Genomic DNA, 72089 nt, shown 5'->3' with positions numbered 1-72089 from the left:
CCACAGAAATCCTAAGTATCATGCCAGGGTTCTATGAACAGATATATGCTACTGAACTAGAGAACCTGGAAGAAATGGAAAAGTTCTGGAAACGAAACCTTCCAAAATAGAACCAAGAGGAACTATAAAACTTGAACAGGCCAATCACAGCCAAAAAGAAAAAATAAAAATAGTGATCAAGAACTCTCTCAACAATAAAAATCCAGCACCAGGTGATTCTGCAAATGAATTTGACAGAACTCTCAAGGAAAAGTTAATACCTGTACTTAAACTCTTCCAAAAGATAAAAGGCACAAGAGTACTCTCTTCTACCTCCTATGAAGTCAGCATCACTCTGATACCAAAAGCAGGCAGAGACACAACAAAAAAAGAAAACTACAGACCAATATCTCAGGTGAATGTAGATGATATAATATTGAACAAAATCCTAGCCAACTGGATACAGCAGTATATTAAATAGATTGCTCATCATGACCAAGTGGGATTTGTTCCAAGGATGCAAAGCTGGTTAAATATATAGAAATGATCTAAAAGCAGGGGCACACCTAGTTGAGTGCATATGTTACAGTCCACAAGGACCCAGGTTCAAGCACCTGGTCCCCACCTGCAGGGGGAAAGAACCACAGGTGGCGAAGCAGGGCTGCAGGTGTCTCTCTTTCTCTCTCCTTCCCTATCTCTTCCTACCCTTTCAATTTCACTCTCTATACAATAAATAAAGATAATTTAAAAAGTTATGTGAACCCCAGCCAAGATAAATACTAAGATAACTTCAGTTCTAAAAACTAGTAATGGGGCAGGGAAGGGGTGTGTGTGAAAGAACCAGGCTGGTGCATGGCACATCTGGCTGAGTGCACTAGTTAACAGTGCATATATTGAATCACTAGTTAAAAAAAAAAGAAGAAATACAGGAAGGAAAAGTCAGAAGCAATGAAAGTCTTTAAAATAGGGAGCATCCCAGGAAATAGGAAGTTCATTCTACTAAACAAGGGATTTTCAGACATTTTGACCTATGTGTAGTCAGGAGAATAAAAACTTTTGTGGGGCCAGGTGGTAGTACAGTAGATTAACTGCACATGGTGCAAAGTGCAAGGACCAACTTAAGGATCCCGATTGGAGCCCCAGCTCCCCATCTGCAGGGGGATCCCTTCATTGGTGGTGAAGCAGCTCCACAGGTGTTTGTCTTTCTCTTCCCCTTTCTGTCTTCTCCTCTCTCAATTTCTCTCTATCCTACCCAACAACAACAGCAACAATAACATTAACAACAAGGGTAAAAAAAATGGGGGAAAAAAAGGCCTCCAGGAAGAGTGGATTCGTAGTGCAGGCACTGAGCCCCAACAATAACCCTGGAGGCAAAAAAAGGAAGAAAGGAAGGAAAAACGTTAAAACAACATTTGTGAACTTAGCCATCAGGGGCATCCCACCAAAGTCAAGACTCTGCTCTCTTGGGTGAAAAACTCACTTCTGGATGATAACCTCTATGCTCGCTTTTACCTTGTCTTTCCAGACAGCCAGTTCTCCAACATTTAACCACAGGCCAAACCAGAAAATACATAGCTCTGATCTATGTCTGCTTGTCAGAGTTCCAGATCTCTAAAACTAACCCTTTCCGCAGCCTCTTAAATCCTTCAACTGCCACTGTGCAGCGATAGCGCCATCTACAGAACAATGTGTGAAAAGATGCCCTGTGTTTTGGAGATGCAGGTCCAATTTGGGGGGAAAAGCAAGGACTTCAAATATATATAGTATAAATATAGCACTTAACGGTATACATTCTGTAGGCATATGGTAGGTTACTGTCATCTATGACTCTGAGGGAAATCTCTGTATTCACTATCAAAAGTTGATTTCATTTTAAAATGCAAAGAAGAGATATGGAAAGAAAAAATAATTAATTTGGAGTGATAAAATGACAATATATGTAGAATATTGATCATGATAAACTAGATGGGTCCTGAATCTGGCATCTGGGATGGTACACTCTTGAGCCTTCATCTTCTGGATTGTAACAGAGAAAGCAATTTCAGAAGGTCAGATACCTTGCACCCTAAGAGATGAATTCCTGAAAGCTAAACCTAAGATCTGCCCCTCCAGTCATTCCAGAGATGGTGGGAGTCACCACTGCAACCCCAAACTGCTGGTTGAGCTTTATTTCCATAAAAATTGACTAGAAAAGTGCTTTCAATCTAATCCCAACTCAGGCTGATGGCATTGATGTGAAGGCGATTGTGGATGGAAATGTGATCTGAGTTGAAGACTGCTGCTGCAGCCTCTGTAGAAACCCAGATGTTGGGGCCAGGTGGTGGCGCACCTAGTTAAGGACACACATTACAGTGTGCAAGGAGCTAGGTTCGAGCCCCTGACCTCCACCTGCAGGGGGAAAGCTTCACGAGTGGTGAAACAGGGCTGCAGGTGTCTCTCTGTCTCCCTCCCCCTTTATTTCCCCTCCCCTCTCAGTTTCTGAATGTCTCTATCCAATAATAAATAAATAAAATATTTTTTAAAAGAAGCCCAAATGTCACTGTGACTCCACTTCATTGTAGATGCAACTCAGGCAACAGAAGGAGGACCTTCTATCAAGTTTCCTTGATACTGTTACATGAGTATAAAGTGACCGGTGTGAGACAGATAGGTAGGTGTGATTGCCTGTCTCCTAGATCCCAGCAGATCAGAGGCTGAATTCTAAAAATATCTGGGAAATGTTGTCCTTAGCTGCCAGGCTGCAGACATACCTTGTTTCTTTATGCTTTGCACTTACTGCTCTTTTTTACAGAGTGAAAGTTTGTCACAAACCTGCATGGAAGTTTGTTAATGCCATTTACCCAACAAGTGGCTGGCATTTTTTTTTTAATCAATCAAGCGATATTTTATTGAGGCATGTGCTGAAGATTGTTTATTTATTTAGTGGATAGAGGCAGAGAGAAATCAAGAGACAAGGGGGAGATGGAGAAGGGAGAGAGAGACACCTACAACATTGCTTCACCACTTGTGAAGCTTTCTTCCTGCAAGTGGGGACTCTAGGGTTGAAGCTGAGTCCTTGGGCATGGTAACATCTGTGCTCTACTGGGCGTACCACTGCCCAGATACACTAATGGACTACAGTTTAGTGTAGATGCAGTTTCACTATGTGCTGGGAAGCCAAACATTTCAATGACTTGCTTTGCTTTGCCCTGCTGCCTTAATGCAGTTGTCTGAGGTGTGCATGGATAGTGCCCACTAAGATGCCTCCCCTGTGGTGGGGATGGATGCAGGCAGCTAATCTTCAGTACCATCTTCCTGTGACTTCTACTTGAAAGTTCTTCTGGTGATTCACCCAACTCTTCTCGATCCTCATTTTAGTCCCAGTTCTGCACATTAAGGGCAGCAGATAGTGTGCAGTCTCCTCTAGTCTTCACTCAGTCTTATTCCAAGTCAAGCTGAGTTTTTTTAAATATCTTAAGTAGCATCTAATGAATATGTTTACTTAATCTGTTGTTAAGCAAGCACATCTGAGGAATCATAATCCTGACTTAATCTTTCTTTTTCTTGTCATTGTTGGAATTTCACTGCTCTTTTTAAAAAAAATCTTTAATATTTTTTATTTGATAGGACAGAGAGAAATCGAGAAGGAATGAGGAGACAGAGACACATCTTCATTACTACTTCATCAGTTATGAAGCTTTCCCCCTGTAGGTGGGGACCGGGGGTTTGAACCTAGGTTGTTGCACATGGTAACATGGGCACTTAACCAGGTGCACTACAACCTGACCTCTCACTGCTCTTTTCTGTCTGAATGTAGGAAAGGTAGAAAAAGAGACCACAGCACTAACATTCCCCCAGTGCTGTAATATTCATATGTTGTGTGCCAAGGGGCTTGAACTAGAAGTGGGTCCATAGTTAAGCAAATAAACTGTCTTCCAGGTCGTATCTGTATCTCTATATATTCCCAAGACACATGAAGATGAATATATGATGTTTAAATCTAAAATGTTCTACTGCATACCACAATCTTTTTGTCTGTGTACCGCTGCTAGATTCCTGGTGTGTGGAAAAGGTGCTGTCTTTGGAGTCAAGTCTAATTGTGCATGACTTCTGTTAAGTGACTTTCTGAGCTTTAGCTTCCATCTTTCCTGGAATCAGCCCTAAATCATGTAAATTCATGCCAGATTAGTCAGCCACTGGCTTTGAAAAATCATAAACTGTTAGATATTTTATAGCTTTCCAAAGGTCCCAGTGTAGTAATTGATCTCTCTGGAAATTCAGACATTAAATTTTGAGGTAGAGACTGTGTGACTTGACAGTTATTTTCAGTGGGATATGATGGGGTTTTATTCAGTAAGAAAAAGATGGAGGATATTTTCTTTTATTATTATTATTATTATTTTTTATTTAAGAAAGGATTAATTAACAAAACCATAGGGTAGGAGGGGTACAACTCCACACAATTCCCACCACCCAATCTCCATATCCCACCCCCGCCCCTGATAGCTTTCCCATTCTCCATCCCTCTGGGAGCATGGACCCAGGGTCATTGTGGGTTGCAGAAGGTAGAAGGTCTGGCTTTTGTAACTGCTTCCCCGCTGAACATGGGCGTTGACTGGTCGGTCCATACTCCCAGTCTGCCTCTCTCTTTCCCTAGTAGGGTGTGTCTTTGGGGAAGCTGAGCTCCAGGACATATTGGTGGGGTCTTCAATCCAGGGAAGCCTGGCCAGCATCCTGATGGCATCTGGAACCTGGTGACTGAAAAGAGAGTTAACATACGAAGCCAAACAAATTGTTTAGCAATCATGGATCCAAAGCTTGGAATAGTGGAGAGGAAGTGTTAGGGAGGTACTCACTGCAAACTCTAGTGTACTTCTGCTTTCAGGTATATATTTTGCAGTAGTTTATAGATACGTGTGAAGATATGCTCTACTCACAGAAACTGGTGTATATCTAGGTTTTGGAACTTTGTTAGAAAGTGAAAGTGAAAGTTTTATTCAGCAAGAAAAAGATGGAGGATATTTTCTAAGAGAGCCAACACTGTGTCAATATACAAAAAAATAAGATAAAATAAAATAAAAAACACTTGTTCTTTAATCTCTGTGCTTATGATTTATGTGCTTTTCTTTATGTAATTTATACTCTTATGAAAAAATTGTAAATAGAGAAAATGTCAGTATGTTTCATTCAGATAAACTTGGGAATAAATAAGTTAAACTAGAAACCATATATTTTTACAGAAGGACTAGACAACAGAAATAGAGTAGTAAGTATTCATACATAATGAAGAGGGATGATGGGAAATTAACATAGCTGTGTTCTTGGAATCTTCATATAGCCTATTGTCTTTCAGATCCAGAGTCTACAGCCAAAGTGAAAAATGCACAGCTGTTGAAAAATTACCCAAGGTTCTCACTTGAGTATCCCCCTTCCCACTGATTTGATAAAATAATATGTGTTTTTTTTATTATAGACTTTATTCATTTGACACATGATTTATTTTCTCCTCCTTTGGCTCCAGGTAAATATTTGTTTCTTTAAAAATCTATCGTCACAGTTGTGTATTACATCAAAGCAAAGGGCTCTAGGGAGGGGCTGGGAGGGAGGAGAAAGAGAAAACTTTGGGGACCTGTCTAGAATGAAATTGTATACATGTGTCAGTGACTCCACTGTTAAACATTAAGCCCTCAATAAAAAAGAAAGAAAGAAAATAAGAAAAAGAAAGAAAGACGGGAAGGAAGGAAGAAAGAAATACATCACCACAGTCACAGACATTTCGAATGTATATGTTCTTTCAAATACTTGGAAAGCAGAAGCACTTTTATCTTAGAAATGTGTCCTTTTCCTGGGCAGATAACCTCACCAATGTAAGCTGGACCCTCACCTCTTCAGAGCCCTGCCCCACTAGGGAAAGATAGAAGCAGGCTGGGAGTATGGATCGACCTGCCAATGCCCACGTCCAGCGGAGAAGCAGTTACAGAAGCCAGACCTTCCATATTTTTCACCCTGTAAAGAATGTTGGATCTATACACCCAGAGGGATAAAGAATAGAGAAGCTTCCAATGGAAGGGATGGGACATGGAACTCTGGTGGTAGGAATTGTGTGGAATTGTACCCCTCCTACGCTGTAAACTCACTGAGAAGGTACAAGTCAGAGTCTGGATTCAAGTCCCCTGTGTTTTACTAGCTGAAATCTATAATATACTAAAAGGAATATAAATCCACAAAGTTAGTAAATAAGATATCTGAAAAAGACAGCTTCTGTAAAGAAAGATGTTAGACTAAATAATCAGTGTAGTCACATAAAAGAAATTGAATGTGGAGGTCAATAATTTAAAAGAAACATAACAAACATCAAGGCTGGATGGTGACTCACCCCAGTGAGGGTACAAGTTACGGTGTGCAGAGAGGCCAGATGGTGGTGCACCTGGTAAGTGACGGTGTGCAAAGACCTGGGTTTGAGCTCTTGCTCTGCACCTGCACAGGGGAAGCTTCACAAGCAGTGATGCAAGTCTACAGTTGTCTCTCTTTCTCTCTCTCTCTCGCTCTCTCTTTATATCTCCCATTCTGCTCTCTATTTCTCTCTGTCCTATATAATAAAAAAAGAAAAAAGGCAAAATATGGCCATTGGTAGCAATGGATTTATCATGCCACTGCCAAGGCCACCCTAGCAATAACCATAGTGGTAAAATATAAAAGCATAACAAGTATCCTTCAAAAATGTACAAGAGATTTCTGGTGATATGGAGAACCACAACAGGTATAATGGACAGTTAAGTACATAGTCTCAGGATAAAAAATATAAAAGTAAAAAATTATATATATAATAAATATATATATATGCTGTAATTTTGAAATTGAAAGGCAAAGTGGGTGCAGAAAAGGAATAATTTATTGTGGTATAAAATAGGTTGAAGAAATTCTCATAGAAAGGGTCTGGCAGTAGCTCACCAGATCAAGCACACATAGTACAAAGCACAAGGATCCTGGTTCAAGCTCCCAGCTCCCACCTGCAGGGGCGTCGCTTCATGAATTGTGAAGCAGGTCTGCAGGTGCCTATCTTTATCTTTTTTCTACCCCTCCTCCTCTCTCAATTTCTCTCTGTCCTATCCATTAAAAAAAACTGAAAAAGAAAAAAAGACCTCCAAGAGTAGTCGATTCTTAGTGCCAGCACTGAGCCCAGCAAGAACCCTAACCCTCAAGGCAAAAAAGAGACAGAAAAGAAATTCTCATAGAAATTAACAAAGAAGTGGAAAATGGTTGAAAAAGTCATTACTGAGAGTCAGGAGGTAGTGCAGTGGGTTAAGTGCAGGTGGCACAAAGTGGAAGCGCAAGGACCAGTATAAGGATCCCAGTTCATGTCCCCGGCTCCCCACCTGCAGGGGAGTCGCTTCACAAATAGTGAAGCAGGTCTGCAGATGTCTGTCTTCCTCTCCCCTCCTCTGTCTTCCCCTCCTCTCTCCATTTCTCTCTGTCCTATTAACAATGACGACATCAATAACAATAATAATAACTACAACAATAATAGAACAAGGACAACCAAAGGGAATAAATCAATCAATAAATAAATATTTAAAAAGAAAAAGTCATTACTGAAAAGTTGAGTGACTGGAGAGAGAGAGAATGTTAGAGCACAACACTTGCATGCCGGAAACCAAGTCTCTAACAGCACCTTATGCCAGAACTAAGCAGCATTCTGTTGTTCCTCTGTCATCCTTTTGGACCTGTATTCTCCCCCCCCCCACCCTAGAGTCTTTTACTTTGGTGCAACATGCCAATTCCAGTTCATGCACATGGTATAAAGTGCGCAGACTGGCATCAGTATCCGGGTTCGAGCCCCCGGCTCCTCACATGCAGGGGATTTGCTTTACAGGCTGTGAAGCAGGTCTGCAGGTGTCTTTCTCTCCCCCTCTCTCTTCCCCATCTCTCTTGATTTCTCTCTGTTCTGTCCAACAACAACAGCAATAATAACAACAGAGGACCTAGTGGGGGTTGTATTGTTATAAGGAAAACTGGGAAATGTTATGCATGTACAAACTATTGCATTTACTGTCAGATGTAAAACATTAATTCCCCAATAAAGAAATAAAAAATAAAATAAATAAAGATAATAAAAACAAAAATATACAGAACTGTGGGGTGGGGTGGGCAGTGACACACCGGGTTAAGCATACATAGTACAAAGTGCAAGGACCCACTCAAGGCATAGTTGAAGCCTCTGGTTACCCACCTGCATGGAAGTCACTTCTTGGGCAGTGAGGCAGGTCTGCAGTTGTCTCCTGTCTCCCCCTTCTGTCTCAGTTTCTCTCTATCCTGTCTAATAAAATGGAAAGAAAAAAAAAAAAACAGCCACCAGGAGCAGTGAATTCCTAATGCCAGCACTAAATCCCAGCAACGACCCTGGAGGCAAAACAAACAAACAAAAAAAACACCAGAACAGTTAAGGTGAACGTGAACTGTGTGAACATGGGTGAGGTTAGCAAGCAGCTTATTTTTGTGTTATGTGTCCTGACAACTTTTGTACAGGGTGAAATGCAATGCACTGCTGGGAACAATGGTAGATAGACTGGGAAAACTTGAATAACACCCACCCCCTTCACCCCACCCCCCCCAGTGGCTGATAATCCCAGAAAATGTGAGTCCAGAGGTCTTACCAGACCTGGTGCTAGAGCTCCAGTGATGAAGTCGGTTAGTGCGCGGTACATATACAGACCTGGTGCTTTCATCAGTTTTCATCTTTCTGCCATCTCTTTCTCTTATTCTGCAATGCTGAGTGCATCTAAAATATCCAGAATGGGGACTGGGCCTGGGCAGTAGTGCACCTAGTTGAGCACACACATTACTGTGTCCAAGGACCTGGGTTCAAGTCTCATCTGACTTTTATAATGTCGTCTCCTCTATTCTTCATTTGCCAACAAACCCTTTTCAGCTCATCTGGTTAAGAACAGAAAGGATTTTCTTGACCTTGAAATGGAAAGAAAGTGTCTAGATTTGACATTTGATAACAGCACTGACTCCATTTGTTGAATGAGTGGTTAACAGTACATTGTCGGTCTATATTTTTCAGTTCTGGATCTGTTTTTGTTTTAACATTCCAAGCACTCCTATGCTTCTTGTGTATATAACAGGTGAACTGATTTTTTTTTTATTCTTTACTTGTGCCAGCAACTTTTCAACATCTCATTTTACAGAGCCTGCTAGTCTTACAGATAATGGAATTAAATTTAACTTAAACTTAGGACAGTAAAGCAGAAAATCATGCTAAGGTTACTTTGATCAGCTGACACTGTCAAAAATGGCTTTTTAGGAAGTGATAAAGGAATTTTATCTTTACAGACAATATGGAGGTCAGGTTGAGGTACTGGGAGGAGCTTCAGAGTTTTTACATTTTGCTAACTTGACCTGCCACCTGTGTCAATGAACATTCTTTGACAATACAGATTATGTGGATATAGCCGAATGGTTTTGGCCATTGCTCTATTGGTAGACTCTGAGTGGAGTCTGTTTTTGTTATTTTTCAATTATAGTTTCTGGTGACAAACAGCTTCATCCATCATTTTGAACATTTTGTTAAATGGAATTAATATCTTCCCATAGTTCTCTTCTTCTCTTTGAAAATGCCCATGTTGCTCCTGGAGATAAATAAAAGAAACGATTTTAAGGATAGTCAGTCGTGGAACAGGTAGGGATTGTGTATGTGCCTGATAGCAGTCTTACCACATTAGCAAGTGCTGACTGACATGTGAGCCTAGGGACTGGGCAGGAGCAGCCCAGTAAGAGTGTTACCATGCCCTGGACCTGGGTTCAAGTTCCTAGTTCCCATTTGTGAAGGGGGAAGCTTCAGGAGAGGTGGAACAAAGTTCCTTCTTTTGCATTCTCTCTCCCTCTCCCTCTCCCTCTCCCTCTCCCCCCCTCTCTCCCTCTCTCCCTCTCCCTCCCTCTCTCTCTCTCTCTCTCTCTCTCTCTCTCTGTCCCACCCTCTATAATAAAAAAAATCACTGTGATTAGGATTGGTAAGATTTTAATGTGCAGGCACTGTGCCCTAGTGACAAGTCTAGTGTTGAGGAGGGGGTGGGGTGGAGAGAAGATAAAGTCAATTGCAAAACCAGTCTGCAAAACTTGAGCACCTCCTATGACTTGGTACTCTGTGAGTGTGTAGGTGTAAGTCAACTCTGCTGTGGAAGTGAGTACTGCACTAGATGGTGGCAAGCACTGTGTGACTTATCCAGCCCTAAACCTGTAGTCACTGATCCTGGGTGCACTACTTCTCTCTGACTCTGGGTTATCTGGAGGGCCACCTTACCTTTGACACTTGGGTGTGGTCCCTGTACCCAGGAGGTCAGTGAGCTTGTTCTTTCCTAGAGCCCGGCAGCAAGTCAGGCTCTGCATTCTGGTGATGAACTGCACTCCTCCACAGATGACTCGGGCTGCACTCCAGCAGTGCAGGCATGTGCTCTGCAGCTCTTCCATTGTCCTTGTCAAGAGTCTTCACCTGCTGTCTTTAACTAACACAAATGCCTCTGGCTCTGTAGGATTCTGGGAGTTATATGAATGGAGTGACAGAATTTTTTTTAAGGTCATAACACCCAAGGGGTAGAACTGCTTATAGTACATCCTGGACCTTCTATAGAGCTCAAGCTCTACAGAAGCAAAGCTAGCAGCCTACCATTTGACTAACAGAAAGGTCAAAACAGCATTCCCCGGAGAATCTAATGTCTCCTAACCCCCACGAGGTCTGCCATGTATTATACTACTTTGTTAATTAAGATGTTCTTTAGGATGTTCAAGAAACCTATACCCTACTTTAAAAGAAGACTAATATATTTACTTTTATTAGAGAGAGGCAGAGATGAAGGGAAAGAGAGTGAGAGAGAGAGAGGGAGAAATGAACTGTGCAATACTTTTTTAATTTTTAAATATTTTTCCTTTATTGGGGGATTAATGTTTTACAGTCACCAGTAAATACAACAGTTTGTACATGTATAGCATTTCTCAGTTTTCCACATACCATAAAACCCCCACTAGGTCCTCTGTCATCCTTTTCCAGGACCTGTACTCTTCCCCCACCCCCACCCCAGGGTCCTTTACCACCAACTCCTGTCCAGGTTCAGACTATGCAGTTACTAACATTTGACAGTGGTAAGACTCAAAGCTGACCTCTGAGCCATGCAAGTTCTTTGTTCTGAAGCTGAGTTATCTTCCCAGTCCTTTTTTTCCTTTTTTATGTTTTTTTTTTTTTGTCTCCAGGGTTATTACTGAGGCTCCTTGTCTACACTACGAATCCACTGCTCTTAGAGGCCATTTTTCTCATCTTTGTTATACTTGTTGTTGCCCTTGTTGTTGTTGTCATTGCTGTTTTGTTGTTGGATAGGACAGAGAGAAATCGAGAGAGGAGGGGAAGGCAGAGGGGGAGAAAAATAAAGATACCTGCAGACCTGCTTCACTGCTTGTGAAGTGACCCCCCCCCACAGGTGGGAAGCTGGGGGCTCAAACTGAGATCCCTAATGCCAGTTCTTGTGCTTTCCACCATGTGCACTTAACCCACTGCACTACCAGTCATTCATTACGATTGACCTGGTTTCTGCAGAAGCCAGATTACTGAACTAAATGGGAATCTGATAGACCCATAGCATGTAAATTATTGAGAGTGCCACTAAACTCTGTTGTTGATGCTGAAAAGCGGCAAGATAACATCATTGCAAGACTGGCCAGCAACTACTGTCCTGTTTTCTTTCCTGTTAATTTTTAAAAAGTATATATTTATAGTGATTGTTATTTTTACCTCCAGGGTTATTGCTGGTGCTTGGTGCTGGCACTACGAATCTACTGCTCCTGGAGGCTATTTTTTTTCCTTTTGTTGCCCTTGTTGTTTATCATTGTTATTAATATTGTTGTTATTATCATCATTGTTGTTGGATAGGACAGAGAAAAATCTAGAGAGGAGGAGAGAAAGATAGACACCTGCAGACCTGTTTCACCCCTTGTGAAGCGACCCCCTGGAGATGGGGAGTCGTGGCTTGAACCTGGATCCTTGTGCAGGTCCTTTCGCTTCATGCCATGTGCACTGTGCTACTGCCTAGCCTCCTTGGGTGGGGGGGTGTTCTTAGCAGGATGATCTGTAATGAGATAAAAGACTTAGGGATCCGAATAATGATACATAGGTTTTTTTTTTTTTTGCCTCCATGGTTATCGCTGGGGCTTGGTGCCTGCACCACAAATCCACTGCCCTTAGAGGCCATTTTTTTTCCCATTTTGTTGCCCTTGGTATTGTTGTTGTTATTGCTGTCATTGTTGTTGGTAGAACAGAGAAAATGGAGAGAGGAGGGGAAGACAGAGATGGGGAGAGAAAGACAGACACCTGCAGACCTGCTGACAAGTGACTCCCCTGCAGGGGTCTTGCACCAGGATCCTTAATCTGGTCCTTGTGCTTTGTGCCATGTGTGCTTACCCTTGTTTTCAGACATTTTACCCAAATGCTAATAAACATACAGCTATCAATAGTCTTCTGTACTTCTCCTCAACCCTGCCTCCTAGCTCCAAAGAAATCATTTTTCAATTCTCACTCCAAGTACCAGATAAGGGAAAATTAAATGAAATAAAATGAGTGATTGTCTAGGACAGAATTAAAGTGAAATAAAGAAGGTAATGGTTAGACCACAGGGGTTAAGAGACTGAGTGGGAGGGGACAGGTGGTGAGGCACCGTGTTGTGTTGGTATGCTTCTATTTCTGCTTCTAAAACCCCCTTCTGTTTCATTTGGTTTAATCCCCCCTGCTTAACACTGTATTATATTTACATAACTATTGTTAACTAAGCACCACCCTCCCTCCAGGGCATTGGTGGTTCAGTGGTAGAATTCTGGCCTGCTCCACCTCCTCTCCTTGTCACATCCTGATTTTCACCAGCCACTTTTCTCTCCACCCTCTCTACATCACATCCTGTTTACACCCTACTTGGCAAGTATATTAGTTTTAGTTTAGTTTAGCTTGGCTTAAATTGTGCTGCGCCCTACATGAATAAAGAGATACTGCGTACAGCTCAGCCATGAGTCCCTGGTTGTCTGTCTCCTGCTCATGAAGCCAGCCCAACAGGGTTGAGCGCACATGTTACAGTATGAAAGGACCCAGGTTCTAGCCCCTGGCCCCCACCTGCAGGGGGAAAGCTTCACAAGTGATGAAGCAGTGCTGCAGGTGTCTCTCTTGTCTCTCTCCCTCTCTATCACCCCCTTCCTTCTCAATTTCTGACTGTCTATCCAGCAAATAAATAAGTATTTTTAAAAAAATTTAAAAAGAGAGACTGGGTGGGGTCTGAAGGTGTCACACCCAGTAGAGTGCACATGTTACCATGCACAAGCACCCAGATTCAATCTTTGGAAAATTACAGCACAGTGTCCCTGGTGGGGGGAGCTTCATGAGTCATGGAGCATACTGCAGTGTCTCTCCCCTCTCCATATATATCTCACCCTCTATGTAGAGGGAAGGAAAAAAAAAAAGATTGCCAGGAGTGGTGGAGCTGTGCAGGCACTGAGTCCCAGAGATAATCCTGGCAGCAGTAAACAGATACATAAATAGACTTAGACTCTGGGCTATGAGATCAGGAAAAGCGACAAGAAAGGCTGTAAGCAGGATTCCTTTTGCAGATCCATGATGAACTCTTTTTGAACTCACAAACTCTGTTGCTTCCTTAGGAGTCAGTGTTCAGTCTCAGCTCAGAGCTACTCTGGTTCGGATTAGGAGTTTCGGGGCCAGGCAGTGGCAGACCTGGTTGAGTGCACACATTATAACATCTTACTCCCCACCTACAGGGAGGAAGTTTCACAAATGATGAAGCTGGTCTGCAGGTCCCTTTCTCTCTCAATCTCTTTTTCTGTTCCTGCCTTCTCAATTTCTCTTTTTCCTATCAAATAAAATTAAAATTTTTTTTTTGGAGCAATGGATTCAAAGTGCACCTAGCACCTGTGATGACTCTGGTGGGAAAAAAAATGTGTAGGAGTTCCTCAAATTGGATCATATTTTTCTTCAACTCTTTTAGAGCAAAAAGGATTTATGTGCTTAAAAACTTATTTTTGCTCTGAAACTGCATCAGTGAAATGTGAACAAACAAAAACCTTTCATGGGCTATGTAGAAAATTTACAGTCTGTCTATACATTAATATTGAACTTTTCTGGAACTGGGTAGTAGCACTCTTGGTTGAAAGAACCCATTATCATGTAGAATTACCTGGGTTCAAGCCCTTGGTCCCCACTTGTAGGAGGCAACTTCACAAGCAGGGTTTTATCACTTTCTACCACTTCTCCTTTCATTTCTCTCTGTCCTATCCAAATAAATAAAGAAAATTAAATTAAGATTTTTGGGGTACAGAGGTCTCTACACTTCTAGGAAATACTGAGCACCACAGCCTTGCCAGGGGCCATTCCAAAAGTCTCTGTAGCACAGCCTGGTCTGCCAGGACTGCCACCACACACTCTGGCGGGGCCGCTGATCCAGGTTGTCCCTTGGGTTGGAAGTATTATTACAGGGAACGTACTTCTCTCACCTCAATAATCAGTCAGTCAGTAGAAGGAAAAAACTCATAATTATTAAGACATATTATGGAATCAAAGCTAAAAAGGGTCAGAGAGGCTTTTTCAAGAGGAGGTTTATGTCCAGATTAGGCCTTTTGCAAGGAATGTCACTTGAGTGGCTGAGAAGGTGACACAGTGGCTAGAGCACTGTATTTAGAAGGATGAAGTCAAGAGTTTGATCCCCACCATTGTATGAGCCAGAGTGATACTCTGGTTCTTTCCCTTTCTCATCCTGGTCATAAATATATATAGTTAATGTTAGGCAGGTGAGACAGCATAATGGTTATGCAAACGACTTTCACTCTTGTCTTTCTCCTTGATTTGTTTTCTTTAATCTCACATAGAAATGAGATCATGTTTAAGTTATATAAAAGTCAAATTCAGCATGAATGACACAAATATTTTCTAGCTGCAGATAACCACAACCAGTGAATCTGTTTTCTGTTTTCATGGTTTAATGATGAAATAAATGATAACCATTGTTTTGCTAGAGGGTAATTAGTCATACAAGAAGACTGTACATAAAACAACTCATGCATTTCCTTTTTGTTGACTTTGTAAGTTTTCCCGTGTCATAGAAATGATTCCCCCTCCCCAGTACCACACTGTTTCATCTTTATCTTTCATTATCCAATTAAGTGCTTATATCCTGAAAGATTCCAAATGGTGCAAGTTCTCTGAAATACCCCGAGAGTTCTTGATTTTTTTTTTTCTATCTGACTGACTGGAAAACTGGAGTTAGAAAACAAGTTTTGGTCATGAATAGGCTTTGGAAATCTCAGGGATTCAAGGGGAAATGACAAGGTCCTGGGATGGTGGCCACTGGATCTGTGAGATATTTGGGGTGAAGAGGAGACCGAAGAAGGGATCAAGTGGGGACACACACTGTTGAGTGCACATGTTACTGTGCTCAAGGGCCTGGGTTCAAGGCCCCAGTCTCCACCTGCAGGGGGGAGAGCTTCTCAAGTGTTGAAGCAGTGCTGTAGGTCCCTCTCCCTATCTTCCACTCCCCTCTACATTTCTCTCTGCATGTATCCAAAATAAATAAATGAATAAGTAAATAAAAGGAGGCTCAAGAGAGGGGGTGCTGAGTGTAAGGTGACTTTAACTAGGGGATGTGGGTAAAGAATCTTGCTGCTTTTCCTGACCCCACCCTCTTGGGGGCTGGTCTTGAAGGACAGTAGAATTTCGTGGGCTTGAGTTTGATTCTTTCTCTCATCTGCCTCTAACTACATCTAAAAGGTCTTTAACATGACAAAAGTTTTTTACCCCACTAGGGAAGACAAAGTTCTTTAAAACAAATGAGGAGTTCAGAAAACGTCTTCTTTTGATTAGAAAATAACCAGAGGTTAAGGCAGGTTTCCAGAAAGATAAGGGAACAGAAAGCAGAGGCCTTAGACAGGAGCCAAGATACTGCTTCAGGACTTCAAAGTGCAAAGTCTTTTCCTGCTTCAAATTTAATTTCATTGCAGCATTCATTTTATAGGGTGGAGGAAGGAGCACTCTAATTGACACAGAAGGGAGACTTAGAGATCAAGTAGCTTATTTGTTACAGCAGTAATAACTGATGGGACTTCAAGTTCAACCTAGACATCTATCTGCCTCTAAACCTCATTTATCTGCCAGACTGTTGTTAATCCATCTCCTTACACTTTATATTTACTGGATAAAACTCATTTGCAGAAGATAATACCAAACCTTAACAGTACCCCGAATAGTACATTATAGCGTTCTACTAGGAAACTTAAGAAAAAGAACAACTTAGTGAAAAGAAAGCCACATGACATTGAATGTGTGTAGGAAGAACTACTAGTCAAGGACACTTATTTCTGTGCAAGATTTTTTTAAATCTACTTTTACAATTTACAAGGGTGGTTTATTAATTTTTAAAATGCATTTTGAAAGGGTTGCACAGGAAAATGATTTGGAGTATCTCCTTTTCATCATGCTAAGAATTAAAAAAATGTCTTTGACCTTTGTTAAAAATAATGTTCTTTTCAAAGCATGATAGGGCTGGCATTAATAATGAAGACATAATTAATGCCCATCACCTAAGGCAGAAGTCTCTGAAAGTTCAGAATTAAAGAGGGCAAGATGGCGTTTGAGATGTTTTCTCTCCACTGGCTGTTCACACAGTTTGACTTCAATATTGCCATCACTGAATGCTTCTCCCTTTGTCTCCTCGACTGGATTCTCTCTCCGAGAAAACATGGTTTTCTTTTGCATCATTGCTATTCCCAAATTTCCCTGCTTTCGTGCTGGAGATAAGGTTTCCTTTATTAGACAGTAACACACTGCAGACAAAAAGTTCTTTTTGAAGTTTTCATTCATAAATGCATAAACAATGGGATTGCAGATGGAATTGGAAAATCCTATTATTTGCACTATAGCAAAAATCATTTTGATGGTGACATCATCATAGTCCTCTTCAAAATTACCTGGAATAAAAAGCAGTGTTTTAGAATGCATATTCACTTCAATGATATAATTTCTGTTTATCATCTATTTTTTTTGCCTCCAGGGTTATTGCCGGGGCTCGGCGCCTGCACCACCAATCCATTGCTCCTGAAGACCATTTTTTCCCCTTTTGTTGTTCTTTTTTTTTTTAAAATCATTGTTGTGGTTATTATTGTTGTTGTTGCTGTCGTTGGATAGGACAGAGAGAAATCGAGAGGGGGGAGAGAAAGATAGACACCTGCAGACCTGCTTCACCACCTGTGAAGTGACTCCCCTGCAGGTGGGGAGCCAGGGACTCGAACCGGGATCCTTATGCTGGTCCTTGTGCTTTGCACCATGTGCACTGAACTTGCTGCGCTACTGCCCGACTCCCAATCATCGATTTTTATCAAGCTCACAATCAGAAATATAAAAAGTTGGTAAATTGGGCGGTAGCACAGCAGGTTAAGCGCACGTGGCACAAAGCACAAGGACAGGCATAAGGATTCCGGTTCGAGCCCCCGGCTCCCACCTGCAGGGGCATCGCTTTATAGGCAGTGAAGCAGGTCTGCAGGTGTCTGTCTTTCTCTCCTCTCTCCATTTCTCTCTGTCTTATCCAACAACAGCAACATCAATAACAACAACAATAGAAAGGGAATAAATAAATAAATATATAAAAAAAGAAAAAGAAAAAGTTCTGAAGACCATTCTGAGGAGAGCCACTCATTTCAGAAGACAACCTTTGTGAGGAGTCTTCCTTCCTAAAGGATCTCGACTCACAAGCACAGCACAGTGCTCCTCATGTATGAGAGCCCTTCCTACATTTCATCTTGAACTCAAGCTTCTTGAGTGGAAGCAGTAGTTACCATTTAAATGCTCATTTATGTAACATAACCACAGTCATCTGAGAGCCATTTAAGTTTCAGATTATCTGAAAGAATACAACAGGATAGCCTACCTGAAACCCTGCATGTTACTCAATGCATGAGGTTCAGACCAGAGTTCTAAATAAGGAACACTCAGAAGATGCCACATCTTTCCCCAAGTTTTATCTGCTTTCATTACTGAAGACAGTCACAGTGGTGCCTAATGACCTGCCACACAGTGACCCGAAAACAGAAAAGAAACTTCTACATGTTTGATATTTGATGACCCAGTTAAACAGCAGCACATTTCAATGACAGATGCCCCTTCTGGCAGGAAATGAATCAGGCTTTCCACCAACAAGAATGGCAGACACTCACTGTATTCAATCATCATGTGAACGACATGGAAAGGTGCCCAGCACACAGCGAAGAGAGCTACCACCACCAACATCATCACAACAGCTCGCTTCTTCTTCCTGGACCACACAGATGCAGGCTGTTATTTACCTTCTTCTTGACAAACATGTAAACATCAATAGCAAAGTTATGAAAATAAATGTGAGCCTAAGCCTATCTCAGTCATGATTTTTCAAATCTTAACAAAGTTCACCTTAGGGTATCCTGGTCTTCCTTTCTTTCTCTCTTTCTTTTCCTTCTCCTTCTGCTATCTCTTTCCAATTGGTATAAGCCTCATTCCTATATTTCTTCTTACATTCTAAGCATTTGTTTACTTAAATTAAAACCTTTGGTTTATATTTATTGGTTTGTTATGGTTCAGTGTTACTATATAATTTCAGGGACACAACTCTGTCTGTGTATAAAACTCATCTGGTCCATCTCTAGAGTTCAGTGCCTTCTCACTATCAAAGTGACCTTATACCCATTTCTCCCATACCTCTTCCCTTTCCTTCTGGTAATCAGCATTGTTTACACCAAGTCTAAAAGTTAGTTTTGTTGTTATTTGTTAATATGTTTGCTTTGGTGACTTTTAGTCCACATATGAGTGAAAACATCTGATGTTTTACTTCCTAGCATTTTTTCACTTAGCATTTTCAACTTGAGTTCCCCAAAGGCACAATTAAAATCTTTGAAAACGGAGAGTGATTACAAACATTCCTTTTTTTTTTTTTTTTTTTTTTTTTTACAAACATAGAGACAGAGAGAGAGAGAGAGAGAAAAAAAAACCATAGCACCTGCATCCTTCAGTTCAGTGTGGTCTACACTTGAACCAATTATAGACATTCTTGTGATATTGCAATTAGCTACCTGGTTTGTATTAATTATATTGTTGATCTTCCTCACAAGTTTTTTGATAGAAACTGAGGCATAAAAATATTAAGTAATAGGCTGGGAAGGCAGAATAATAGTTATGCAAAAAGACTTCTATGTCTGAGGCTCTAAATTCTCAGGTTCAATCCCCAGTACCACCATAAGCCAGAGCTGTGCAGTGCTCTGGTTTCGGTCTCTGTCAGTCTCTCTCTCCTTCTCTCTCATTAAAAATAAATAAATAAAACATTTTAAAAGGACAATATTAAATAACGTGTAAAGACAGGTGGTTAGAAAGGATTCAAACTGTTAAGGTCTAGTTTGTGCTTAGGTACAAAGGTACCTAACTAACAAGGGTAATTTAACTTCATTGACTAAGCTTTTGTTCCTTTTATATTGAATAACACTCATTGTGAAGTAGAAAAATATCAGGATTTATGAACTCTAGAAAACCCCAAGGATAGAAATTAAATTATTATTTTGTGTAATCAGAAATTCAAATTACTTTTCTTCTGGAAATAAGTTCCCTCTCCCAGAGTGCTGCTCAGCTCTGGTTTATGATGGTGCAGGGGACTGACCTTGAAATTATGGAACCTCAGGCTTGAGAGTCTCTTTGCATAACCATTACGCTATCTACCCCCACACCACAAGTCCTGTAAAGGAGTTTAATACCTTTAAGAAGGAGGGCTATACATATGCATGGTGCTTTAAGTTTATAAAAAGTTATGCTCCTTAATTCTTATTTCACTGATTACCTTTCTTCCAGGAAGGGCTAAACCTTTAAGCCCCAGAGGGAGGAATAACTTACACAAACTAGACACTAGAGGTTGCAGCACATTAAGTAAATGATCAAAGGCTGGTAAACCACTAGACTTCATTGGCTTTAATTTAAATAACCATCTAGTGCAGGTTACAAAAATAAACCACGTGGACTACAAATGCCGTAGCAATAAACTATGTTTTAAAGCTTTCTATTTCTGAATGCATCTATCAGGAAGTGAGGTCCTTAGGTAAAAGTAAAGTATACCCAGAACTATAATGAAGTCAAGAACAACGTGCTATGGTTTCCGAAGGATTTTTATAATGCCAGTCCACACAGATTAGTATCACTCTGGAGTGGAAAGAAGTCAAGTCAGATGATAGCATGCTCCTGGTGCTGATGAGGAGAGCACAGGCCTCAAAAGTCAAGAAAAGTCACAGCTCTTCTTATAATGTCAGACTGACAAGAAGCTGAAGACGCAATAATACTTCTCTTAATTCCCAGTACGTCCCTATTTACAACAGGGCCTTCTTTAATTTGGGAGCTGGCGATTTTATTCAATCTTTTGTGCTGTAAGTAAACTCTCAGCAATATATTAATTTATTGCCACCAGAATCATTGCTGGGACTTAGGGTCTGCACCATGAATCCACCACTCAACAAGGCCATTTTTTCACTGTTAGATAGAGACAGATAAATGAAGAGGGGCTGGGGACATACACACACACACATACACACACACACACACACACACACACACACACACACACAACCAGGGTGGGGGAGAGGCACCTGCAGCACTGCTTCACTATGAAGTTCCCTTCTTGTAGGTGGGAGCCTGGGGCTTGAACATAGGACATTGTGCATTGTAACTTGTGTACTCAACCCAGTGAGCCATCATCCAACCCCTACTCACAGTAATTTAAAGTCATCCCATGGCCTACATGTAGATTCCAAATGACATTTTAACTAAATTGACCAGGAGTTGAAATAAAATGACACTTGGACTAAATTGACAAGGAGTCAAAAGATGCTTGACACCTGCCCCATCCATCACACCCAATCAGAAATATTACAACTAGAAGTGTCTATTTCATTAAACAGACCTGGCTATTTTTGACATTTCTGTTCCATGAATAGTTCGAAGCACAGAACCGTCCCCCACTCTTTTCTTTATCCACAGTTCATAGCCAATCTTACTGTACAGTATGAGCATCACCAGAAGGGGCAGGAGGAAGAGGATGACCAGGATGAAGGTGGTGTAGACTTTCTGGTGTATGGGGCTGGTCCACTCTTCCAAGCAGCAGATGTGTTCTTTCTCATATAGGAAGTCATACTTGATCTTAAAAATAAGAATAACTTGTTAGAAGAAGGAGCAGTGAGCATTAACCAAGCAGAAAACAGCCAAGTACTACTCTAATGCAACGTTTTCCAGATGCTTCCGTAGTTACTTTGCAGGTATATTTCAAATGTGTTGTAATCTTAATTGTTCTCCTCTTGAAGAATGTGGTTTATCCACTTCACTGATTATGTTCTTTTTAAATGGAACTGAGATCTATAGCCTGTTCATTTAAAACAAACAAACAAACAAACAAAAAAAAACAACCTTTCTCACCTTTTTACACTATAATCATAAGTTCTCCTTTGGGTGAAATAATACAGTTACCAAAATAGGTATAGAAGGATTTTGTACCACAGACCAGTTAGTTGAATGTTACATTATTTCCCTCTTTAGCAGTTACACCAGACTTCATCTGACATGAGTACTGAAAGTTCACACACTTTTTTAAAACTACTATTCCTGATTGCAATGATCAGAATTCTTGAAAAGAGTTTAGAAAGACAAATGGTAGCTTGAAGATTCTGAGGTGAATGAGAAATTGAGATGCAAACTACTGCCAGTCTATATATCTCCAGAGGTATGCATTTTTTTTTTTTTTTAGAAATCTGATGTCTCTTTACTAATTTCATTTCATTTCTTTTCATTCTTTGAGTTTGATGACAGGGCTTTGCTAGGGCATCCTTGCCTGTATGAGTCCACTGCTCCCTGTGGACTCTTTATTTATTTTTAAATAATAATAATTATAATAAGGGGCTGTTTTTGGTGTACTCATTAGAGGGCACACATTCCCATGTGTGAGGACCTTGGTTCCCACCTGCGGGGGGGGGGGGATTCAACATGATGGAAGAGTGTTGCAGGTGTCTCTCTTTCTCTTTCCCTTTCTCTCTTCCTGTCTGTTTTCTCTGTCTCTATCATAAGAAAGGAAGGAAGGAGTGGAAAAGAAGAGTCACCCACTGGGAGTGGTGGAGTTGTGCAGTCACTGAGCTCTGGTGATAGCCTTGCTGGCAACATAAATAAATATGGCTGGGGAGAAAGCATAATGGTTCTGCAGAAGACTCTCTTGCCTGAGGTTACAAGGTCCCAGGTTCAGTCCCCAGCACAACCATAAAGCTGAACTGTGCTTTAGTCTCTCTCTGTGTCTTTCCCTCTGTAGCTCTCTCTCGTTAAAATAAGTTAAAAAGTTTACAAAACAGCAAACAAAATTAGATAATTTTAAGATAATGATATTTATAATAGGACATGCTAATGAAACCTAAACTTCATTCAAAAGTCATTTCTCTATATAATATATTAAAAACTAGATACTTTTTCAAAATAATGATCAATTTAATCACCTTGGAGATTTCTGAATGAATAATATTTAGATTTTAGATACATTTCTGCCTCCTTTTCCAGATAGTTTTATCACAGATCTTCAAAGTGAGCACACTGTTGTGTGTGTGTGTGTGGTGTGTGTGTGTGTGTGTGTGTGTGTGTATGGGGGGGTGCTTGTTGTTATGCTCATCCAAGGTAGGAAAATTCCAGTCTGGGGATAGGACATTAAAAGTGCTAGTTATTTAACTCCATGTAGGCTGAGCTCACAGCCTAAAGACAGCATCTGTAGGCTGCATATGGACTTGTCCTAGAGCCCCAAGCATAACTGGCAGTCCAGGTTGGTTCATAGGGCCAAGCAAGAACTTAGTGAGGGGGCAGACAGATGGTTTGATGGGAACCAATTTCAGCATTTCTGTTTTCCAATCTACACTTCCCTAAAATCCACTGCGTAAGAGAATGCCTCAGGTGAAAATCCCATGCTGGACAGCCATTTCCAGTTTCTCTTTCATAGTCACTACCTGCCAACTTAAACTGTTCCCTGTATCATCCAACCCAGCTCTCATTATGGGGTCCACAAAGAGATGGTTCAAATCAGGGATGTCAGCGAAGGCTCCTTGAAAGGACTTTGTGCATTAGTCCTTTCCTTATCTCAAAGAAATTTCTATCCAGGACAAAGCTGGCATTAGGAGAAGAGAACAGTATTTTGACAGCTATCAAAATCTTATGCACTCACATTTTTCATCGTGAAATGTCATAGTGATGACAAATTTAATTTAACCCTACTATTGCTTCCCTCCCCTGCAAATTATCAAATGCATCCCTCCTGACAAAGAGTCCAGTGAGAGCTAAGTAAAGGGGAGCATTGGGAGGAGATGGTGAAGTCAGGAGGGCTTTATTATTTCACCCAGATGAGAAAAATCAGCTTCTGTGTATTCTCCAGACACTCTAGTAGAATTTAGCAGTGGCAGGCGACCATGGGGATGCATATTAATACATGTATTTGAGTTGAAAAATGAAATCATTTTTTTTTCCTGACAGAAAGTCAGTCTGATTTGGCTGACCTGTCTGAAGGTGAAGGCTGACTTTGCCAATTAGATTATATGCATTTTGCTACAAACTAAATTAGTTGTGTATTTAAAATGTATTTAGATAGAATACTTTGTTGAAGTTTATTTTATTTACTTCATGAAAGACAGAACAAGAGAGAGCCCACGGTATCTCTCTGGCATCTATGGTGCTGGGGACTGAACTTGGAAGACCTCACACTTGCTGGTGCTGTGCACTAATACTACTCTACTACCTCAGCTAGGATAAAATGAATTCTTTTTTTAAAATGGACAACAATCCTTAGGTTCAAAGGGCCTGAAATGGAACCTAGAAGTTGGCACTTAATGGGGTCATTAGAGAAGGGCTTTACCAGTCTGGGTTTCTGGCTAGAAATAAGGACGGCCATGGAGGGAGGATCTGGGCACACATGGCTGTGTGGGGGAGTTAAAGGGTCTCAGGAGTGATTGATTGAAAGGGAGTCTCAGTCTCAGATATGATCTTTGAAAAACCCATGAAAAGTCAGTTCTGGGCAACAGAGTACACCCACCTCCTCTCTCCCCACTCTCCTCACCAGATCCCATGGAGTCATCTGAACAGGGGGATGAGAAAGAAACACAACACAAAGAAGCAGATGGAAAGGTGTCAGATCCTCCCACTCCATTGTTCGGTTCGGGGTCTAAGACTGACAGGAAATGCTGGAAAGAAGATGCTTTAAATTGAGAGTATGGATATCTGTGACACAAAGCTGCATATTTTAATCATGGAATTGACCTTGTTCTTGTGGTTGAAAGGGAGTCAGGGAAGGTTGAGTGCACACATTACCATGTGCAAAGATCCAGGTGCAAGCCCCAGGTCTCAACTTGCAGGAGTGAAGCTTCACTAGAAATGAAGCAGTGAGGGGGCTGGGCATTTGCACAGTGGGTTAAGTGCATGTGCCCTGAAGCACAAGGTCAGGTGCAAGGATCCCTGTTCAAGCCCCTGGCTCCCCACCTGCAGGGGGGTTGTCTCACAATCAGTGAAGCAGGTCTGCAGGTGTCTATCTTTCTCTCCCCCTCTGTCTTCCCTTCCTCTCAATTTCTCTCTGTCCTATCCAATGACAACAATAACAATAATAACAATAAGTGCAACAGAAATTGGAAAATATAGCCTCCAGGAGCAGTGGATTCATAGTACAGGCAATGAGCCCCAGTGATAACCCTGGAGGCAGAAAGAAAGAAAGAAAGAAAGAAAGAAAGAAAGAAAGAAAGAAAGAAAGAAAGAAAGAAGGAGAGTGAAAAAAAAGAAATGAAGCAGTGCTGTAGATGTCTCTCTCCCTCTCCATCTTTCCTTTCCCCTCTCAATTTCTCTCTGTCCTATCACAGTAAAAAATAATAACAAATAAATGTAAAAAGGAAAGTTAAGCTCAGGAATTTTACTGTCTGAATAACTAGTCCCTTCTAGGCCCCACTCAAGGCTTCAGCTACGCAGTTTCATCAGAGAATGGGATAAGGTTTTCAGGCTGCATTTCTACAAGTAGCAAGGGATGGAATCAAGTGTTCTCTGCTCTTACCCATGGTGACCAGATCATTGAATACACTGCTATATAAAAATTCAGTCTGCTTTTAAATGTACTATTGTCTGAGGGCTCATCTGATGTCATTGTCAATGGACACTGACTATCCACTTGTTTTACAGTGGCCTGTATCTGTTTCAAAGGGTACATATGGATATGTGGGTTTCTCCTCCCAATTTATTTTGAAAACATTAATAGAAAAGGGAGGGAGAGAGAGAGCTAGACCATAGTACCAAAGTTTCCCTTAATGTGTTGGGATCATGCTTGAACCTTGGTTCAGGCACCCTATCTAACTGAGCAACTTTGCTGACCCTTTAAATTTTTATTTTTCAAGTTCTGCTCATGAGTGAGATTATCAAGACTGCCTGGTATTTCTTGTATACACTGTACTCTGACTCACTCAAAACATCTTTATTACAATGGGGAGGTGGGAAATTGTACCCATATGTCAACAACTGTACTATACATCATTAATCACCCCCAAGAAAATGATTTAAAAACAAAACAAAAATATTAGTGGTCACTCAGTGATTTACAAAAGCATAATGTATCAGGGGTACAATCTCACAGCCATACAGCCCGGCAACCTCCACCAAAGTCCTGTGCAGGCACACGTGATTTTACCAGTTATCCTAGGAGGCATGTGAGCAGCCCTGTTAAAGGTTTTTTTTAAAAAAAATATTTAATTTATTTATTAATGAGAAAGATAGGAGCGAGAATGAACCAGAAATCACTCTAGTACATGTGGCATTGGGGATCAAACTCAGGACCTCATGCTTGAGAGTCCAGTGCTTTATCCACCATGCTACTTCCTGGACCACGAAAGTGTGTCCCAATGGATACACCTTTTCATTGAGAAAACCTCTCCTTTCACTGTGAATTACCAGGCAATGCTAGGCTCATCTGGCAAAGCTGTGGGGAAGAGAGGTTGGATAAGATGATTCTCTCTTGTGCTTTAAGGTCTTAGTGATACAAGATGAAGGAAGAGGTAAAGCTTTTTAATTAGGGCTCGACAATAGCTCAGTGGATAGAGTGTTTGCTATACCATATGTGAGATTCTGAATTCTATCCCTGGTACCACACAGGGCCATCATGGACAGCAGTAGGGGAGTTGTGTGGATAGAGAGTCAATGCTTAAGTATCTCTTCCTCTCTCTGCCTCTTCTTTCTCTGTTTGTCCCTAAACATAAAACATTTAATCATTGGGCCATGAAGGCTAGTCATTGGTCGTGTACATGTCTGAAACCCTCATTCACTATCTCACACTAAGAAAAATTAAATTAGTTTATTTTACTTGAGAAATCTGCAGTGATAAAAGTGAGATAACACACATTTGCAGCCACACTCTTGCAGGAGGGAAACATGACTATAAGTAAGGAAGGTGGGAAAACATTTCAGTAATACAAGAGTATTGAACTTCAATATAACCTTGAAACTACCTCAAGTCTTTGCACATGCCACATAGGCGATCCTACGATGACTGCCACCAGCCAGACTATACCTGTAAAAAACATTGAGATCATCAGAATACAATTCAGCTGAACCAAATGCAATTAATGAAATGCAACGAACAGGACCCTATCTTCTGTGTCCTAGAGCAGCGCACTGTCTCCTCAAATGTTCTCATTCCTATCCTTTTATTAATCTCACCATTTCTGTAGAAATGTACTTCCAGAAACATGTCTTAATTTTTTCAAAACTCTTTAATTTTATTCCATTCCTGTAAAATCCAAATCCAAATCCATTAATGTGGTTCTTCATGAGGTTCTCCGTAATCTCATACACTCCTCTCACCTCTGACATTTAAGGCCATGTTCTTCACAACCAAGTCTTCTTTTTTATTTTTTTAAATATTTATTTTCCCTTTTGTTGCCTTTGTTGTTTTATTATTGTTGTTGTTATTGATGTCGTTGTAGTTGGATAGGACAGAGAGAAATGGAGAGAGGAGGGGAAGACAGAGAGGGGAAGAGAAAGACACCCGCAGACCTGCTTCACCACTTGTGAAGCGACTCCCGTGCAGGTGGGGAGCCAGGGGCTCGAACCAGGATCCTTACGCCGGTCCTTGTGCTTTGTGCCATGTACACTTAACCCACTGTGCTACTGCCCAACTCCCCACAACCAAGTCTTCTATTGAGTCCTTTACCAAGCTGGCTTCAGTACCACCTCCCTGGACTATGCTGTGAAGACCCATACTGCCATACTGTCCCCCACTCTAGCATTTTATTCCCACTATCTTGAGCTCCTTTTCCAGGACTTGACTCTGAGATGGCATTTGAAGATCATCACTATTTCCAGAGAGAACTGAACATTGATTCCTTATTTCTGTGAGCTATCGGAATGGCACATTTATTACTGTCACTCATTTCCTCTCAACTTCCTCTGAGCTTCCTGAAGGCAGGGACAGTACTACTTTTCTCCAAAATAAAATTCTAAGGAAAGTTTCTAACCCTTCATGAATTTTATTCAGTTTGTTACTCTAATAGATGAGTAATTAAATAAGCTCACCCTCTATAATTTCTTCTTAAAACTGAATGGACAGTGACCTTAAAATCATAATGTGGGGGCTGGAAAGTGGCACACTTGGCTGAATGCACATGTTACAATGCACAAAGAGCCTGGTTCAAGCCCTTGACTCCACCTGCAGGGGGAAAAACTTCACAAGCAGTGAAACAGGACTGTAGGTGTCTCTGTTTTGCTCCCTCTCTATCTCCACTTCCCTCTCAGTTTCCCTGTCTCTATCCAATAAATAGTAAATATTAAAAAGTAAAATATTTTAAAAATTAAAAATAATCATAATGTGAAAATTATTTTCTTATTTACAAAATATATATTTATTAAAAACCATGTTCCTTTTTTTTAAGTTCTACATGAGTTTGTTGAGAGAAGTTATTTAGTAATGTATACTTCGCAAGGAACTAGAGAGAATCATATAGATAAGGGTGATGTCAGAACCAAGAGTTCCAATACTGATTGTGAGGAAAATTTCTAGCACAATGTTTGTCTGTTACTTCTATATTAATTAGAACAATTAAACAGATTATCACCTTGACTTTCAAGGAACTGTGATTCACTGAAGTCATTACTGGTTTTACTATAAAAAGTATATGATAGTATACATAGAAAAACCTAAAGAATCCAGCAGAAAACTACTGCAAGTTATTAGAAAATATAGCAAGGTGTCAGGCTACAAAACCAATGTACAAAAATAAGTGGCATTTCTGTATGCAAACATTAAATATGAAGAAGACATCCAGAAATCACTCCCATTCACTGTTGCAACAAAATCAATAAAATACCTAGGAATAAAGCTGACCAAAGAAGTGAAAGACTTGTATACTGAAAACTGTGAATCACTATTCAAGGAAATAGAAAATGATACCAAGAAATCTAAAGACCTCCCATGCTTATGGATTGGAAGAATGTCATCAAAATGAATATTCTCCCCAGAGCCATATACAAATTTAACACAATAACTATCAAAATTCCAACAAGCTTCTTTAAGAGAATAGAACAAAAACTACAGTCATTTGTCTGGAACCAGAAAACACCTAGAATTGCCAAAACAATCTTGAGGAAAAGAAACAGAAATGGAAGCATCACACTCCCAGATCTCGAAATATATAATAAGGCCATCATCATCAAAACACCCTGGTAATGGAACAAAAATAGGCACACAGACAAGTGAAACAGAATTGAAAGCCCATAACTAAACCCCCACACCTATGGACATCTAATCTTTGAAAAGGGGGCCCAAAGTATTAAATGGAGGAAGGAGGCTCTTCTTCAATAAGTGGTGCTAGGAAAACAGGGTTAAAACATGCAGAAGAATGAAACTGAACCACCTTATCTCACCAGGAAAAAAAAAAAAAAAAAAACTCCAAATGGATCAAGGACCTGGTTGTTAGACCAGAAACTATCAAATACTTAGAGGAAGACATTGGTGGAACACTTTCCCACCTAAACCTCGAGGACATCTTTGATGAAACAAACTCAACTGTAAGGAAGACTAAAGCAGAAACAAACCAATGGGACTACATCAAATTGAAAAGCTTCTGCACAGCCAAAGAAACTATCACACAAACAAAGAGACCCCTCACAGAATGGGAGAAAATCTTCACATGCCATACATCAGACAAGAGACTAATCACCAAAATATACAAAGAGCTCAGCAAACGTAGCAACAAAAAAGCAAATGACCCCATTCAAAAATGGGCATAGGATATGAACAAAACATTTACTACATAGGATATCCAAAAGGCTAACAAACATATGATTGTCAGAGAAATGCAAATTAAGGCAACATTGAGATACCACCTCAGTCCTGTAAGAATGGCATACATCAAAAAGGACAGCAGCAGTAAATTTTGAAGAGGAACCCTTCTGCACTGCTAATGGGAATGTAAATTGGTCCACCCTCTGTGGAGAGCAGTCTGGAGAACTCTCACAAAGCTAGACATGGGCCTTCCATATAACCCAGCAATTCCTCTCCTGGGGATATGCCCCAAAGAATCCCTAACACCCAACCAAAAAGATTTGTGTACACCTATGTTCATAGCAGCACAATTTATAATAGCTAAAACCTGCAAGCAACCCAGGTGCCAAACCACAGATGAGTGGCTGAGAAAGCTGTGGTATATATACACAATGGAATACTATGCAGCTATCAAGAACAATGAACCCACTTTCTCTGACGCATCATGGATGGAGCTAGAAGAAATTATGTTAAGTGAGCTAAGTCAGAAAGATAAAGACGAGTATGGTAATGATCCTACTCATAAACAGAAGTTGAGAAAGAAGAACAGAAAGGGAAATTCAAAGCAGGAGTTGACTGAATTTGGAGTAGGGCACCAAAGTAAAAACCCTGGGTGGAGGGTGAGGGTGGATGTTCAGCTTCATGGCGGGGGGGAGGGGGGGTGATGGGACACAGTCTTTTGGTGGTGGGAATGGTATTTATGTACACTCCTATCAATTTTCAGTCATATAAATCACTATTTATTTAATATGAGAGTTAAAAAAAAGGTGCATGAATTGGCACTGCCTATAGAATATTGTTATGTTTTAAGATATAGGATTCATGATTTATTTTCTCTTCTGTTCTTGTTCAATCAGTATCTTACTATGTTTCCTATGCACTCTCATTTTACTTTATGTCCAATCATTTGTTCTAATCTTTAGTAGAAATCCTGGACAAATTTAGGCTAATTGGCCTAGTTCATTGCCAGTATCTCTGGGTCCACCATCTGCTCAGGAATGCAAGGCCTAAGGTTAAATAACAACTGCTGATATAACTTGTGACACTTCCTGGAAAGAAGCCCTAACATCTCTGCTGGCTAGCACCAGCAGGAAAAACATTCCCAGCTAAAAGAAGATAAGAGATACAACTCTTTCTCCAGGCATAAGAGGGAGTCAGCAGGCAGTAAACTGCATGACCCCCCCCCCCCCCATGGGGAGATTAATTTACTTGATTTAAAACCCATTATCCTGGAGCTTATTTGAAAGCTTTTCTGCCTAGATAGAAACTACCTAGTCTGCTCTTACCAATTTTGCTTTTAGATGTTAAAACATTTTCTCTTCCTTTTCAATAACTCCCCTCCTTGTGCATTTCTTTTCTTGCCTTCTTTCCACACTCATGCACTGTGTTCAGATATTTTGATGATGGAAGGATTCAATTATTAAAAGTTAAGAGGTCTTTGAATTCTATATAGGGAGTATGTGACATAAATTTGAAACTAACTGAACCTAGCATTTTCTTCCTGTTGGTTTATCTATTCATGTTGAACTATTTTAAATGAGGTTGGCATTCAAAAGCCTTTGAGGGTTCATCCTGTAATTCTGCTATAACCTGCTGGTTAAATTCTTATAGCAGGAGTTAAACATTTACTTATTTCTCTCAAATGAGATATTAGTAGAAATTGCTCTCTGATGATCACATCATTTGCTACCTGTCACCTCTGATTATTTAGCTGTACTACACTCAGACCACTGTGAAGCACATTAAGATTTTTAGTGGTTCAATTATAATTAGAGAGTGGAGAGAGAACTTCCATTTAGCCCTGAAGGCTTTAGGCCATTGCTTCAAGTGTGTCATTTATCACTAGGTACATGCTCTTCATGATTTGCTGATTCCAGAACAACTGTAGGAAGCTGAGGATTCAGAGAAGCCTGAAGCAGAGTCATGAAGTGGCAAGAGTTTGTCTTTGCTAGGAATCTCCAGCACTTGCAAACTGATTTCTTGGACCCTTGACCTTCTCCCCATGTATTCACCACAGGAGGAACCAACCTTCCTCAGTTTCCTATTCTCCACTCTTCTAATGCCATCTCTCTTTCTCTGTCAGCATCTACCTACCGTCAGAAAAGCGTATTAACTGAGAGGCTTCTAATCTTGGGATGATAGTTACAAACCTAATGAGCACTAACATGGTCATGGTCAAGCTACACTCAATAGGTCATCTAAGATCAGTAGCAGATGGTGAAATGAAAAGCTGAGGATGTCAGTCTGAAGTGAGAGGTTTTCAGTGCTGGGAGAGACCTAAAGGAAAGTGCAGGAGGAAGGAGGGAGTGGAAAGGTAGGAACCCTCAAGCACTTAGCTCCACACATAAACTGTTGTGTTGTAGGAAAAGTCATGATGTATTCTTCCATGTTTCTCTATGCAAAAATGCATCATGACTTTCCCAACAACCCAATAGTTGAAAATTGATTCTTGATTATAAATATGGTTAACTTGGAAGGATTTTCTGCTTTGTTCTGCCAGAAAGAATGTTATTAAAGCTGCCCCTGGCAGGCCCATGGCCTCACCAAGCATTGTGAAGGCCCTTCTATTAGTATACTGCCACTTCATTTTAAATGGATGCACAATTCCTTGGTGTCTTTCCACAGCAATGCAGGTCATAGTGAGAATCTCTGTCACGATGGCCGTGGACTGGACAAAGGGCACCATCTTGCATATGAAGGCACCTGTAATAAGGGGATAGGACAAGTTAACCAACAAGGACTAGCATTCCTTATAAGGACTGAAGTTGTTCTGAGTCTCTGTTCAGATGTTTTATGACTACAAGTACATGCTAAACACAAAATAAGAGAAGAAATTTGCACTGAATGATGACTGGATCCCACATTTCTAAACTCATAATAAGAAAATGAGAAGGGGAAGTAAGTGTCTGGTCATTGACAATATCCGGGAAAAGAAAATCACTGTGAATTTGTTTGAGAACGAGTACTCAGTATGAACTGGTCATCAGTATACACAACAGAGTAACTTTTGTTTCTTTTCTTCCCTTTTCATTGCTGGTCATATTATAGAGACTCCCAGGTATCTTCTTTAATATTTCCTTCTCCTTGGACTTCCTGCATAAGATTTTATGTCCAGATGGCACCATTTTATTACTTTTCCAACTTCAATATCACTTTACTAAGGGAAACGTCACTTTACAAGTTAATTGTTGTTACAGGGTCCATGTCCACATTTTCCCAAGTCTCTTGAGTGGCTCCATGTTACTTGTAACTGGTCTCTAAGGTCTCCAACTGATGGTTCCCAGGCAACATATGGCCTGCAAACATTCTTCACTTGGCTTGCTAAAGATTTAAAAATACCTTAATGAATTGCCAGTATTTTTAAAGGTTTATGTTGTATGTGATATGCCCTACCCCTTTACTGTTTGTACTCATGATCCTTGATGTGACATCCTTACATTGATTCAGCCCTCCTCATTGCCAGCAGATTAATTTATCAGAACTATCAGAGTATCACAAGTATCATATGCCCCTTGAAGCACAAAGAGTTGCAAAACACTTCTGAAGGCAAGAGGTTCAAGTTCTCTTTAAGAGTAAAAATCCTTTTCTCACCTTCTCTCTCAAATGTTTTGCCATGCTCTGCTTAAATATCTACAACAGGAGGCCTTTTTGCTGACACACTCCTACCATAGGCCTTTGCATGGCTTTTCTTCCCTTATGAAATGCTTTCCCGAGTTGTCACCCCCACATCCTCACCTCAGGTCTTATTTTTATTTTTTAAATTTTTGCTCAGATGTCACCTTCTCCACTTAAAACTACCTACTCTGACAATCAAATCTGTATTGCAACTTGACCCAGTCCCTTTCAGCCTCCTCCTACTGTTCATTTTCTCTGATTTTTTTTTTAATAGGAACTTCATCTTCCAATATAGGTAGGGTATGCTGATTTGTCTGTTTTACCTAGTGTTGGAAGTTTCCCCACCCTGACTAGAATGTAAACACTCTGAAGAGTGAAGATTTCTGTTTCCTTTAATGAATAAAAAGCATTAAAATGGCACAGAGAAGGCACTTAAACATTCACTGAATTGTATAGAATGTGTCACTGGGAGGCTAGCTGCTCACCTCTAGAAGGTGACCTCAACTTCAGAAAGGTTCTCACTGGGAAAGTGCTTTTCATTATTCTACACACTTCTGGGTGTACTTTTAGAATTAACCTACTGTCTTTTCATATAGTACCTCTTCTGGTATCTGAAAAAAACATTCACATCACTCCAGAAGTCTTTTCATGTTAAGTTTCTTACCTGACATACTTTTAAGATTTATTTTATTTATTTATTTATCTCCCCGGATGCCTCCTTCTAGACTTTCTTTCCTGGGTAACTTTGTGGATGAGAAAACAAAGAGACAAAACCCACTAGTTTCAGAATGTGGTTTGGCCAAGACAGTGACTCTGGGACTATTCTGCCTTCCTAGGTTTAAACACCACCTTCTCTGGCTAGGACTGAACTTTATAGCAGTTACTTCTGTTAAGATTTCCAAGTTGGTTTCAGCTGAACATGAAATCAACTTGAAATAGAATCCATAGCAATCTCCTGTTAACCCAAGATTTGTTTAGCACCCATGACTAAGGACAAAAGTGTATATTGAAGTTACTCTAAATGCTCCCTCTCCAGTCCTTCTCAGAAGTTCCAAGTAGCAGTACACGTGTCAATTGCCACTTCTTTCCAATTGCCATTCCTGTTCTCTACACCTGTTTCCCAAAATTGCAACTTATTAAAAATTGAGGCATTTCTTTGTCCTACAAGGTAATTTAGATGTTAAGTGTGTGAACGTGCTTTAGTACTTACACATTTTACTACTTGAGTACTGATTATACTGTAAATCAATCAACTTGTCTCAAATCCTGTTCTGGGTGTGGTATCTGAATAAATGAATATGCATATAAATTTTCTAGATATTTTCCCATTGTTTTAAGTTTTTATTTATTTATTTTAATGAGAGATACAGAGAAAGAGAGAGACAGAGACCAGAACTGAGACCTGAGCACTGTTCAGCTCTGGCTTATGTTATTGCTGGGCATGGAATCTGGGAGTTTAGGGCCAAAGGCATGGAATTCTTTTGGATAATCATTATGCCATCTCTGTATTCCAAGGTTTGCTTTTTTTTTTTTTTTAATGATGCAGAACCCTTCTATTCTTTAAGCGAAATTATTTATTTTAAAAGTCGAACAGGTCGAAATAGCAATACCAGAAGAAACTATCCAGGAAATGGGCACAGATCCATTATCAACAGTTGTGGACAAACTGTTCATACTACCCAAATGAACGACTATAGTAGTACCATTGTCATTTTTCTCTCATTGTATTGTCATTTATCGGAAATGTATCCATCTCACTCAGAAAACGGCATGTGAGATTTGTCATTTGTCAATTGATTCCCAGATATCAGTGAGGATACTTGGTCCTGACTCATCTGATCTGTTAGCCATTCACAGTCTCAGTTTCTTCATTTTTAAGAAGGGAATCAATATCCACTTGCCACAGGACCTGTGTGGATGTTCCATAAGATCACATAAACAGAGAGTCAGGTGGTAGCACAGCAGGTTAAGTGCACATGGCACAAAGCACAAGCACCGGCATAAGGATCCTGGTTCGAGCCCCCAACTCCCCACCTGCAGGAGAGTCGCCTCACAAGTGGTGAAGCAGGTCTGCAGGTGTCCATCTTTCTCTCCTTTTCTCTGTCTTCCCCTCCTCTCTCCATTTCTCTCTCCAACAACAATGACATCAATAACAGCAACAATAGTAAAACAGTAAGGGCAACAAAAGGGATAATAAATAAATAAGATTTTTTTTAAAAAATCACATAAACAGCCAGAACACAGTGTGCCCTTTAATAAATGCCAGTCTTTTTTTTTAAATCATCAGACAGTCTGATTAAAAGAATTGAGATGAATGGGGTACATTTGCTGCTGATAGAGTGCCGTGCCTAAATTGCTTAGTAATGGATGTCTAGTTCTACAACGTTATTTTCCAAATAAAAACACTAAAGCTTGAAGAATTAAGTGATTTGCTCATGTCCAAGCAGCATTTTATTGACAGAATGAGGGTTTGGGCCCAAGCCTCCTGGCTCTGGTTCTCCCCCTCCCCCACCTGTGTCACCCTGGCTTTATGTGCCCAGCCCAGGTGGCAGTTTTCTCATCTACATGATCACAAATCATCTGCGTAACTGTCCAGTCAGGTGTTGCACACGGAACTATAGCTCTGTAATCTGTCATATCACCCTTTATATGAAATCCAGATAGCATTTGCCCAACTCATGGCTTCTGACATTTTCCCCAGCCAACTCCATGAGAAAGTCCTAAGAGTACTTCTCTGGTAACATCCCTTAAGTCCCCACCCCTGTGCAATTTATCTAGAGTGAAGATTTAAAAAGAAAATTAGGTATAGGCAATAAAAGGGAAGTACAGGATGAAACTTCAGATGCTGATGTGTTGAAGCAAAGCAAGGGACTCTGAACCAAGGGGAGACAGAAGGAGGGTGGAGGGTATCCAGTGCAGGATGGTGAAGAGGGACTTGGGTTGGTGATGGGAAGGGTGTGCAGACAGCATTCGAAGGGAGATAAGAACCTGTACCCATGTGTCAACAACTGTCCTTTAACCATTATTTCCATAAAAAAAGAAAAAAAGGTTGGGATATGGAGATTGGGTGGTGGGAATTGTGTGGAGTTGTACCCTTCTACCCTATGGTTTTGTTAATTTATCCTTTTTTAAATAAAAAATAAATTTAAAAGAAAGATAAAAGGGGGCTTAGACAAGATATTTTTTTGTATTTATTCAAACAACTGCTCATTTACCATAGATTTCTATTTTCATTTTATAAACAGTACTACCTTTCCCTTTTAAATTTGGAAAGCACATTTTACAGGGTTTAGAAGACTGAGGCAAAATTGTCATGGAAGAGTCCATCTTTTCCTTCCCTTTACTGAATGTCTCACCCTTTGGCCTTCCCTTTCTTTTTCACTTCTGGCCTCTGGTAATCTCTCTCCTACCCATGGTGGTGGCTCCTTCTACACTCCAGATGAATTGTAGGGGTTGCTGAGGTTTCTTGTTTGTTGTTGATTTTTAAGAATGTGACATCTGTGATACTTCATCCTATAAATAGCTTTTAAAAAACCGAGATAAAACTAGATTTCCCTGCACAGGGCACTATTTTCTGGGGGTGTCCTTCCTGTTTTTTTTTTTTTTATTTGTTTAAATTTTTTATGGGATTACCTGACTTCAGCATCAGAGCTGTCATTTCTCAAAGCCTGCCTGGAATGACCCTTTCTCCTATTGTGATTATTTTGCAGCCTCCACTTTTATATCCTTTTAACACCATTTCCTGTGGCACATGAACTAGCCCCCATGTGAACAGGTTAAATAAGTGGTCAGACTAGGGAAAACAGGATAGTAAGGGCTTTGCCCTTTGTCCTCTGTTAACAACGTGCAACAAAGATGGGAGGTGTGAGGTGGTGAGGCTCAAGGATCACTAGATGTCCAATTTTTAACAGATAGCTGCTTAGGCACTGTTGCTTGAGAACCTTTGATCCCTACCTAATGCAGGTCCATCCCTCCAGCTTCACAGGGCTGCTCTGAAGCTCCAGCAACCTTCCAGAACATTGCCTTCTCTTAAGTCACTTAGTCATCAGGTACTGCCTATAGCCATGTAAACAATTTTTAATTTTTTTTTATCTATTTAAAAAAGGAGACATTAACAAAACCATAGGATAAGAGGGGTACAACTCCACACAGTTCCCACCACCAGATCTCTGTATCCCATTCCCTCCCCTGACAGCTTTCCTATTCTTTAACCCTCTGGGAGTATGGACCCAAGGTCACTGTGGGATGCAGAAGGTGGAAGGTCTGGTTTCTGTAATTGCTTCCCCGCTGAACATGGGTGTTGACTGGTTGATCCATACTCCTAGCCTACCTCTCTCTTTTCCTAGTAGAGTGGGGCTCTGGGGAAGCAGAGCTCCAGGACACATAGGTGGGATCATCTGTCCAGAGAAGTCTGGTCGGCATCATGCTAGCATCTGGAACCTGGTGGCTGAAAAGAGAGTTAACATACAAAACCAAACAAATTGTTGACCAGTCATGGACCTAAGGGCTAGAATAGTGCAGATGAAGAGTTGGGGGGGTCCTCCATTTTCTAGATAGCTAGTAGGCATATTTTAGTTAAATTCAAAAGGGCCTGTAGCTATACTAGTTTTTTGTTTGTTTGTTTTTTCTCTGAGCCTGAAATCTGATATGCAGGTGGATCCAAGGTATTGTCTGGGGAGGTGATGTCATGGCTGGGAAAAGGACCAGAAAGCTGGATCAGGGAAGAGAGTAGCTCCCTAATATGGGGAAGGAGTATAAATTTTGTTGACTGTAAACCCCATCAATTTGATTTGGTATGGGGCCCATATTTGGTATGGGGTCAGCTTAGGAGCCTATGACACCTCTGCATCCCTGTAGATCTGAGCTCACATTCTGTGATCATGAGTAGGAACATTACAAGCTGCCCCAGTATCGATCCATCTTCCTCAGGTGTAGCATAGAGTATGTTGTCCATCCTCCCTTTGGAGGATGGAACATTCTCTACCGTTGTTGATCCAAATTGAGGGCAAGGTCCTATGGGGATCCACAAAGGGGTCTGCTTTGTTGTTTCTGATAAAGATGACTGGTAACAATGGAGAAAGGGATTTATTTGAGGTCTAGGCCCATTATGTCTGTGATTCTCAGGACTCCCCAAATAGGGCCCCAGCTGATATAGCCATGCAAACATTTTTATCTACTTCTGTTTTGATATCTCTGGGGAAGAAAAATTTCCTAAAACGGAGTACTCTCTGGTCTGCATTCCTTCTGTGTACAAGGCTAACTTTAGAATGGCATAGCCCAAAGTCTCTGATTACTGCTAGCCTCTGGCTTTACATCCATTTCTCTGCTCATACATAAGAAGCAACGCTAGTTGCTCCACTGAATTAGAAGCAACTGTTTGTTGTCTTCCACTCACATCCTTAGCTTACTTATACAACTTTATTTTCTAGAATGTGAACCTATTGCTCTGGACAGGTCTCTCCTGCTCACCTTCTACTACAGATATCAGTGATTTGCAAAGAGACAGGATCTCTCTATCTTTAAAAGTGATGCTTAGGAATTGTAAATAGTTTGTCCAGGGTCTATTTTCACCTTAGTGTAATAGCTACTTAGAAAGAAAGAAGGAAAGAAAATAACAGCATTCAAATGTAGAAAAGATAAAAACAATTAACTTATAAGATGGCATAATGAGATCTAATTGCATGAAAAATATCCAGTGATGATAACTACTCTATGAAGTAATTGTTCCAAGGCTGGTAAAAGAAGCAGCATGAATAGACGTTTGCAATTTCACAAATGAAGACTACTTGCACAGTCAGTATTTAAAACAATGGTCAAACACATTATAAAACAGCCTGGCACAACATTAGCTTAATTTTTTGTGCCAAAAAATAAAATAATACATACTCAAGCAAGAGATGCATTCTGTCTCATCCAACCTAATCTGTAAATATCCTGGGGTTTTTTTCATTTTTTTTTTTTTTTACAACATAACAACATAAGTTGTGACAACACAAGCAGCTGTGAATGAACAGATTTACCAAATCCTGGTTCCTACTTAATTTCTCTCAATCATTTTCTATAGTAGGAGAATAGAAAAAAAAAGTTAAATGTAGTCAAGATCACTGGATGAATCCCTAGTGCCACCATATGCCAGAGCTCTGGTCTCACAAAAATGAAGAAATATAAGATGGAGGGGGGAAGCTGGATGACATCACTCATAGGTGGCAGAAAAAAAAGAAAAGGAAAGAAGGAAGGAAGGAAGGCAGGCAAAATATAGGGTGAAACCTAGACTGATTGACTGCTTGCAACAGATCCAGGGACTGCAAACTTGTGGCTGCAACAGATTCCAGACAGCAGACTTGTGGCTGCATCCTTGTGTGGAGTAAAGGGCCGGGCCTTTAGTGGCAGCATCTCTTCTTTTGAGAACTTTACTCCCTTGACCTAACAGCTCCTAGAGGCTTTACCTTCTAACACATGGCTTTTGGTGGAGTATAAACTGAGTTATGTACTTCAATTGGAACTGAAGAGAAACTAGACAAAATGAAGCACTGTCTAGAATCAGGAAAGTGTGAGAGCTGCATTCAGCAAGAAGAGGGATTGTGAAGGTTAAGTTCAGGTCAGCTTTTCTGAACTGAATCCTGGCTTAAGGTCAGGGCGCGGTCACACTATCCCTGGATAGTTGGGGAAACGGATGGGATATCTGAAAATTGGCAACAAAGGAATCTGGGAAAGAGTAAGTGTAGATGTATACACACTTATGTATATTCATAGCCGGATGTCTATGTAAATGTCCCTTGATTTCCTTTCTGTTCTAAAGTTCACGTTCTTTTAAACTGTTCTTCTTGATTTACCAAAAAAGATTTCACCACTCCTTAGTACGTTGCAACTCCCTATCTGAATTTCACTACCAGAGTAGTAATAACTCTGCTTCTCAGTTTCTATTCTCACCACTTCTACCTTGAGTACAAAACTCAAGTCACAGAGCATGACTTAGATTTTCCAGGAAATCTGATAGCTCTCCTTAAGACTTTTACATAATACATACTAGATGTTGGTCACAGCTTTGAATGAGTTTCATGTGGTAATTAGCATATTCTAGGAAGTTACTAAAAATTGGTTGAACAAAAAGATAAATAGCAGCTGTATTGAGGGGCCAGGTGGTGATGCACCTGGTTGAGCAGAAATATTACCATGCACAAGGACCTGCTCCCCACCTGCAGAGGAAAAATTTGTGAGCACTGAAGCGGGGCTCAGGTCTTCCCCTCTCTCTTTCTCTCCCTCTCTCTCTCTCTCTCTCTCTCTCTCTCTATATATATATATATATATATATATATATATCTTCTCTATCTTGATTTCTCTCTGTCTCAATCCATTCAATCAACCAATAAAATATTAAAAAAATATGAAGATGTCTGTAAATCATGAACTTGGACAATAACATCCCACAGATTTCATCTGGAAAACTTGGCATATGTAGAAAGGGAGGAAAAGGCACCCAACAATCTAGGGTATATTAATCAAAATCAGAGTAGTGGATTTCATAAAGGTCTATCTAACTGGAGGAAATGTTCACCCACTTAATTTAGATCAGCTGAATTTTGCCCATCAGAAAATCATGCTGAGAAGGTCTTAAATTCTACACCCTCTTTGCTGTAAAGATGATTGGAGAAATAGACTCTAATAGCATAAATCTCTGTTACTGTAGTAACTGTCTCTGTGGGATAACAGACAGTCCAAGACAAATATTTAGCCAGTCTGTTTGTTAATGAAAAGGGCCCAGTGGTCTTTTTAACAATGGCCAAAATAATCTCTGCTACCTTCTGAGACAAAAAAGAAAAAAAAATACAATGGTCTTCTGAGAAATTTTGTTAAAACACAAGGTCAGGGATGCAGTGTGAGCTCTATGCTAACAAAGTTCTAAGGTATGCTGATGGTTCTTGTGCAAGAACCTGCCTTTAAGTAGCAAGAAAAATGTACTCTATATGGGACACTTTCTATTGTGCTCATAGGAAATGTTGTTTTTCAGTATTTTTGTTACCAAGGTAACGTGCCCATAAATTGGTCCTGTGGCCACTTGACCTAAAATCCTACTGTGCTAGACCTGTCTTAGCAGAGAGGCCACATCCTCTCCCTGCACAGAGCTCCAGTCCTTGTCCTTTTCAAATTCAGTCAATAGTACAATGTGTTCTAAAATAGCCTAGGAGTAACCAGTAGTCAGTTTTGATTTACTGCTTTATTTCAGGAACTTAAAAGTAATAAATTTCCATAGTGCTGTCCTTTGCCATTACAGGTTAGAGAGAGGGAGAGGGAGAGGGAGAGGGAGAGGGAGAGGGAGAGGGAGAGGGAGGGAGAGAGAGAGAGAGAGAGAGAGAGAGAGAGAGAGAGAGAGAGAGAGAAGAGAAGAGAAGAGAAGAGAAGAGAAGAGAAGAGAAGAGAAGAGGAGAGGAGAGGAGAGAAAGAAGGAGAGGGAGAAGGAAAAGGAGAGGGGAAAGAAGAGGGAGAGGGAGGGAGGGAGAGAGAGAGAGAGGAGGAGGAGAGGAGAGAAGAGAAAGGAGAGGGAGAAGGAAAAGGAGAGGGAAAAGGAGAGAGGGAGAGGGAGGGAGGGGGAGAGGAAGGGGGAGAGGGAGAGAGAGAGAGAGAGAAGACAGAATCTAAATGGGTGAGTATAAGCTATTGGCTCTTGCCCAGAGATTTTTCTGTGAGAGGCTTCCTTAAGGTTATTAAAGAAGGGCAATCAAATCCCAGCCCCCCATGTTGTTAGCTTTAAACCTTTCAGTAACATCTGAGTCAAGATTATCTAACACTCAAAAAACATGAGTATTTTTCTCCCTTGGTTTTTTTTTTCTTTCTGTAGATCCTCTCTAGAAAAGAAAAGATGGGAGCCCACACAAAATTGCTTCACCAACAAAGAGGTGATTGTTTACTGCAAGACAGACTATTAAAACCTGTCAAGGATAAAAAGCAAACCCAATTTAGATAACTACCCAAGGCTCATCCTTATCTGACAAGAAATTCCTGTCATTGTTATTGTAATAACTTGGCAAGTATATCACTGGGAACTGCTCTTCCAGAAACTTGAGATTTTCACAGCTAAATTGAAAAGAAATGAATGACTCAGTGAACCTCTCTGGAGATACAAGTCTGGTGTGTCCAGCAGCCCCCAGGGGTTCCTGGAGAAGGAACCAAAGTAACATCCTCCTTTTCCTTTTCTTTCTTTCTTCCTTTCTTTCTTCCTTTCTTTCTTTCTTTCTTTCATCCTTTCCTTCTTTCTTTTCTTTTTTTTTTTTTTTTTACTTTCCGTTTAAAATTATTTTACTGGGGAAATAATGTCTTACAGGATAAGTGTTGACATGTGGCTACAGTTTATCTCTCCTCCCCCCCTTGTCTTTTCTTTGCTAGAGGGCTGCTTAGCTCTGACTGATGGTGTTGTGGGGGATTGAACCTTGGACTTGGTTCTGTGCCTCAGGCATGAGAGTCTCTGCATAGCCATTATGCAGTATACCCCTGCCCTTCTCTCTCCTTGATAGATATCTGCACTGGATACCCTACACCCTTGCCCCTTTCAACTCCCCCTAGTCCAGAGCCAGAGCGCTTAGCTTTGCTACAATTCATCACATACTTCACCCTTTGTTTCCCTTTCCATGCTTTGTTTCTGAAGTACTAAGTACAAGTAAAATAATCTCGTGTTTGCTCATCTCACTTAAAAAGAGCAAACACCAGATTATCTTAAAAGTAAAAGGAGCAGTTCCCTCTGGGGCCCATGTGATTTGCAAATCTTCCTTTATTGAGTTATGATGTAGAGACTGTACAGAAATAAAATCAAGGTGCAGAGAAAAGCTTGGCAAGAGAGCATCCCATAGGACCTGGGAAGATCTCTCTCTCCATACAGATTTCCCCTTCTCTCTCTCTCTCTCATATTTTATTTATTTATTCCCTTTTGTTGCTCTTGTTGTTTTTTTATTTTTATTATTATTGTTGTTGATGTCATCATTGTTGGATAGGACAGAGAGAAATGGAGAGAGGAGGGGAAGACAGAGAGGGGGAGAGAAAGGTAGACACTGCAGACCTGCTTCACTGCCTGTGAAGGGACTCCCCTGCAGGTGGGGAGCCGGGGGCTCGAACCGGGATCCTTATGCATCATGCCTCCTGCCTGTGAAATTCACGGGTCTTTCATGGCCATTCGTGCGCTTAACCCACTGTGCTACTGCCCAACTCCTGATTTCCCCTTCTCTTATAGGTCACACCAGGGCTGGCTTCCCACTGGCCTGCTGAAACCACCAGGTGTGGTTACCTTATTGAAACTCCTCTCACTATGTGCAATGCAAAGTGTATTTCTTGTATTCCCACTGCTTCCAGTGCAATATCCCTGATCTAAGGGTTGTGTGCAAATGTAGTACACCAAAAGTGTTCCTGGTAGAATGCAAGATATTTAGGAATGAGGTTCTGTGTTTGATCTGTAGCACCTGATGTGCTCTAGTTCTCTGTCTGTCTCCTTCATAAATGAATAGAAACATCTTTAAAAATAAAGAGAAATAGAGGGGAATAGGTATGGTAAAGGACAAATGAGAGAAGAAGAAAAATGGTAAAAACAAAAAATTGGGGCTGGTGGTCGCACACATACTTGAGCTGATTCATTACAGTGTGTCAGGTTCCCTGATCCCTATTTGCAAGGGGGGGATGATCAGTGAACTAATGTAGCAGATCTCTCTCTCTCTCTCTCTCTCCCCCTCTCCCTACCCCCTTCCCTCCCCCCATTTCCCCTTTCCTCTCAATTTCTTTTTGTCTCTGTCCAAAATAAATAAGTAAATAAATAAAATTTTAAAGAAAGAACAACAACAACAATTATAAGCACTAAAGTCACACTTATTCTGAAGCTCCATGATTCTGTTCTTTAGAAAAGTAAAACGAAGGGGACAGGGTGGTAGAGCACTGGGTTAAGTGCACATAGTACAAAGACCCATGCAAGGATCTGGGTTCGAGCCTCCAGCTCCCCACCTGCACGGGGTGGGGGGCGGTTTGCTTCAGGGGTAGTGAAGCAGGTTTTCAGGTGTCTGTATTTTCTCCCCCTCTCTAGCTTCCCCTTCCCTCTCATTTTCTCTCTGTCCTATCCAATTAAAAAACAAACAAAAAACAGCCACCAGGAGCTGTGGGTTTGTAGTGTAGACACCGAGCCCCAGGGATAACCCTGGAGGCAAAATAAATAAAAGAATAAATAAATACATAAATAAATGGATTGCTTGAAAATGCATTGCCTCTATTTCTTCCTCAGAAACCCCGATGTCCCCACTGCTTGGTTCCAATTCAAAAGGCTACTTAGATGAGATTTTCGATCCACTAAAATTCCTTCTCGTTCAAAATAAATTCCTGTTTGTGGGTACTTCAGTGAAAGCAGTTGTTTGAAAAATTGCACGTGCGGTTTAATCTGTGGAACAGCTGGACAGCTGTTTCTGTGCCCAGCCATGATGGACCCCTCAGAGTGTGTGTGTGTCTCTGGGCTGTGTAGTGGCAGGCAGAGCCGCTGAGAGTCACCTTGCAGGAGGCCACATTCGTGACAGGTTTAGAGAAAAGGGCCAGACCATGGCAACTGTTTACTGCAGAAGTTTCTCCCCCAGCTTCCAAGTAGTGTCTACAGCCTTGCGGCAGAGCTGTGTGGTCAGAGCTGTGACTGAGCGGGGTCAAAGTTGGTGGTGAAGCCTTAAGGCATTGCAGAGAGAGGCTTTTCTCACCTGTGCAGCCTCTGTGAGTAAGATCCCTGACACAGAAGCAGATTTCCTGGACTCAGTTCCTGGCACCAGCACTGCGATTTATAAGAGTGTGAACAATTCACATGGTGTAATTCTGTTTTCTTTTTTAATTATTTATTTGGGATAGAGATTGAGAGAAATTGAGAGAGATGGGGGTATAGAAGGAGAAGGAGAGACACCTGCAGCCTTGCTTCACCACCTGTGAAGCTTCTTCCTACAGCTGGGGACCAAGGGCTTAAACCTGGGTCCTGGTGCACTGTAAGGTGGGCACTCCACCAGCTGCACTACCACCTGACCCCTGTTTTCTCTCTCTCTCTCTCTCCCCCTCCCCCTCCCTCCCTTCCTCCCTTCCTCCCTCTCTGTCTCTCTCTCTCTCTCTCTCTCTCTCTCGTCACCAGGCTTATCATTGGGACTCAGTGTCTGTACAAGGAATCCATCACTTCTGGTAGACTTTTTTTTTTTTATAGGACTGAGGCAAATTTAGAAGGGGTGAGAGAGAGAAAGAGAGAGACAGGGACAGAGACAGAGACACATCTGTCTTCATTCATGAAGCCTCCCCCCTGCAGGTTGGGCTGGAACCCGAGTCTGAGCATGATGATGCATATTATCAACTGCGAATACACCACTGCCTTGCTCGTGTGTGTGTGTGTGTGTGTGTGTGTGTGTGTGTGTGTTTTGTTTTTAACTTGGCATCAGGGTCCGGCACACACGATACTACCGCCTATCAATCTTAAGTAAGCCATTTTGTCTCTTCATCTTTCTTAGTGAAAGGAGGGGGAAAGACAGTGAGGTAGTGAAGAGAGGGATATGCAGAAAGATGGAAAGACACCCCAACACTGATCTACCATCCCTGAACAGCCCCCCCACCTCAGCTGTGCTTCTATATGGTGCCAGGCTTGATCCTAGGCCTGCTGCTCATGCGTCGTGAGGTGTGCACTCTTACCAGATGAACTATCTCCTGGTCCCTGATAGGTTGCCATAAACAAACAAACCAAAAAGCAGTCTCTACATTTCTGCCACTGCTGTCTACAGGATGCTCTGCCCTCATCCCTTTGGCACTGTGACTTTGTGATTGTGATTTGCCCACTGTTTAATAGGGGCCAGAGATGTCACTTGATTTTTCTAATATTCCATCCATCCATCCATCCATCCATCCTTTTACTGAACAGAGGCAGAAAGAAATTGAGAGGAAATGGGGAGTATAGAGAGGGAGATAGGAGAAATGGGGAGTATAGAGAGGGAGATAGGAAAAATGGGGAGTATAGAGAGGGAAATAGGAAAAAGGGACACTTGCAGCCCTGCTTTACCACTCATGAATCTTTCCCCGTGCAGGTAGGCACCAGGGGCTTGAACTTGGGTCCTTGAGCATTGTAATAAGTGTGCTGAACACAGTATACCACTGCCCAGCCCCATGACTCAATTCTGTTTGCTTGCTGACAGACATTTATTTCTTTTGCTTAATTTTTATAGAGTTGGGACCTTGCCAGTGAACACTTTCAATATTCCTAAGCTTCTTGATCATTCACATAGAGAGACAGAGAGACAAAGAAACAGAAAGCAGGAGAGACACCACAGCACCGGTGACTTAGCACCAGTGATGCTTAGCTCCTCCTCTGTGGTGCTGGGGCTCAAACACATGGCAAGGCTTGCACTCTACCTTGTGAGTCACCTCTCCAGTCAAATAGGCTTGTCTATTCACGCAGATGCCTACAGAGAATTTGAGCAACTATCCAGGAACCTACAACCATGCAATACAGACCAATTAGCATCTAAAATAAACAGATATTTTCCTGACAATTATTCTCTTTTTTTTTTAACAAAAAATAAGTTCTGAGTGGACAAGATTATATATAGTTGTTTCATATGTGTTCGAGATACCACTTATATTGGAATACAGTTTTTTAAAATTTTTTTAATAGTTATCTATTTATCCCCTTTGTTGTTTTATTGTTGTAGTTATTATTGGTGCCGTTGTTGTTGAATAGGACAGAGAGAAATGGAGAGAGGAGGGGAAGACAGGGAGGGGAAGAGAAAGACAGACACCTGCAGACCAGCTTCACCACCTGTGAAGTGACTCCCCAGCAGTTGGGGAGCTGGGGTCTTGAACCGGGATTCTTAGACCACTCCTTGTGCTTTGCACACCATGTGTGCTTAACCCTCTGAGCTACTGCCAGACTCCCTGGAATAGTTTTTAAAAGCTTGTCTTTCTTTGGCGTGTGCACGACTCAGGTGCGAGCCCTGTCTTCACTGCTCGGGGAAAAACTTTGGGGCTGTGATGTCTCTCCCTCTATGTCTCTGTCTATCTCTGGCTGGAAAACTCAGCTCTAATTGGTGAGGCCTAGTGTTGACAAAAAATGTTTATGAACTCTCTTGGGCAGGCAGATTAACTCATCTGGGTAGTGTACTCATTTTGCCATGCACATAATCCAGGTTCAAACTGGCCTCCACTGCATTGGAAGAAGCTTCAGTGCTGTGGTGTCTTTCATTCTCTCCCCTTCCCCCTCCGTGTGTGTGTGTGTGTGTGTGTGTGTGTGTGTGTGTGTGTGTGTGTCTCAAAGAGATGAACTGGGAGCAGTGAAGCTCCAGGGTTAACATAAAACAAAAACAAACCCCTGTCCTCCTCAGTGGTAATTCATCTATCAATTTTACACCCAAATGCACCTAATGTTTTCAACAGTCAGGCTTTGCAGCTGTGAACCCAATCAGGTTCCTTCCTGTTTCTGCCCTGTGGGCCTGCCCATCCATGATCTCAGCAGCCTGCAGGTAGCAGTTTCTCTCAAGCTTAATAAGGAAAGAAAGCAGAGCAGAGGGAGATTAAATCACGTCCCCATAGCAAATATTGTATTTGCCAACCAGCAAACCCCACTCCTAAATTCTCTCTTTTCTGTAAAGGCTTTCTCCCAAACCCAGCTATTCCACAAGGTCACAGATTCCTCAACACTCATCATACCTTCGTGAACACAGCAGACACCTGGGAAGTGGTAACACCAAGTTGGGCTGCTACTCCTGTTTTAGTAGGTTAGGCTCTAGTTTAAGGACAGGCTGCAGACTCAACAGCTATCCATGAATAAATGTTCAGTTTTCAGATCTGGTGAGAGGTTAGGATTTAGGAGAATAGTTAGGTACTGATTTCAGAATCATCAGCAAAGAAATGAGAGTCCTGACCAAAGCTTCTCTAAAGAAATGAATAGAGAATGGAATTTCTCTCCTCTGTCTCCTCTCCCTCCTCTATCTCTCTACCCCCCTCCCCTTTCCTCTCCCTTTCTTTCTGCCAGGCAGTAGTGCAGCGGGTTAAGCACCCATGGTGTGAAGCGCAAGAAGATTGTAAGGATCCCGGTTTGAGCCCCTGGCTCCCCACCTGCAGGGGAGTCACTTCACAGGTGATGAAGCAGGTCTACAGGTGTCTTTCTCTCCCCCTCTCTGTCTTCTCCTCCTCTTTCCATTTCTCTCTGTCCTGTCCAACAATGACATCAATAACAACAACAATAACTACAATAAAAAAACAACAAAAGGGAAAATAAATAAATATATATTTTTTTTAAAAAAGGGGAACCCCTGCAACTTGCAACAAGGTAGGTGGATGTAGAGTGTATTATGCCTAGTGAAAGAAGCCAGAGTGAAAATGATGACATTGTATGGTTTCCCTCATATGATATAAGAGAAAGAAGTGGTTGAACTAAATAAAACAGAAATAACATTTGAACTATAACACCAGTTAACATTTACTAGAAGGAAAGAGTGGGAAGGTTGACACAAAGGAAACAATTGTGTGTTGAGTGATAGCCTTGTGCTTTCACTGGTGCATTTAGTGTGCTTTGCAGATTACATAATATTATAAGTGAAAAAGCAAACAAACAAACAATAAAAAGGGAATCTAGAGCCAGGCTAAGAGATGTGATGAGGACAGTAGGATATGGATCATATGGAAGCATTAGTTGTGCTTCTGCATACCAGCAAAGATGAAAAAGCCATTTTTCCCTTAAAAAAATTCCATATGTAGCAATGAATGATGAGAGCTTGGAGAGAGCTCACTGGGAGAGCACAGGCTTCACCACAGGTTGGAGCCCAGGTACCACAGAGGAGCACCAGACTCAGCACCAGGGGAAGCTTCATGAGCAGTGGAATGATGCTGTGTTGTCCCTCCTTCTCTCAGTGTCTTGTCTCTCTCTCTCCCTCTCCCTCCCCCTCCCCTTTGGCTTTGTCTAACTGAAGTTAAAAAGAAGAAATAGGTTTTGGCCAGAGCTGTGGAGTGGTTATGCATGTTTGAAGACCCAAATATCATAATAAACAAATTAAATCATTATCCAGCTTAATAAACAATGAGGGTTTGGAGAGATAGCTTAGCACTGCAGCACAGAACCTGAGGCCCCAGAGGCCTCAGGTTCAATCTCTATCCCTGCCATATGCCAGGCCTGAGCAGTATTTCGGTGTCTCTCGTAAAAATAAGTAATCTTTTTTTTTTGAAAAATGAATGATAAAAAACATTGCATATTAAACTACAGGAGTCACAGTAAAATAAAAGGAAGTGTGAGGAAGATGAAGAACTGACTATTCTGCCAGAGCCATATGCAGATTTAATGCACTCCCCATCAAGGCCACACAAAATTTCCTTAAGAGAAAAGAGCAATTACAAAAAGTTTATCTGGAATCAGAAAACACCTAGAATCTCTAAAGCAATCTTGAGAGAAAACAAAAAGAGGGAGAGAGAGACAGAGAATGAGCACAAGACTGGAAGCATCATACTTCCAGATCTCAAACTCTTATTTTTTAATTTTTATTTTTAATTATCTTTATTTGTTATAGATGACACAAAAGGGACATTAAACTATCTAAAGATGGTTGACATACACACTCCCAGTATAGTACTATATGCCTGCGATACAAATAACTGTTTAGTGACAAATTCATCAGCTGGGTTTCTGGAATGGACCTGATCACTCAGTGAGGGATACCTGTATTGAATTTAGCTGACAAAACCAGAACAGGCTCAATGACTTCAGAGGATCTTTTAGATCTTTTGAAGACAGATATAAAGGAGGAGGAACAGGCTGCAGTTGAGGGTGGGTAAATCGCATGGCCTCATGATTACCAAGGGCAAGTTCTTGGCTGGAACACGGCCAAAGAGATCAGGGAGCAGAAGGCAGTCTGGGCTTCCAATGCTAGTTGCAACATAACCCCAATTCCTGCTGACGCCATTTTGAAAGAAGTTCTGGGGACCAGCATGGGAGTGACTCAAGTGAGGGAACAAAAGGCATTGCTGTTAGGATGGAGACTCTATTTTTATAGAGGCACCTGGCTTGCCTCCATGCTCAGTAATACTTTGAGGGAAAGACCAGATGTAGCACCTTCTGACTTGAGGGTAATTCATGGAACTATGGAACGTTTCCAAATAAACTTTATCTCCCCTGTCATTTATGGTGTCTTTTAAGTTCAGAGGGAAATCGCATTGCTGCTCAAATAACAAACAAGTTCTAAATTGTAGTTGCTGTCTTTCCACTGTGTAAACACTATGACCTATTGCAAGTCAGCAACAAGACATCCCTGACAGGAACCTGGCTAGAGGTGCACCACAGGCTGTGCCAGCCTTTGCCAGCTGCTCTGGAGAGTGGGAGTCACAGGGTGGGCAGGGTCTGAAAAGGCTGGTTTTTTTTTTTTCCCCCTCTAGGTTTATTGCTGGGGATTGGTGCCTGCACTATGAATCCACTGCTCCTGGAGGCCATTATTGTTATTGTTGCCATTGATACTGTTATTGGATAGGACAGAGAGAAATGGAGAGAGGAAGGGAAGACAGAGAGGGGGAGAGAAAGACACCTGCAGACCTGCCTCACTGCTTGTGAGGCAACCCTCGCCCCCCTCCCCCCCCCCCCCCCCCCCGTGCAGGTGGGGAGGGGTGGTTCTTATAAAGTCCCTGCAGAGATTCTCTGCAGTCACATTTGAAAATCTTTACAGAAAGTGGTGCTTCATAGATTTTCATGTGCAAATGAATCATTTGGGGGTCAGAGCCATGGTGCACTGGGCTGAGCACACATGTTACTATGCACAAGAGCCTGGGTTCAAGTCTCCAGTTCCCACCAGTGGGGGAGGGGGGTGCTTCACGAGCATCGAAGCAGTGCTGCAAGTATCTCTCTGTCTCTGTCTGTCTGTCTCTCTCCCTATCTCCCTGTCCTTCCTTAGTTTCTTTTTGTTCTATCAAATAAAAGGAAGGAGAGAGAGAGAGGGAGAGAGACAGAGAGGGAGAGAGTGGTGGATTCATTGTTCAGGCACCAAGCCCCAGAAATAACACTGATGGCAGCAATAATAATCATCATCATCTGGGGCTTTGCCAAAATGCAAGTTCAGACTATGCTGGTGTTTTTGGTCCTCGTCAGGAGACTAGCTGAGTGGACTTAAGTGAAAGTCTTTCCTAGTCCCACCTTGATCCAGAATGTCAGATAGAAGTCACAGATTGGTGGTCCATGAGTGAGTTTTCATTCACCCAAGTGCATTATAATTTTTAAATTTGGTGCACCTGGTTGAGTGCATATGCTACCACCCATGCTAAAGGACCAAGATTCAAGCACCCCCACCCCACCTGCAAGAGGGAAACTTCATATGCAGTGATGCAGTGCTGCAAGTCTCTTTCTCCCGATTTACCTCTCCCTTCCACCTAAGTTTCTCTTTCTCTACCCAAGTAAAAAGAAGATTAATAAAAATTTTTAAATTTGAATCAAGTTCCATCATTGTAACAAACTGTATCCCCAGCTTTCTAAAGATTAAATACTGCAGTAATAATGACACAGACCCTGTCTGCAGCCCTCCTGTGCAGTGGGGACTAAAGCTTCTGTCACGGTGGTTCCCAGTGGCCTTCACTTCTTTATCTACATTTTTTTCCTCAATCCCAAAGTTATCTGAGGGGGCTGTATGTCCTTGGTTTGATATAATTTTTAATAACTTCTTCCCAGGTGCCTTTCTGTTTCCTTTGCCACCATTCGACCATATATTGAAATCCATTATGAAGTAGTCTTAGAATATATTACCTTCATTCTTCCAGACTTTGGATCCACTCTTGTAACTAAAAACACCCCATCTCCCTTTCTTTGCTGCAATCCGTCTGAATTAATCTTGTAAGATTCAATTCAAATATCCCTGGCTTGGCAGAGCCCTCCTGATCCTTCCTGGTTCCCACACAGAGTGGATCCTCTTTTTCTTTTTCTTTTTCCTTCTCTTCTCTTCTCTTCTCTTCTCTTCTCTTCTCTTCTCTTCTCTTCTCTTCTCTCTCCTGCTTTCTTTTTTCTCTCATTTGGGAGCATTTCCTATTCTCTGAGACTCAGAGCTGAGCCTTATTCATTGTTGTTTCACAAAGTAGAATGTTTTGCCAGAAAGGAGACTCTCGTGGAATGATAAATTATGAATTAATTTCCAAGTTAGATATTACATGTCACTGAATTCTCTTCTAATTAACAAGGGAGTTTCCTATAAAGTACCAGTTTGCTGTCTTTACATGTCTACCTTTAGCACCTTGTCCAGTTCTCTCCTCTTTCTTGATCTTCAATTTTGACATTGCTTAGTTTGCTCATAGAAAAATATTGATGCTGTGACCATGGTGCTAGAGAAGCATAGACCACCATACAGAATAAATACCTTAACATTTTCACAATATGATCAGTTTTGTAAAAGCATCTAAGTGAAAACATCCTACCCTTACACTAACACCATAAAAGACAATCTGATTAGCATTTAGAAGCTAAAGTGTCAGTGAAAAAAACCATTGCATCACTCCTGGAAGGCCTTTGAAGAGACCACCCACCCTGCAATCTTTCCCAAGCATCATTATTTAACTGGGGTGGGGTGGGATCAAAGACCTCCAGACATCTGTGGTCCCCAGTATTTAACTGGAAAACAGAGACCCAGAGAAACCTGTGAAATTTAGAGCAAACATACATTAGAGTCAAAGCAGTCAGGTCTTTGGATGCCAGTATGTGACCCCTATTTGTTTACTGGTATTTGCCTTTCCAAATGAAGACAGAATCACTCAGCAAGGCAGATGAGCTTTCTAAGGCTGCCCTCACAAATACTTAGAAATGAAAACCCCCTGTGGCTCTTTCCCTAAATAAAAGATATGCATGCTAATGAAAAGCCTTCACATCACTGTTACGGACTTTATTGAAATCAGGGCTTATTTTGATGAGAGTGGCATCAGGAACTCAGGGTCTCAGGCATATAATCTACCATTAGTTAAAATAAATTTTAATGATTTGTCAATGATTTGCCATACCAGAAAACTGCAGAAGTACAAGTTCACACCTCTGAATATAAGAGTCACTGCACACACTATCAACATTGCACTGGGCCATTTTAACATGTCCCAGTCCAAGCATTTCATTAGAAATTTGTAAGAGAGTCTATAAACCAAGAAAACAACTTCAGAGTTGTGTAAGTTCTGTGACCCTTTCAAATCCATGTTCTGAGCTCTGATGGGACAAAGCAAGGCCAGGGAAATTTATTGGTAAATCTCAGATGGGTGGTGAGGAGATGAAAGAAACTCTCCAGAGGTTTGAAGTCCCTATCTAATTGTGGGCTGCCTGGAAGTCACAGGGGTGAGGCCATGCTGAGAGTATTACTTTTTCTTTTATCTTTTTTAAAAGTTTTTTTTTTTTTTTTGGAGGGGGTGGGTTGCAGATTCTGGAGATTGTAGAAGAGAGAGGGTTGAAACACCTGGAAAACAGCGCTTTTCTGCTTGGCTCACTGCCTAGCCCTTTGCAAAAGCTGGGAGACAACTTTCTAGAGTCAGAGCACCGCCCCCAACCCCCTAACCCCCAGTAAAACCAAACTTCTCTACACAGGCTCCAGGTGGGAAAGTTCTTGAGGACACTGGAGTTACTTGGTTGTGAGGGAAAGCTAAGAAAGCAGACAGGGTGTGCGTATGAGGTGGTGGTGATGGTAGTGGGAGATGGTGGGGTCCCAGGTAACAGGAAGGAGGAGCGCTGACTCACCCCCCAGCCAGTGGTCAGAGATGTTCTGGAGCATAGTGACCGGGATGCAGAAGAAGGCGATTAGCATGTCGCTGAGCGCCAGGGAGCAGATGAAGATGTTGGTGACTGATCGCATGGCCTTGCTGCGGGTCACCACGTAGACCACCAGCGCGTTGCCGAAGAGCGCCAGGGCGAAGATGAGCGCACAGGTGAGCACGAAGGCCACCTTGGCGCGCAGGGGCAGCTCCGGGGTGTAGACAAGTGGCCGCAGGTGGTACAGAGCGATGAACTGCTCCCGGGTCAGGTTGTGGTCCCGCAGAAGCCGGGAGAACTGCTCTGGGGTGATGTTGAGCGCCTGCATGCCTTATGCCCCAGCCTACCGCCGACCAGCGAGAGAGCCGGCTGTTGCGCCCCGCGTCCCGCCCAGCTCCGCGGGGCCCGCCCCTCTCTCCGCTCCAGGCTCCCAGCGCCGGCTGCTAGGCGGGCTTGGCCTCTACGTGCGACCTGATGCACAGCAGGAGTGTGCACTGGCCGCTGGAGAAACGGGAGGAAGAGTAGGCGCGAGGATCCGGAATCAGCCCCGGCACCTAAGCGCCTTGTCGCTTGCAAGAAAGTTCTCTGGCTGGCCTCCCAGGCGTGGCACTGCAGCGGCTGGGGCGCTCCCTGGCTTCCCGGCCGCCCCCAGAGGCGCGGAGGTGGGGCTGGAGCTCAACCAAGCCGCCCACTCGCCTCCCCGCGGTTTTCCTCCTTCCTGCTGCGAATCTCACCAGCTCCTGCTCTTTGCCGCCCTGCTCGCCTTTCTCTCTGGCCTGGGTCAGGGTCCTGTGCAGAACTGGGAACTGAGGTCTGGTGTGGACCACAGCGGGCCAGTGCACAACAGGATCTAGGATTTTTTCGTCTGTACTTAATTAATTATTAATTAATTAATTTACTTATTTATTTTTTGATAAGAGACAGAAATTGAGAAGGGAAGAGGAAATACAGAGGGGTAGGAGAGACACCTGCAGCCCTGCTTCGCCACTTGTGAAGCTTTCCCCCTGCAGGTGGGGACCAGGGGTTTGAACCCAGGGAGCACTGTAATGTGTGCTCTTAACCAAGTATGCCACCTCCTTTTTTTTTGTTGTTAGTTTATTCTCTTTAAAGCTCTTGCGTTTTCAAAAATTAATTCCAGCTCACAGGAAATTGTAAACACAATGCAGGCTGGTTCCTTGGGCCTCTCACCTACTGTTGTCTCTTGCTTATGTTTTACTTAGCTGTGTTCAGGACCTTGGCAGGGGACTCTGGGTGAGCACAGAGGGGGCCAGTATTTCATACAAGTGCAGATGCTTGTGATCATTCAAACCAAGAACACACCTCTGTCCCCACAAAGACCTGTCTGCCCCCATTACAGTCCCACCCAACACTGCCATCACCCCCACTTCAAAACACATTTCCAGGCTTCCAATCATTAATCTGTTCACCCTATTTGTCTGACAGAAGGCTATATGAAGTCAGTTAACTTTTTTTTTTCTTTAGGATTATTGCTTTGGTTTGATGCCAGCACTAGAAATTCTGGTAGCCATACAACCCCCCCCCCATTTTATTGGGTAGGACAGAAAATAATTGAGAGAAGAGGGAGAGGGAAAAAGAGAGAGAGATACCTGCAGACCTATTTCGCCACTTGTGCAGGGGACCCACTGCAGGTAGGGAGCTGGGGTTCCAACCTGTATCTTTGAGAAGGTCCTTGAACTTAGTACTATGTGTGCTTAACCAGGTGCGCCAGCGCCAGACATCCTTCTCCCCTGAATTAACCTTCTTATCCGAGATTTTCAGTTGTCCTTGGTCAACCAAGATCAGGATATTAAGATACAGTTTTTTTATTTGTTAGTTTGGTTTTTGGGTGGAGGATGGGAGGGATATAGGGAAGAGAGCACATTCATGTAACTTTTTTTTTTTTTTTTGCAATACATTGTTGTAATTGTGACATTTTGGAGTGTGGCAGGGTTGTGACATTGTGCATAATTTATAATTAAACCTTCTCATACTCATATGTGTGAACATAGTAGAAACATAATGTGTAAGGTTTTGGGTTTGGTGCTGTTGAAGCTTCAGGTGGCTGAAGTGGGGGTGGGTCTTAGGAAGTATTGATAAACTTCTGATAAGGATATTATTTTCACCCACCATCATGTCCTTTGATTTATCAATGGTTTTTCCTTTGGTTGTTGGGGATCTGTGAATTACAACTGTTTTATTTTATTTCATTTTTTTGCCTCCAGGTTTATCCCTGGGTCTCAGTACCTGCACTAGGAATCCACTGCTCCTGGAGGTCCCCCCATATTGTTCCTTTTGTTGTTGGATAGGACAGAGAGAAATGGAGAAAGGAGGGGAAGACAGAGGGGAGAGAGAAAAATAGACACCTGCAGACCTGCTTCACTGCCTGCGAAGAGACCTCCCTGGAGGCAAGGGGCCAGTGGCAAGTCTCCAACCAGGATCCTTAGGCAGGTCCTTGCACTTCGTGCCATGTGCGCTTAACCCTTTGTGCTACTGCCCTGCCCCATGTTGTATCTGTTTTAAACCATTCACCCATAGTAGGGCATTTTGCTTATTTTCACTTTCTAACTATTACTGCACAAATAAAGTAGCTATGAAGAATCATGCACAGATCTTTATGTGAACATGTGGAACTTGCTAAGTGGCTTGGTTGTTGAATTGTCTATTTAGGTTTTTAAATTTTTTAAAATATCTTTATTAATTTATTGGATAGAGACAGCCGGAAATTGAGAAGGAAGCAGGTGGTAGAGATGGGAGAGAGACGCCGGCAACACTGCTTCACCACTTGCAATGCTTTCCCTCTGCAGGCTCGAACCCAGGTCCTTGCACATTGCGACATGTGGGCTTAACCAGGTGCGCCACCACCCAGGCCCTCTATTTAGGTTTTTAAGAAATTGTTAAGCTGTTGTCCAGGGTGGTTCTACTGTGTTACTTTTCCACTAGAAGTGTGTGGGAGATTGTTTCTCTACATCTTTGCCAGCATTTGATATTGTCATAATTAATTTTTTTTCTAATAAGTGTGTATGGAATATCTCATAGACACTTGATAGGTATTCTTTTTAAAATATTTTTATTTATTTATTAATGAGAAAGATAGGGGGGAGAGAGAGAGAACCAGACATTACTCTGGTACATATGTTGCCAGGGATTGAACTCGGGACCTCATGCTTGAGAAACCAGTGCTTTATCAACTGCACCACCTCCCGGACTAAAACTCTTGATAGGTATTTCCTAACACCTGTGACATTGGACATCTTTTATTTTGGTTAATTGTTGTTCCAAAAGCTTCTATGAACTACCTACCTTTTCATGTATTTTACCCATTTTCTTTAAATTTTAATAATGTATTTAAATGTATTTATTATTGGACAGAGACAGAGAAATTGAGAGGGGAGATAGAGAAATTGAGAGGGGAGAGGGAGATAAAGAGGGAGAGAGACAAAGATATACCTGCAGCCCTGCTTCACCACTTGTGAAACAGCCCCCCTGCAGGCCCGTGTAATGAAGCTGAAGGGTTGTCATTCCACACCTGGAGTTTCTGGATGCAGTCTGAACTGAAGCATATTGAGGTGGCACTCATTGTGTTGATTAGGTTGTGGTTGGTGGATGCAATATTATTTGATAAGAACTGGGAGAAGCATGTGGGAAAGTGGGCTCTACCCTAGGGTCCCAGGACTGGGGGAAGTTTAGACTCTATAGTGGAAATGTGAGGTTCCTGCTGTCTTAGGGTTCAAGAAGACTATGGATAGTTATTGTTAACATCACATTATTTGGTAATTGGGTTAACTTTGAGAAGTCCCTTTATTACACATACAATCAATTTTCCCCCTCTCATATTAATTAAATAGTGATTTATATGACTACAATTTAACAGGAGTGTATATAAACACCATTCCCACCAAAAGATTGTGTTCCATCCCACCCACCCACCCCCTGCTGGCCCAGGAAGCCGCATGCCCACCCTCCCCCCACCAGAGGGTTTTTACTTTGGTGCCCTAATTTCAATTTAGTCGGACCCTACTTATAATTTCCCTTTCTGATCTTCTTTCCCAGCTTCTGTTGATGAGTGGGATCATCCCATACTCATCGTTCTCTTTCTGACTTAGCTCACTTAACATAATTCCTTCTAGCTCTGACCAAGATGGGTCAGAGAAGGTGGGTTCACTGTTCTTAGTAGCTGCATAGTATTCCATTGTGTATATATACCACAGCTTTCTCAGCCACTCATCTGTTGTTGGGCACCTGGGTTGCTTCCAGGTTTTAGCAATTATGAATTGTGCTGCTATGAACATAGGAGTACACACATCTTTTTGGTTGGGTGTTATGGAGTCATTGGGGTATAACCCCAGGAGAGGAATTACTGGGTCATATGGAAGGTCCATGTCTAGCCTTGTGAGAGTTCTTCAGACTGCTCTCCACAGAGGCTGTACCAATTTACATTCCCACCAGCAGTGCAAAAGGGTTCCTGTGTCCACACAGCCTCTTCAACATTTGTTGCTGCTGTCCTTTTTGATGTATGCCATTCTCACAGGACTGAGGTGGTATCTCAGTATTGTCTTTATTTGCATTTCTCTGACAATCAGTGACCTGGAGCAGTTTTTCATATGTTTGTTAGCCTTTGGATCTCCTATGTAGTGAATGTCTTCTTCATATCCTCTGCCCATTTTTGGATGGGATCATTTGCTTTTTTGTTGCTAAGTTTGCCGAGCTCTTTGTATATTTTGGTGATTAGTCTCTTGTCTGATGTATGGCATCTGAAGATCTTCTCCCATTCTGTGAGGGGTCTCTTTGTTTGTGTGATAGTTTCTTTGGCTGTGCAGAAGCTTTTCAATTTGATATAGTCCCATTTGTTTGTTTCTGCTTTAGTCTTCCTTGCAGTTGGGTTTGTTTCATCAAAGATGTCCTTGAGGTTTAGGTGGGAAAGTGTATTACCAATGTTTTCCTCTAAGTATTTGATTTTTTCTGGTCTAACATCCAGGTCTTTAATCCATTTGGAGTTTATTTTTGTTTCTGGTGAGATAAAGTTTTATTCTTCTGCATATTTCAACCCAGTTTTCCCAGCATCATTTATTGACGAGAGCCTCCTTCTTCCATTTAATACTTTGGGCCCCCTTATCAAAGATTAGGTGTCCATAGGTGTGGGGGAACTCTATTTTTTGATGAATGCATACTTAAAACTTTTATGTCTTCTTGATGTACTGACTTTCATTCACTACATCAATAACATAAAATTATATAATCTGTATTATAATTTATAATTCATATATAAGGCCAATTTTTTATATTTATCCTTGCTTTGATGTTTATTTTATATAGTAGTAGAATAGGCATTCTTGCTGTATTTAATTTGCATGGTATGTCTTTGTTTATCCTTATACTTTCAGCTGATACAAGTCACTAAATTGACTTTGACAATATATGTTTGAAACAATTTAAAAAATCCACCCTGTTGGGAGTTAGGCGGTAGCGCAGCAGGTTAAGCGCATGTGGTGCAAAGCACAAGGACCAGTTTAAGGATCCCGGTTCGAGCCCTGGCTCCCCACCTGCAGGGGTGTCACTTCACAGATGGTGAAGCAGGTCTGCAGGTGTCTTGTCTTTCTCTCCCCATCTCTGTCTTCCCCAACTCTGTCCATTTCTCTCTGTCCTATCTAACAATGATGATATCAATAACAACAACAATAATAACTACAACAACAATGAAAATACAAGGGCAACAAAAAATCCACTCTGTCAATTTTTACTTGGTATATCTGTACCATTTATATTTAATGTAATTATTGCTATGTTAGCATTCAAGGCTGACACTTAGTTTCATTGTTGTTTTTATTTGTTCTTTGTGATACTAGTTTCATTAATTTCTTTTCCATGCCTGTGTCATTCTTTACAGTTGTTTTGAATGTGTCATTTCATGTACCACTAGTGGTACTGTAAACAGAGCTAAATTTAATGCTAAAAATGTCTGTGAATGCCACAGGCATGGAAAAGACAGATAGATATCTAGATAAATAAATAGATATGGGAGAAAGAAAGAAAGGAAAGAAGGAAAGAAGAAAAAGAATCATAATCATCCTGGAGTGGTGAAGCCCTTACAGTGGCATAAATAAAAATCTCAAAGAGATACCTGTATAGCCACATTCATAGCAATATTATTTACACTAACTAAAAGGTAGGAACAACTCAAGTGTGCAATCAATGAATGAATAAATGAAATATGTCATATACATATCATAGCTACTCATGTTATTTTTCATATCATTATTTTATTTTTTTATTTTTTATTTAAGAAAGGATTAATTAACAAAACCATAGGGTAGGAGGGGTACAATTCCACACAATTCCCACCACCCAATCTCCATTTCCCACCTCCTCCCCTGATAGCTTTCTCATTCTCTATCCCTCTGGGAGCATGGACCCAGGGTCATTGTGGGTTGCAGAAGGTAGAAGGTCTGGCTTCTGTAATTGCTTCCCCGCTGAACATGGGCGTTGACTGGTCAGTCCATACTCCCAGTCTGCCTCTCTCTTTCCCTAGTAGGGTGGGTCTTTGGGGAAGCTGAGCTCCAGGACACATTGGTGGGGTCTTCAGTCCAGGGAAGCCTGGCCGGCATCCTGATAGCATCTGGAACCTGGTGATTGAAAAGAGAGTTAACATACGAAGCCAAACAAATTGTTGAGCAATCATGGACCCAAAGCTTGGAATAGTGGAGAGGAAGTGTTGGGGGGGGGTACTCACTGAAAATTCTAGTGTACTTCTGCTTTCAGGTATATATTTTGCAGTAGTTTACGGATACGTGTGTACATATGCTCTCTCTCACAGTAACTGGTGTATATCTAGGTTTTGGGACTTTGTTAGAAAGTGAACCACCTGAGATGGAATTAGAGTATACTATGAAAGGAAAGGTCTCACCCGAGTAATGAAGCTGAAGGGTTGTCATTCCACATGTGAAGTCTCTGGACACAGTCTGAAGTGAAGCATGTTGAGGTGGCAATCGTTGTGTTAGTTAGGTTGTGATCGGCAGATGCAATATTATTTGATATGGATTGGGAGAGGTATACGGGAAAGTGGGCCCTATCCAAGGGTTCTAGGACTGGGGGAAGTAGAGGCTCTATAGTGGAGATGTGAGAATGAATAAATGAAATATGTCATATACGTATCATAGCTATTCATGTTATTATTCATATCATTATTTTATAAAAACACTGCTCAATTCTGGTTTATGGTGCTTCTGGGGATTGAATGTGGGACTTCAGGCATGAAAGTCTTTTGCAGAACCATTATGCTGTCTCCCTAGCCCACACTATTCACCGAAAAAGGGAGGTAAATGACTCATGCTGCCACAATATTGGGTTGTTGAAAAGTCATGAAGTGTTTTTTCTCTTTTTTTTCTATGCAAAACGTGTCATGATTTTCCAGACAACGCAGTAGATGAAGTTTAAGAGCATTATGTTGAGCAAAATAAGCCAGTCACAGAAAGACATCCCTTGAATTAGAATTGATATAATTTATGTAATAATCATCCCTGACAGTTATTTTGATTATCCTCATTTTGTAGATGAGAAAGGAAGGCATAGGGAATATTATGGAATTTGCCACACGGCTAACAATGTGCACTTTGCTTTTTAAAATTCCTGGAAGTCAGACAAAACAGAGAAGCAAGAGCCTGAGGGTGGTAATGAGAAGAGGCAAGCAGGTGATTCATAATAGCAAACCTAGACAATGGGAGTTACAGGAAGCGAATAGAATACTTAGCTGACCAGCTCCTTGATGAGCAAGTCAGGATCAAAAGAAAAGTATCAAGGAACAATGTGCTTCGTGTTGCCTGCAGAGGAATCACAGTGTTTTTTTCAGTCAAGACCAACCATTTTCTGGCTCTTGACTCTGAAGTCAATCTTTGTGAAATTCACAAATCAGTGTTTTGTTTTGTTTTGTTTTTAAATAGCGATGGGCGTTCTAGCCGTACACTGTTGCAAAATTGATTCAAAGACATGGGAAGATTCAAGTCATAGCTGGGCAAAGTAATTTGTATGGAGAGGCAGAGTCTCACACTACAAGATTGCTGCTTTCCCGTGATTAGAATCAACAGGGAAAATTTAAAGGATGTAGAGCCATTCATGCCTCATCAACCTCTAGCCTTGCATACCAGTTGTCTTTGTCAGACTTGGGAACAGGGCCTCAACTGTCTCTAAGTGGAAATGCACAAGTTTATCCCTGAACTTGATTGAAAAGAGATCAGGATGCTCTAGAAACATCAATCTCATAAATATTAGTAGATTTCTTATGGGAAGTTGAGGAGGTCACCGGGGTTTTCCTGCTATTCAGTTTAACATGATCAATATAACTTTAAAATGTAAGGAAGACTGGGAGTCTGGCGGTAGCGCAGGGGGTTAAGCGCATGTGGCATAAAGCGCAAGGACCAGCATAAGGATCCAGGTTTGAGCCCCCGGCTCCACACCTGCAGTGGGGGTCACTTCACAGGCGGTGAAGCAGATCTTCAGGTGTCTGTCTTTCTCTCCCCCTCTCTGTCTTCCCCTCCTCCATTTCTCTTTGACCTGTCCAAGAATGACAATATCAATACCTACAACAATAACTACAGCAACAATAAGGGCAACAAAAGAGAAAATGAATAAATAAATATTTTTTAAAAATGTAAGGAAGACTAACTTAACCATGACTGAAGAACTACTCCTGAAACTCTTTAGGAAATTAGGAGAATAAGAAAGACAGTATAGAGGACTGGGTGGTGCATTCAGTTAAGCATACATACCATGTGGAAGGACCCAGGTTCGACCCACTGTTCCCATCCCTGCAGGGATGAAGCAGGTCTGTAGCTGTCTATCTTTCTGTTTGCCTCTCTATCTCCTCTCCCCTCTCAATTTCTCTCTGACCTATGAAATATAATAGAAAGGGGAAAAAATGACCATGATAAGCAGTGGATTGGTAGTGCTGGCACTGAGCCTCAGCAATAACCCTGATGGCAATAAAAAGAAAAGAAAAGAAAAACAGTATAGACAAAACTTAAGTAAATCCAGTTTCCTAAAGAATAGAGCTTTTTGAACTGCAAATTCAAGACCAGCTCCAGTCATATTATAGATAGATTTAACAAAGGAAGAGATTTAACAAAGGAATATCAGTGCAACTTTTTCCTAGGAACAAGTTTGGCAAAATATGTTAAGAATAATGGTAGAACTCTGCTTAGTGAATAACCTGTCTATTCATGAATCCCATTTATGCCATTATTAACTCTAGAACCCAGGTGACTGCCTTCCTTCCTTCCTTCCGTCCTTCCTTCCTTTTTTTCTTTCTTTTCTTTTTAAAATTTCTTTATTGAGGGGCTGGGGAGACAGCATAATGGTTATGCAAAAGACTCATGCCTGAGGCTCCAAAATCCCAGGTTCAATCCCCAGCCCCACCATAAACCAGAGCTGAGCAGTGCTCTGGTAGCTCTCTGTGTGTATCTTTCTCTCTGTGTCTCTTTCATTAAAAATAAGTAAATAAAATATTAAAAAAAGAAGATTTCTTTATTGGGGAATTAATGTTTTACATTCGACAGTAAATACAATAGTTTGTACATGCATAACATTTCCCAGTTTTCCATATAACAATACAACCCCCACTAGGTCCTCTGTCATCCTTTTTTGGACCTGTATTCTTGCCTCCACCCATCCCAGAGTCTTCTACTTTGGTGAAACGTGCCAGCTCCAGTTTAGGCTCCACTTGTGTTTTCTCTTCTGACCTTGTTTCTCAACTTCTGCCTGAGAGTGAGATCATCCCATATTTGCCCTTCTGTTTCTGACTGATTTCACTCAACATGAAATTTTCAAGCTCCATCCAAGATTGAATGAAAATGGTAAAGTCACTGATTTTAATAGCTGAGTAGTATTCCATTGTGTATATAGACCACAACTTGCTCAGCCACTCATCTGTTGTTGGACACCTGGGTTGCTTCCAGGCTTTGGCTTTTACAAATTGTGCTGCCAAGAACATATGTGTACACAGATCTTTTTGGATGGGTGTGTTGGGTTCCTTAGGATGTATCCCCTGAGAGGAATTGGCAGGATCATAAGGTAGGTCCATTTCGAGCCTTCTGAGTGTTCTCCAGACTGCTCTCCACAGAGGTTGGACTAAGTCACATTCCCACCAGCAGTACATGAGGGTTTCTTTGACCCCACAACCTCTCCAGCATTTGTTGCTGCTACCTTTTCTGATGTATGACATTCTCACAGGAGTGAAGTAGTATCTCACTGTTGTCTTTATTTGCATTTCTCTGACAAAGACTTGGAGTATTTTTTCATGTGTTTCCCAGCCTTTTGGATCTCCTCTGTGGTGAATATTCTGTCCATGTCCTCTCGATGGGATGGGATGGGATGGGATGGGATGGGGATGGGGGCTTGGAGATTGGGGATGGGGAGGGTAGTGGAGGGGACAGGATGTGCTAGAAGGGAGTATTCCAGCACCTTCAACCTTCTGGAAGACGTTTAAAAGTAGAGATATTAGTTCTTCTTTAAAGGTTTTGTAGAATTCATTTGTAAAACCATCTGGTCCAGGACTTTTATTATTGCGGAGGTTTTTGATAACTCTTTCAATTTCATTAGCTGTGATGGGCCTGTTCATATTATATAGTTCCTCTTTATTTAATTTTGGAAGTTTGTAGGTGTCTAGCAAATTGTCCATTTCATCCAGGTTCTCTAGCTTGGTGGCAAATAGTTGTTCATAGAAGCCTCTCATGATATGTTGAATTTCTGTGGTGTCTGTTGTGATATATCCTCTTTCATTTACAATCTGATTTATTCAGGTCTTCTCACTTTTTTTTTTTTTTTGTCAGCTGGCTAAAGGTTTGTCGATTTTGTTCACTCTTTCAAAGAACCAACATTGACTTTCATTGCTCTTTTGTATGGTTTCCTTATTTTCAGTGTTATTGATTTCTGCCCTAACTTTAGTTTTTTCTGTCCTTCTGATTGATTTAGGGTTCTTCTTCTTCTAGGTCTTTAACATGTGCAGTCAGGCTGTTTATTTGTGCTTTTTCTTGTTTCCTAATATGTGCTTGTATGGCTATGAACTTCCCTCTCATTACTGCCTTAGTTGTGTTCCAAATATTTTGATAGCTTCTGTCTTCATTTTCATTGAACTCTGAACACATTTTGATTTCTTCCTTTATTTCCTCTTTGATCCAGTAGTTGTTAAGTAGTGTACTGTTGAGCTTTCACATTTTGGGACTCTTACTAATTTTTTGTTGATTGTTGAGTCTTAGTTTAATTCCACTGTGGTCAGAGAAGATGCTTAGGATGAATTCACAGCTCTTGAATTTGCTGATGCTGTCTTTGTGGCCTACCATATGTCTATCCTTGAGAATGACCCATACCCACTTGAGTATTCCAGCTTCCTGGGATGAATGACTCTGAAACTGTCCAATATTTCTAGTTTATCTACCTCCTCATTTAGTTCCCTCATTTCTTTATTGATTTTCTGCCTGGATGATCTCTCAAGTTGAGAGGGTGGGATGTTGAAGTCCCCTACTAAGACTGTATTGCTGTTAATATATTGCTGTAGCTCTTTCAGTAGATGTTTGATGTATTTAGATGTCTTCTCATTGGGTACATAGTTGTTAATAATTGTTAAGTTCTCTTGATTGACTGATCCTGTGATCATTAAGTAATGTCCATCCCTATCCTTTATAATTTTATGTATTTTAAAAGTCTATCATGTCAAATATGAGAATAGCTGTGACTGCCATTTTTTGTGGACCATTGGCTTGTATGATAGTTTTCCATCCTTTCACTTTGAGTCTGTGTTTGTCTTGTTGAATTTATCTTGTTGTGTTTCCTGTAGACAGTATTTTATTGGGTTGTGTTTTCTGATCCATCTTCCTACTCTGTGTCTTTTAATAAGTGAATTCAGGCCATTGACATTTATTGATATAAAAGATTGAAGATATTGAACATATTTTAATGCCATCCTTACAGATTTTTGGAGTGTTCTGATATATGGAATATTTATGGTGGTCTGACTGTTTATAGGAGACATTTCAGAACTTCTTTCAGGGAAAGCTTGGTAATAGTTTTGATTCCCTCAACTGTTGCTTGTCTGAGAAGGTTTTTATGCCTCTGTCTAGCCTGAATGGCAGTCTAGCAGGATACAGTAGTCTTGCTTGAAAGTCTTTCTCATTGAGCAGTTGATAGATATCTTGCCATTCTCTTCTGGCCTGTAGTGTTTGTGTGGAGAAGTCTGCTGGTAACATTACGGGTTTTCCTCTGTGGGTGACTCTTTGTTTTTCTCTTGCAGCCTTCAGGATCCTTTCTTTATCCTTATTCCTTTGCATTGTAAATATGATGTGTCTTGGTGTCTTTAAGTCTGGGTTCATTCTGTTTGGGACCCTCTGGGCTTCTTGAACCTTTATGTCTTTGATGTTGTTTGGACTAGAGAAGTTCTCAGCTATTATGTCCTGAAGAATGCTTTCTTCCCCTCCCTCTCTTTCTTCCTCTGGTAAGGCAATAATGCATATATTATTCCTCTGAAGTCATCTCATAAGTCTCTGCTGTTGTTTTCAGTATCTCTTAATCTCTTTATGAGATTTCTTCTTTTTTAGTTGTCTCTAATTCATCCTCGATTTTGCTAATTCTGTCTTCAGCCTCATTTATTCTATTCTCTCTCCTCTCTACTGTTTTCATGAGTTCATCTATTTTGTTACCCTGCTCTGATACTGTTTCAGCTTGTTCAGGTAGTTGCATTCTTAGCTCAGCTATTTCAGCTTTCAGCTCTCTAATAACCTTAAGATAATTAGTGTTTTCTACAGGGTCTCATTCGTTGTTTCTCCATTTCTGATGACAATTCTTTCAAACTCTTGACTCACTCCTGTAATTATTTCCTTAACTAGTGTTTGAATGTTGACCTCATTATTTTGTGCTTCATCATTCTTTGGGAGGTTTTAGCTGGACTCTTGTCCTGGCTCATTTCTCCAATATTTTTTCTTGTTGGTTTAACCATTTTATATAGTATGTTATGAGGTCCCTCTCTCAGTACTTTTCAAATTACTGATCACTCTTGCCTGGATTGACTAGTGTCTAAGTAAGGTAATTAAATGGTTCAAAGTTGTGGAAATTGACAGTTGTTTCAATATTATTTTAATCCCTCAATTGGAACTCAGTGATTTAAAAGCCTCTTTTTCTTCTTTTTCTTCCCTGTAAGCTATGGAAGCCTGAGGGTTTTTAAACTATAAGTAGACTTCTTAGCTTAGTCACTGACTTCTGACCAAGAGATAAAGCAGGGTGGGGCAGAGATTATCCAGTGGTTATGCAAAGAGACTCTCACAGCCCCAATGATAGCCACCAAGATATAGATCTTCTCCTGAGTTTCCTGGTTAGTTTTCTGTCCCCTGGTCAGCACAGGGCCTTCCTGCCGCTGTTCCAGGTTCTGAGGGCAGTAGCAATGGAGACTTACAGTTGCATTTGGTGAATCTTAGAGGAGTCCTCTCCTCCCTTCAGCAGTCTTTTTGTTGGTGAATCAGACTGGAGGTGGTGCCCAACTGGTAAACTGCCAGACTGTTAGCAGTCACTTAATCTCTCCCTAGGCTCCTCTCTGTCCACGAGCCCCACGTATTTGCACTCTCTGGTGATTTGGTGGTTTCCTGAAGTCATTCTAGTCCTGCCTTGTTGTGGTCCCAGATGATCTCCTTTGGTATTCCTAGTTGAGCCCTGACCACCTTGGTTTTTACTGGCAATAAGGACGGCAGTCTAATACTGACTAAGAGGAATGTGATAGGCTCCAGGTGACTTTCTTAACCTAGAGAAACCTCAATTTCTTTGGTCATAATATGAAGGTTGTGAGTTATTTTAGATGAGTAGAAAAGGAAGTTATTCATATAAATGCAGTGCTTGCCAGAAAAGTGGTTGATAAGCATTAATTATTTCCTACTATTATTTATTGGGGAATTAATGTTTTACATTTGACAGTAACAAACATAGGTTTTGTAAGGGAATCCAACCTAAAAATCCCACTAGAAAATCGAGGAGCCTGGAGCCTGGATTGTATGAAGGAGAAAGGAATTTATTGTACAGGCCAGAAAGCCCGAGTCATTCTGGAAGCTTTCACTGGCTGAATTCAAGTATGGATTCATTATAAACCCCTTCAGCAAATGGGAAGCAAGTTTATGGTTGCTAGATATCATTCTTTCTAACTCTTCCCACATATTCAGCCCTTGAGCTGGTAACTACACGGAAAGCCCCCTTTGATTCTTAGAAGGCCTCAACTAAGTGTGACAGTTGCTGCTACTTTGTGGTTAGCTCATATTGTTTCTTTTTGCCTTCTTTCCCTCCTTCTGTTCAGCTGTCCTTAGGTCATTTTCTTCTTCTGTTCAACTTTTCCTAACAGTTTGAATGAATAACTGAGAGTGTAAGGCTTAAAACCTTCACGGGTATAAGGATTTTTTTTTTTTTTGTCCTTATGCTTAGTTACTGGAAAGAAGTTTTCTATTTCATGGTTTCCCAAAGTTTATTCTTTTTTTTAAAAAAATTTTCGTTATTAATTTATTGTATAGAGAGCTAGAAATTGAGAACGAAGGGGGTGATAGGGAGAGAGACAGAGAGACACCTGTAACACTGCATTACCACTCACAAAGCTTTACCCCTGCAGGTGGGCACCAGGGGCTCAAACCTGGATCCTTGAGCATTGTAATAAGCGTGCTCAACCAGGTGTGCCACCACCCAGCCCCTCCCAAGGTTTATTCTTTTGAACTTTAGTGCTATTTAAGGATTCCATCTCTAATGGAGGCCAATAGGGATATTGTATCTGAATGTTAGAAAAGATTTAAGGGTCTTCTAGAAAACATTTATATTTCATTTTTAACTTTTCTAATGTTTAGCTTACTTGTCTACAAGTTATATAATAATAAGATCAAGATTAAATTTTTTTAATTGTCTTTATTTACTGGATAGAGACAGTCAGAAATTGAGATGGAGAGGGGGAGATGGAAAGTGAGTGAGCCCTGCTTCAACACTCTGAATCTTTCCCCCTGCAGGTGGGGGACCAGAGCTTGAACCTGGGTCCTTGTGCACTGTTACATGGCACTCAAGCAGGTGCACCACCACCCAGCCCCATAAGATAAAGTTTTCAGATGATATCACTAGGTGAGTAAGTTCTGGCTCAATTTAATATATGCAAGGATACAGGAAAATACTGTGTTAGCGGCAGTTCTGGGTGATACAAGTGCAGAGATTTTTTAGCTTCTTTTGTGTGCAAATAGTTTTATCCCCTGCCCCCTCCCCCAGCTAAGACACGTAAGTGGGAAAATAATTTTGAATAAAGAAATAGTGTCATCAGGAATTTCAAACTTTTAAGTGTTGATAAATGGATGTGAATCTGTGCATAACACATTTGTCAAACTTTTCTGTTTTGTTGGTTTCGTGGATGAGAGTCACAACCTTCAGCCTTAGGAAGGACTTAGAAGCACATTTTAGAATGTCCATTTCTTTTCGTCAAGCTATTGTTTTCAAGACATACCACTTGCTATGGTGGCTACGGAATTAGGAACAAACTGATAAATGAGATACAGTGTGCTTCTGGGTGGTGGAGGCCTTCAGCCTTCGTGTGAAAGGACAGAGCTTACATCTTTCTAAGCTAGAAGTCCTGGGGTTTGGAGACACCCAGGAATCGCCAGGGGAGCTTTTATCACCTCCTAGGCCCAGTCCCACCTGTAGGGAGATTTGATTTAAGTAAAAATGGAGTTAGGTGGCTGGGGAGACTGTATGAGTATGCAACGATGATTTCATGCCTGAGGCGCTAAATCTTAGGTTCAGTCCCCAGCACCATCATAATCTGGAGCTGAGCAGTACTCTGGTCTCAGTCTCTCTCGCTTTCTCTCTGTCTCTCATTAAAAACAAATGAACAAACAAGCAAACAAGTAAAAGTTAAGTGACTGCCTCTGTAGCCACATCCAAAAGTATGGGTATTGGACTTGACAGACCAGGGATCCTCAGGCAGGGGTGGAGGAAAGATGAGTCTGGGGAGGAGTATGTTCAGGCCTGGCAGGAATATCTGAGTGGGTGCAGGATACCTGAGAAGATGCTCTCAAGAAGCTGCCCTACATGGCAGCTGTGCTCTGCAGGTGGTGTAGAAAAGCTGCATTGCCAAGGGCCAGGCCGTTTTCATAAAGAAGCTGTCTAGAAGTCTCTCTCCGAGCTCAGTAAAATCAGCATTACACTTGTATTCGATTCACTACACATCCCAGCTGTAGTGCAGAGAAGGCTGGCAACCCCCCCTCAGGCTCCCATGCCATTCAGGGCAGCGGGGTGAAAAAAAAAAAGTTACATAAATACACCGGAAGCCCAAAGAAGCTTACTAGGGCAAGCTCAGCAGTAGACAGCAAAGCAAAAAAGCAGCTGTTTGGAAAAGATTGGTAATGGGTTCCAGGAGGCCTGCTAGTAAGTCTCCATTGGCAGAGAAGGCTGAGGTTTTATCAATGATTGCTGGTGGCAGATGACCAGTCTAGGCAGGAGGCTAGAATTAGGAACTTTATTTACAGACTCCAGAGGGCCAAAAGGAAATAAGAAGGAACTATTATCTCAGGTTGGGGCCCGAGTCAGAGACTGGTACAGGAAGGTAAATGTAGAAAGGAGAAAAACAAGCGCACAGCCTTAAAGCCAAGACATAACGAAGTGCTTCTGGCAGGGATAGCACTGAAATTCCAAAGTCCGTTTTGTGTGCACATGGAGATATTTACTCACTTGGACAGTAAATTAAATCATCAATTTGGGTCCTACATTTGGCATGAGATAATATCTTGCTGAATTCAAGATGTACAGTTTATAAGGTCTAAATGATCTACGATAGATGAGGGCAGTGCATGTATAAACAACAAGATCAAAATGTCTGGTCACCAGTGTGGTGATGCTCAAGTGGACTGTGTTCATTCAAAAGGCTGCATGTACCCACCACAAGGTTGGCTGTCATTTGAAGCATGAACTGGACTTGAGAATGTTCCAGTGAAAGGGTGCCCTGTGGCTTATCCTTTGCCCAACTGTGTAGTGTTCATCTGGGCTAGCCAGATGTGGGGATGCTTTGTTGTGCTGTAAAATCATATTATCTCTCCTGCATAGACATCTCTGTGCCAGATTCCTAACTCACCGACGAAATGATGATAAAACAAAGAAAAAAAAGAGTGTGATTACAACAAAAATAAAGTCAGGCTTCTAAGGGTGAACTTATTGCAGTGCATACCCAGTTGTTAGCTTTCACAGATGAGCACCTGAAACTTATTTGGTGTTATAGCACAATGTCACTTCAGTGTGAATATTCATTTATTTGTTTATTTTGGATAGAGAGAGAAATTGAGATGGGAGAGCAAGTTAGGGAGAGAGACACTTGCAGCACTGCTTCATTAATCAGGAGACATCCCCCATCCCTGCAGGTGAGTCTAAATTTATAAAACAGGGAAATTTTATTATTTTTTGGTGTATTTATTTATTCATTTATTTATTGTCACCAGGGATAGGGGTGGGGCTCTTTGCCAGTACTGCGAATCCACTGCTCCTGGAAGCCATTGTTCTTTTTTTTTTTTCTTCCCTCTATTTTTATTTGATAGGACAGAGAAAAATTGAGAGGGGAAGGAAAAACAGAGAGGGAGAAAGAGACATGGAGAGGGGGTCGGGCAGTAGCACAGCGGGTTAAGCACATGTGGCGCAAAGCACAAGGACTGTTGTGAGGATCCTGGTTCCAGCCCCTGGCTCCCCACCTGCAGGGGAGTCGCTTCACAGGCAGTGAAGCAGGTCTGCAGGTGTCTCTCTTTCTCTCCCCTCTCTGTCTCCCCCTCTCTCCATTTCTCTCTGTCCTATCCAACAACAACGACATCAATAATAACTACAACAATAAAACAACAAGGATGACAATAGGGAATAAATAAATAAACAAACAAATAAATCAATAAATAAATAGAGACATGGAGAGAGAAAGACCCGATTCACCACTGTGAAGCATGCTCCCTACAGGTGGGCAGTGAGGGGCTCAAGCCCAGGTCCTTGCAGAAGACTTATGCACACTCACCTGTGCACCACTGCCTGGCCCCAGGCAGTGAATCTGTAAGCACATGGAAGGCCAGACAGAAACCACTGCTGCATATCTGTTGCTTTACAGAGTTAATGGCCCACCCCAGGGAGGCAGCCCCCACCCCTTCTAGGCCCCAGGTTAAGTGGCTCCAGCTGCTGGGCAGCATGTAAGGGCACTCCATGGTCCTCACATGGCAAAATGGAAATAGATTCCAGACATGAGGGCCCTTCAGTGGCTCCCCCACTCTTTTTGGGATTGTGTTCGGTGAGCCCCACTCTGCTTTCTGCTGCAGGTAGAGGAAGAAAAGTCCTGTTCCTGAGTCTCCAGGAGTCCAAGGAGGAGTTTCTTTCTGGGATGAAAGTGTGTGTGTGTGGAGTGAGTT

General features: G+C 41.4%; 1 protein-coding gene across 1 annotated transcript; it reads right to left on the bottom strand.

Annotated features, from left to right (window-relative positions):
- Positions 1–14996: 14996 nt before the first annotated feature.
- QRFPR (pyroglutamylated RFamide peptide receptor) lies at positions 14997–54331 on the bottom strand. Its single transcript, XM_007532267.3, has 6 exons — positions 53668–54331; positions 31899–32057; positions 26542–26603; positions 20955–21190; positions 18202–18299; positions 14997–16959 (listed from the first exon to the last, which is right to left on the bottom strand). Exons 1-6 carry the CDS (start codon positions 54005–54007, stop codon positions 16559–16561), a joined length of 1296 nt encoding a protein of 431 aa, XP_007532329.2. The 5' UTR covers positions 54008–54331; the 3' UTR covers positions 14997–16558.
- Between the last annotated feature and the right edge of the window lie 17758 nt (positions 54332–72089).

This window comes from Erinaceus europaeus, chromosome 2 (genome assembly GCF_950295315.1).
Source record: "Erinaceus europaeus chromosome 2, mEriEur2.1, whole genome shotgun sequence".
Taxonomy (NCBI): Eukaryota; Metazoa; Chordata; class Mammalia; order Eulipotyphla; family Erinaceidae; genus Erinaceus; species Erinaceus europaeus.
The sequence above is the reverse complement of the archived record's forward strand: the minus strand, read 5'-3'. Positions and strand labels throughout refer to the sequence as shown.

Excerpts from the sequence above, each read along its gene's own strand:
- QRFPR (XM_007532267.3), bottom strand. The coding sequence starts at position 54,007 with ATGCAGGCGCTCAACATCACCCCAGAGCAGTTCTCCCGGCTTCTGCGG. Across the intron at positions 21,191-26,541 it reads GGCATGTGCAAAGACTTGAG|ATCAAGTATGACTTCCTATA; the intron begins GTAGTTTCAAGG and ends CTTATTTTTAAG. Across the intron at positions 18,300-20,954 it reads GAAATGTCAAAAATAGCCAG|GAAGAAGAAGCGAGCTGTTG; the intron begins GTCTGTTTAATG and ends TGTGTGGTCCAG.